Source organism: Pelophylax lessonae, assembly GCF_965119305.1.
Source record: "Pelophylax lessonae genome assembly, chromosome: 4".
NCBI classification, from domain to species: Eukaryota; Metazoa; Chordata; class Amphibia; order Anura; family Ranidae; genus Pelophylax; species Pelophylax lessonae.
In genome coordinates, this window is record NC_138771.1 from 671,813,917 (window position 1) to 671,882,634 (window position 68,718).

The 68,718-nt window shown below is 43.8% G+C and overlaps 2 protein-coding genes across 2 annotated transcripts in view; both read right to left on the minus strand.

The window, feature by feature from the left end:
- Positions 1-1,170: 1,170 nt before the first annotated feature.
- Positions 1,171-32,065, minus strand: LOC309553105 (C-type lectin domain family 10 member A-like; the record flags this gene model as incomplete). The annotated part of the gene is made up of 10 exons (XM_082254002.1): positions 31,901-32,065; positions 31,348-31,438; positions 27,636-27,749; positions 26,229-26,324; positions 26,071-26,127; positions 15,620-15,691; positions 11,522-11,596; positions 11,009-11,160; positions 1,421-1,527; positions 1,171-1,306 (listed from the first exon to the last, which is right to left on the minus strand). The coding sequence occupies exons 2-10, from the start codon at positions 31,433-31,435 to the stop codon at positions 1,171-1,173; spliced, it is 897 nt and encodes a 298-aa protein (XP_082110128.1). The 5' UTR covers positions 31,436-31,438; positions 31,901-32,065.
- Positions 32,066-53,544: 21,479 nt separating this feature from the next.
- LOC309553107 (asialoglycoprotein receptor 1-like) overlaps positions 53,545-68,718 on the minus strand; it is a gene marked incomplete at its 3' end in the record, with an annotated part of 50,076 nt that continues 34,902 nt past the window's right edge. The window contains exon 9 of the mRNA XM_082254004.1: positions 53,545-53,655. Coding sequence (XP_082110130.1) covers positions 53,545-53,655 — 111 coding nt within the window. The remainder of the gene's footprint in view (positions 53,656-68,718) is intronic.

Sequence of the window (68,718 nt, forward strand, 5' to 3'; positions counted from 1 at the left end):
TTGCAGTAGAGTGAAGGAGAGATGAGAAGATGGAGATATCAGGAGGTGTCTGATGGTCATCATTGCAGTAGAGTGAAGGAGAGATGAGAAGATGGAGATATCAGGAGGTGTCTGATGGTCATCATTGCAGTAGAGTGAAGAAGAGATAAGATGCAGATATCAGGAGGTGTCTGATGGTCATCATTGCAGTAGAGTGAAGAAGAGATGAGAAGATGCAGATATCAGGAGGGGTCTGATGGTCATCATTGCAGTAGAGTGAAGAAGAGATGAAGAGATGCAGACATCAGGAGGGGTCTGATGGTCATCATTGCAGTAGAGTGAAGGAGAGATGAGAAGATGGATATATCAGGAGGGGTCTGATGGTCATCATTGCAGTAGAGTGAAGGAGAGATAAGATGCAGATATCAGGAGGTGTCTGATGGTCATCATTGCAGTAGAGTGAAGAAGAGATAAGATGCAGATATCAGGAGGGGTCTGATGGTCATCATTGCAGTAGAGTGAAGGAGAGATGAGGAGATGCAGATATCAGGAGGGGTCTGATGGTCATCATTGCAGTAGAGTGAAGAAGAGATAAGATGCAGATATCAGGAGGTGTCTGATGGTCATCATTGCAGTAGAGTGAAGAAGAGATAAGATGCAGATATCAGGAGGTGTCTGATGGTCATCATTGCAGTAGAGTGAAGAAGAGATGAGAAGATGGATATATCAGGAGGGGTCTGATGGTCATCATTGCAGTAGAGTGAAGAAGAGATGAGAAGATGCAGATATCAGGAGGGGTCTGATGGTCATCATTGCAGTGGAGTGAAGAAGAGATGAGAAGATGGAGATATCAGAAGGGGTCTGATGGTCATCATTGCAGTATAGTGAAGAAGAGATGAGAAGATGCAGATATCAGGAGGGGTCTGATGGTCATCATTGCAGTAGAGTGAAGAAGAGATGAGGAGATGCAGATATCAGGAGGGGTCTGATGGTCATCATTGCAGTAGAGTGAAGGAGAGATGAGAAGATGCAGATATCAGGAGGGGTCTGATGGTCATCATTGCAGTAGAGTGAAGAAGAGATGAGAAGATGCAGATATCAGGAGGGGTCTGATGGTCATCATTGCAGTAGAGTGAAGGAGAGATGAGAAGATGCAGATATCAGGAGGGGTCTGATGGTCATCATTGCAGGTCACATTCTCTTCTTCTCACAGACGTATTGGTAACTTTGCTTGCAATAATAATAGCTCCAGCTCTCTCCATCTTCCAAAACACCACACAATTTATCACGCCCAAACCAGTTAAAGGGCTCATCCCCTTTCCAGAACCTGCCGGAAAAAAGGACATTAGTCACTGGGCCAGCACTGATATTGACCAGAAATTATGGCAAAGGCTAGATGGCCAAAGCAGGAGCAGGTGACTTTTAAAATTCTTTGTCTTACTTTGGAGATCTCTCATAAGATGTGCTGTCCACCCACTTCCAGACGTCCTTCTCATTTGAAAGACCGATCCACATACTCTGTGACTGTGAAAGGTTACGTAGAAAATTCTATAGAAAAACAAAAACTGTCACTACATATTATTTTATACAATCACCAGAAGAGCTTACACTCTAATGTCCTCACCACAGTCACACACTATTATTATTATACATATATATAGCTCTGACATATACCACAGTGCTGTACAGAGAACACTGAGCCAATCACATCAGTCTCTGTGCCAGAGGAGCTTACACTCTAATGTCCCCCACAGTCACATAAATCTCTGTACCAGAGGAGCTTACACTCTAATGTCCCCCCACAGTCACATCAGTCTCTGTACCAGAGGAGCTTACACTCTAATGTCCCCCACAGTCACATCAGTCTCTGTACCAGAGGAGCTTACACTCTAATGTCCCCCCACAGTCACATCAGTCTCTGTACCAGAGGAGCTTACACTCTAATGTCCCCCCACAGTCACATCAGTCTCTGTACCAGAGGAGCTTACACTCTAATGTCCCCCACAGTCACATCAGTCTCTGTACCAGAGGAGCTTACACTCTAATGTCCCCCCACAGTCACATCAGTCTCTGTACCAGAGGAGCTTACACTCTAATGTCCCCCCACAGTCACATCAGTCTCTGCACCAGAGGAGCTTACACTCTAATGTCCCCTCCCCCACAGTCTTACACTACTATTATTATACATTTATATATCTCTGACATATACTACAGTGCTTTACAGAGAACACTGAGCCAGTGACATCAGTCTCTGTACCAGAGGAGCTTACACTCTAATGTCCCCCCACAGTCACATCAGTCTTTGTACCAGAGGAGCTTACACTCTAATGTCCCCCCACAGTCACATCAGTCTCTGTACCAGAGGAGCTTACACTCTAATGTCCCCCACAGTCACATCAGTCTCTGTACCAGAGGAGCTTACACTCTCATGCCCCCCCCCCACAGTCACATCAGTCTCTGTACCAGAGGAGCTTACACTCTAATGTCCCCTCCCCCACAGTCACATCAGTCTCTGTACCAGAGGAGCTTACACTCTCATGTCCCCCCACAGTCACATCAGTCTCTGTACCAGAGGAGCTTACACTCTAATGTCCCCTCCCCCACAGTCACCTCAGTCTCTGTACCAGAGGAGCTTACACTCTAATGTCCCCCCACAGTCACACACAGCAGATACATGCAGCATATATTAGGGTTCGGTGTGTAAACTGACAATCAAGAGAAGACAACACACCGGTCAATATGCACCCACAGCTCAATAAACCTATATATGCCTCTATATGAGTGTAGTTGGGTGTTCTCTTCTCTTCAGTAATACATGCCAAGTTAATGAAGCAGCCAGAGGTTCATTGGATGAAGTTTAGGGCTAAGAGAGAATGTCATTGGTCAAGTGGGAGGACAGTTAGTGTGTCAGTATGAGCAAAGTCACCAGCCAGCAAGACCTGAGGATTTCATTGCCAGTATAAAAAGTCCATCAATAAGTCAGACCCACAAAGGACCCTTTAGTGCAAAGCAAGCAGTCCCTGTTCAGAGAAGGATAGTCCTTTTACATGGGAATAGAATACAATCCTGTATCTGCCATTCTTCAGTCTCTGAGTGTTCTCAGCTTTTCGTTTATATCAGAGGGCATGATGGCACCTTTCATTTTTCTCTTGTTATCTACCCATGGGCACAGGCAGGGTCATATTTCTGCAAAGCCAACATACTGCATGCCCCCCACATATCACATTAGGTCTTTCTGCTTTGTCTTCTTGTTCCATCTGTGGCTATGTTGTCCAGTCTTGTTTTGTATTGATGGAGAGTGGGCAGAAGGCCTCTTTCAGTCTTTCTGTCCCAGTCTTGGGGTTCTATCTGTGGCTCCACTGTTTAATATTGCCATGTATTGATGAGAATTTGTCAGAATGTCTCTCTTAGCCTTTTTGCCCAAATTTTGGTGTTTCCTCTGTGGCTAGATTTTCTGGACCTGTTTTGTAATGATTGGGGAGGGGGCAAAATGGCGCCCTGAGTCTTTCTTTCCCAGTATTGAGGTTCCTTTTGTGGTTATGTGGTCTTGTCTTGTTTTATATTGATGGAGAGTGAGAAGAAGTCTCTCTCAAAGTCTTTCTGACCCAGTTTTAGGGTTCCATCTGTGGCTACAATGTTTAATCATGCCATGTAGTCATGGAAAGTAGGCAAACTGTCACTCTTAGCCTTTATGTCCAAGTTTTAGTACATATGTGTTCTGAACCTGGTATATATTGATGGTAAGTGGGCAAAATTGTGCTCCCAGTCTTTTTTTTCTCCAGTCTTATGGTTCCATTTGCGGCTATGTTGTGTACTGATGGAGAGTGGGAAGAACACCTATGCCCACTCTCCGTAAATACACAACAAGACTGGACAGAGTAGTCCCAGGAGGAAGTCAATGCTGGGGCAGAAAGACTGAGAGATACATTTTGCACAGTCTCCATAAATAAGACAAGACAAATGAGACAAGACAAAATAGCCACAGAAGGAACACCAAGGCTGTCTTAGTCTTTCTACCACAGGCTTGGTGTTCTTTCTGTGTGTGTCACCCTCTAGTGTGCTACTAGTGTTAGGCAAAACATAGTCTGTCTCATGGTGAAGTATGAGTCATTAAATCTGGGTCAGGGTTTTTTTTAGTTCAGGGCTGGACGAATCATGCAGGAAAGTCTCTGGTGCCTCCTTCTTGCTCTGGAAGTTTGGAGAAACTTCTAGAGGCTAGTGGGAGGAGGCCAGGAGGTTTGATCTGCATACTTAGGGGAGCTTGACTAATCCCCAGACGGTGGTCCTGGCATGGTGGTTGGGCAAGCCCTTAAGTATGGATGTGTCATGCTGACAGGAGAGCTGGGTGGAAGATAAAGATGGAATGCTGAGGAGACTGTCAATGGCCCTTGATGTGAACACCCTAATCTGGGGAGAGACTTCCAAACATAGCAGGTCCCTCTGGAGGATAGCAGTGTGCTTAAATCTTCTCTAACCTTGCCCTGGGAGATCTCTGGAGTCAGTCGGGTAGACTGGTGAAGAAGCAGCCAGGTGGGCTGGCATTTACTGCAGTGGGTAGAACTGGCATCAGTGTCTACAAGGGAGCTGGAGGTACTACAAGATGCATCTTACAACACTTTGTGATAATTTCTTAAGGGACTGAGAGTTCCCAGCCCTTAAGGGGTTTTTGCATCATTTCACTGAGACACTGTCAGTTTCCAGGAGTGGAGAAACAAATCAGAAGAAGAGGAGCAATCAATCAGAGTTGTACATAGTGAGAAAGTTGTCCCTGGTATTGTTGCTATCAAGTTGGGCATCCCATAATTCCTATTCCCCGTCCAAGTTATTAACCCTAATAAATCATAAAAACCAAGCTCAAAGACTGTTCCTTGTCTCTGGATGAAAGTTGGAAAATGCTATTTGCCCAGCTGTGTAGGAGTGGGGAAAGTCATCTGCAATCCCTACGGGGGTAGTGCTACATGTGGTTTTATTGTCTTATCCTGTCCGATGATGTCACCCATAGAACCTACTCCTTGTGACGACACATGACATCACAAGGGACGTTTCTCCGGGTGATGTCATCGGATGGCCACACCCCATGGCTATATAAGAGCAGTGGGAGACAAAACAAGGAAGGAAGACAGAGTTAGAAGAAGATCAGCTTTTTTTGTTATTAGCGAATAAGCGGCAGTTAGGAAGAAGACAGCGCAAGGAGAAGACAGCGCAAGGAGAAGACAGCGCAAGGAGAAGACAGCGCAAGGAGAAGACAGCACAAGGAGAAGACAGCACAAGGAGAAGACCGCACAAGGAGAAGACAGCACAAGGAGAAGACAGCTCAAGGAGAAGACAGCTCAAGGAGAAGACAGCACAAGGAGAAGACAGCACAAGGAGAAGACAGCACAAGGAGAAGACAGCACAAGGAGAAGACAGCACAAGGAGAAGACAGCACAAGGAGAAGACAGCACAAGGAGAAGACCGCACAAGGAGAAGACAGCACAAGGAGAAGACAGCACAAGGAGAAGACAGCACAAGGAGAAGATCGCACAAGGAGAAGACAGCACAAGGAGAAGACAGCACAAGGAGAAGACAGCACAAGGAGAAGACAGCACAAGGAGAAGACAGCTCAAGGAGAAGACAGCTCAAGGAGAAGACAGCACAAGGAGAAGACAGCACAAGGAGAAGACAGCACAAGGAGAAGACAGCACAAGGAGAAGACAGCACAAGGAGAAGACAGCTCAAGGAGAAGACAGCTCAAGGAGAAGACCGCACAAGGAGAAGACAGCACAAGGAGAAGACAGCTCAAGGAGAAGACAGCACAAGGAGAAGACAGCTCAAGGAGAAGACAGCACAAGGAGAAGACAGCTCAAGGAGAAGACAGCACAAGGAGAAGACAGCTCAAGGAGAAGACAGCTCAAGGAGAAGACAGCTCAAGGAGAAGACAGCTCAAGGAGAAGACAGCTCATAGAGAAGACAGCACAAAACACAGCACCAATGGGAGAAGAAACTAACAGAGGAAGAAGACATCGGTACCAGAGAAAAGAGACACATTGGAGCTATGACAGGGGACATTTTAAATAAAGAAATTGTCAAATACCATCTCTTGTTTTTTTTAACCTTTCACTGCTTTTTGGGGTGAATAGGTAGGGGTACGATGTACCCCATATTCATTCATATAGGGGGGAAGGGGGTGGGATCCAGGGGCCCCCTTTCCTAAAAGGGGCTTCTAGACTCCGATAAGCCCCCTGCCCGCAGACCCCCACAACCACAGCCCAGGGTTGTCGGGAAGAGGCCCTTGTCCCCATCAACATGGGAGCAAGGTGCTTTGGGGCAGGGGCAGAGCCTCCTCACCCCAAAGCCCCCATCCCCCCATGTTGAGGGCATACAGCCTGGTATAGTTCAGGAGGGGGGAGGCCACTCCCTTGACCACTCTCTTTCCTGACGTGCTGGGCTGCATGCTAGGATAAGGGTCTGGTATGGATTTTGGGGGGGACCCCACGCAATATTGTAAAACATTTTTGCGTGGGTGGGTCCCCTACAAATCTATACTAGACCCGAAGGTTCATGCATAGGTGTGAACCTAGGGTAAGTGTCCCCAGGAAGTCTACTGATGGATAAGCTGCTGCAAATTAGCTCAGGATTGTCTATCTGTGTACTGCAACTCCGCTATACTGACCCATGGGAAAGAACTGTCAAAATTACGAGGTTTGTATACCACCGCTAGAAGCCTGGCCAACAAGATGGGAGAGCTGGAGCTGCTGATGTATGAGGAGGACTTACATTTTGTGGGGATTACGGAGACTTGGTTTGACAGCTCTCATGATTGGCTGGCGACCATTCAGAGGCATTCCCTTTATTGCAGAGATAGAAAAGGTAAAAGAGGGGGAGGGGTATGTCTGTATATTAAGAACAGTGTACAGGTTAATATGAGGGATTCTATTAATAATGGAGCTATGGATGAGGTTGAATCCCTATGGGTAGAACTTCAAAGGGAAGGCACTATGAGAAAAGAAATATTGGGCGTATGCTAAAGGCCCCCCAACCAGAGGGAGGAGAGGGAGGCGGACCTCATTTCACAGATTGGATTGGCAGCAAGGATGGGAAATGTCATTATAATGGGGGACTTTAATTATCCAGTTATAGACTTGGCAGAAGGAACCGCGCATTCATCCAAGGCTCAGCAGTTCCTAAATGTTTTGTAGGACAATTTTATAGGTCAGATGGTGAACGCACCGACAAGAAACAATGCAGTACTTGACCTACTGATTACAGACCTGATCACGAACATAGAAATACGGGGCAACTTAAGAAATAGTGACAACAGGTCAATTAGTTTCAGTATTAATCATAGTAATAGGAAACACAAGGGCAATATAAGGACACTGAATTTAAATAATTTCTTCTCTTCAGTCTTCACAAAAGAATCGGGGGGCTACACTAACCCAGCTTGTAAGGCTAAATTAAACAACACACCTCAGGAAATGCTGCCATGGCTAACAGTAGACTTAGAACTAAACTAGAGAAACTTAACATAAATAAATCCCCGGGACCGGATGGCTTGCACCCGAGGGTTCTTAAAGAGCTCAGCCAGGTGATAGCCAGACAGTTATTCTCGATCTTTAAGGATAGTTTACAGACGGGTATGGTGTCAGCTGATTGGAAAACAGCCAACGTGGTACCAATATTTAAAAAAGGGCCGAGATATATCCCGGGTAACTATAGGCCGGTCAGCCTAACATCAGTAGTCTGCAAGCTTTTGGAGGGGATGTTAAGAGACCACATACAAGACTATAATAATGAAAATGGTATTATTAGTAGTAATCAGCATGGATTCATGAAAAATCGTTCTTGCCAAACCAATCTATTAACCTTCTATGATGAAGTGAGCTGCCACCTAGATAAAGGTAAGCCTGTGGATGTGGTGTATCTGGACTTTGCAAAGGCCTTTGACACCGTTCCCCACAAACGCTTACTGTACAAACTAAGGTACATAGGTATGGACCATAGGGTGAGTACCTGGATATAGAGCTGGCTCCAGGGGAGAGTACAGAGGGTGGTGATAAATGGGGAGTTCTCAGATTGGGCGGGTGTGGAAAGTGGGGTCCCCCAGGGATCTGTCCTGGGACCAATCCTGTTTAATTTATTTATAAACGACCTAGAGGAGGGGATATCTAGTACAATCTCTGTATTTGCGGATGATACTAAACTAAGCATGCCAATATCTTCTATGCAGGATGTGGAAACCTTACAAGCGGACCTGAACAAAATAATGGGGTGGGCAACAACATGGCAGATGAGGTTTAATGTTGAAAAATGTAAAGTAATGCACTTGGGCATCAGAAACATGAAAGCAATCTGCTCACTGGGGGGAACCTCTGGGTGAGTCTAGGAGGAAAAGGACTTGGGGGTACTGGTAGACAACAGGCTTGGCAGTGGCATGCAATGCCAAGCTGCTGCAAGCAAAGCCAACAAAATACTGGGATGTATAAAAAGGGGATTCACTCCAGAAATAAAAAGATTATTCTCCCGCTCTACAAGACTCTGGTCCGGCCACATCTGGAGTATGCTGTCCAGTTCTGGGCACCGGTCCTCAGGAAGGATGTGCTGGAACTGGAGAGAGTCCAGAGAAGGGCAACAAAAATGATTAGGGGAATGGAGGACATCAGCTATGAGGAAAGACTACAAGCACTGAACCTATTCTCTCTGGAGAAGAGACGATTGAGGGGGGATATGATATCAATGTACAAATAATGTACTGGTGACCCTAGCATAAGGAACAAACTATTCAGAGAAAGGGAATACAATAAGACACGTGGCCACTCACTAAAACTAGAGGAAAAACTGTTTAACCTTAAAATACGTAAGGGGTTCTTTACTGTCAGAGCAGTAAGGATGTGGAACTCTCTTCCACAAGCAGTGGTATCAGCAGGGAGCATCGATAGTTTCAAAAAACTATTAGATGGGCACCTTACAGACCACAACATACAGGGGTATACAATGTACAACATACAGGGGTATACAATGTACAACATACAGGGGTATACAATGTACAACATACAGGGGTATACAATGTACAACATACAGGGGTATACAATGTACAACATACAGGGGTATACAATGTACGGTTAACAGCAAACACACACACACACCATAGGTTGAACTGGATGGACTGGTGTCTTTTTTCAATCTCACAAACTATGTAACTATATGTATGTAACTGGTAGAGGCCAATGCATGGGATTTGTGGGCATCTGTGAAAAGTGGACTTTGCATTATTCTGTCTGACATGTTTAGTAACTCTGTCAGTATCCTGCATGTGATGATGTTCATGTGTCCCTCATTGGTTAAAGACCATCAACACCTTATTTCACATGCACAATTGTAGTTCCCCAAACTGCTCCACTTATTCCAAGCATTACCATAAAATAGTGTAACCAATAAAAGAGTACAAAGATCAGAGTGCCAAGTGAGGTAATCCGCAGCAACCAATCAGACTGTTTCTGATTGTGGACCTCCCTCTTCCCGGAGCGCTCTCCTCAACAGACTGGTTTATTGATGGACTCAATGTAAATATCTATGGCGTAAGCTGCTATATGCAGTAAAAAAGGTTACAAGTTTTTTTGGACTACAAAAGACAAAAATATTGAGATAAATGTAGCAACCCTCCACTATTTACCATTGGTGAATGGCGGAGGGTTGCTACATTTATTTCAATACTATTGTCTTTTGTAGTATAATATACTTGTAACCTTTTTTTACTGCATAAACATGCGGGGTCACTTGATACCTGCTTCTGTGAGAAACAGGGCTTTTTTTCAGCGGGAACGTGGAGGAACGCAGTTCCGGCACCTCCAGCACTGACTGTATGTAATGGCAAGGGGTGCTGGAGTGTGCTGCAGGGTCTATTAATGCTGGCTGCTGGGGGATTTATTCCGGCTGGAGGCGGTCTATTTTTGCAGGGGGTTCTGTGGTTGCTGAGGAGGTCTATGGTTGCTGGTGGGGCCCCTTCTGTTGCTGGGGGTGGGTCTTATATTTCTGGGGAGGTCAGTTCTTGCTGGGAGAGATCTACTGTTAAGGGAGGGATCCATTGTTGCTGGCTGCGGGGAGATCTGTTGTCGCTGTTGGGAGTCTATTGTTGCTAGGGGGGAAAGTTTGTTGCGGGTGGTCCGTTGTTGTTAGAGGGGTCTTTTGTTGCTGGCGAGGGGCAATATTGTTGTTGCCTACAAGGAGTCTATTTTACTGCTTTTCTTGTTATCATTACCATATTCCCAAAAAATTACTTAACACCGCTAAATGATACTTGGTTCTGTATTCTCCAAAAGGGCAGTACTGGGAGGTAGGTAGGGGGTAAACCATGGAATGGTACTTGGAGGTGGGTAGGGTCCAAGGAAAGGGGTTCCTGCACCTATTTTGTGAGAAAAAAAGCCCTGGTGAGAAACATTCCCTTCTTTTATACAGTATGTGTTTTGCTATGTAGACCCACTCTTATATATGAGGAATTGACGGATGCTTGTATTAACATAGACTGGTCCCCCCCCTGTGTGGGGTGAGCCTAACCTTATTAGTAGTAAGCTGCAATATATGATGTTTTGTTGAGTTTAGATGGGCTTTAAGCCTGTAAATCTCTGGGATTGATTTACTGAAGGAAAACAGGTTATTCATTTTGCAAGAGAAGTTTTCCCAAAGCTTGCTGAATGCGGTGAAATTCACTTTGCACAGAATATCCAATCACAGGCCGGGGAAATAAAATCAAACACATGATTAGATGTATGATAGTCAGCAGAGCTTCAACTCATCCTTTAAGCTCTGGGGCAAATTCCCTGGCAAAGCGAACAGTCTATTTTGTCTTTAGTAAATCAACTCTGCTAACTCCAGGACAAGCATGAAGATCTGGACATTTGAGTTTCTCCGTTTAATCATCTGTGTACTTGTTTCGGGTCAGCGACTCACAATGTAGCCAAACTATTGTGCAGATGGATAACATTTAAAGGGGAGGGTCAGCAATGGCAGCCCCCATGTGCAAGTCTATCTATCTACACCTTGCGATTCTCACCATTTCCTCCAGGCCGTTGATGACCACCAGGTGAGCCTTCTTATCCTCACAGTGTTTTTTGGCGTAATCCCACGGCCGCGCGTTCCGGGAGCGGTAGTAGCAATTCAGGCCAAAGTGTGTCCATCCCGAACCGCACAATTGATCAACAGTGCCTGGGAAGAAGAGAGAGGAAGAGTGGAGGAGAAAAATAGAGAAAGGATGCAGGGGAGAAAGAGGAGAGAGATAAGGGGAAAGAAAGAGAGGTCGAATGTGGGAGAGAGAGAGAAAGAAGAAGCGATAGAGAAGTGAGAGAGAAGGGTGGGGGGGGGGGGAGGTAAGACTCATATTAATTCGTCTCAGCAGACTGTTTTAATTCACAGAAAAATGTTGGAGTCTAGCGGGTGGGTTTTCCTCCTGAATGTACATTTTGTATAGAATGCCATGGATCAAGTCATGATTGTGAAAAATTGCGTGGCTAAGAAGGTTCTGGAAAATGAAGGTTTGGAGGTGATTTCTGAGATAGGAAAAACCTACCATTGTTGTTGCGGAGTCCGTCTGTTAGTTTCCCCACTGCGGCCAAAATCCTTTGATTGTCGCTGGAAAGAGAACCTGTAATATGAACAATGCAAAGGGCATTATGTCTGTGTCTTCATTAGTGCTGAAGAAACAATAGAGGAACAAAATAAGTATCTCCCAGTCTCTGGGCTCCTTCTGAGGGACCTTTATCTCCATCATTGAAGGCCAACTCTAGTTGCAGTGGGGAAAGTTTAGATTTTCAGCTTGAGATAATAAATGCAGGAGAACAGTTTCTTTCTGGAGGCACATATCATAATCTGAATAAGGATTCAGGAGAAAAAAACATATTCAGATTCATCTGATTATATGACTGATTTGCTCACCATCATCGTAGATGATTTTGTGACGGTACGCACCGTCACTGAGATTGAAAAAACTATAAGACAGATAAATTGATGGTTTGGACTGCTTCTGTTGGTCAGACTTGTAAAAGATGCATGTCATCAGCTCAAACACCTGTCTTCCACGCATTGTAAATTATGCTGATTTGCTCACCTATTGTTTACGGCGGGTTCTCAGTATTTACACTATGATAATGTGTATTGTATCTTGTTTTAGCTTTGGTGGCGGCAGTCTGGTCTTCCAGGCTGGCTTAAGTGCGCTGAGAAATTAGCCATGAGTCAGCTGTACCTCGTTATCTAACCATTGTGTGATGTTTTGGGTAAATATTCATGTAGTGACTGACCTACTTCTCAAGTGTATAAAAGTCTGTTTGTTGTTCAATAAAGGAGTTAGGTGTTTTCAGACACATACAAGCTAAGTGTCAGGCTAGTTTTGTATGTAGGGCGGATGGGAATATCGATCTATGTCCAGACTGGGAGGAAGCTGTATACTGATGGAAGTCCCCAAGTACAGTGTGGGTCTGAGGTTCCGTTACATTGGTGGCAAGCGGTGGGATGCTACCTGCAGTCTGGAACATCCAAACCTCCACCGGGATCCAAGGTCCGGGGAGCAGAAGAGGAGAGGTACAGATATCAGCCGCCATGGAAGAGGAATTTGGAAGGAGGTTGCGAGAGATGCGGATACAGCACAGGGGACCAGTGTCAGAGAAGGTCCTGCTGGGATGGCATGATTCAATCCACTTGGAACTCATACAACCGCATAAGGAATGGAAAGCTGGGTTAAGCAGGCTGGTCCAGGCGGAGATGCGGTTGGATGAGAGCTATAGAGCCCTCCGCTGGTATGTAACCCAAGTGTGCGCATTGGACAGCAGACGACAGTCCAAAGGAAGGCTTTTGCTACGGCGGCCTGGGGCTGTTACTAGAGAAGCTGTCTGAGGACCCCAACTTTGGGAGCGATTTGGAGTGGCATTTGGATAAAATATTGGAATACAGAGAACAGATGCTGAACATCTTGGAAATGTTCTGGGCATTGGAAGATTTGAAATTTCTAGCCAATCAGGAATGGGAGCTGGAGATCTCTACAGACGGCTGCTAGACTGGTTGCTAGACTCTGCTCTGAGGTATCAAGGGTCTAAACAGACCTCTGAGCTTCCACCTTGGATTCAGAGAAAGGAGATTGAGGACCCCCTTTCAACCTCCTTCTCTGCAGCCTAAGCTGCACAGAAAGAATGGACAGGAATAGCTCTGTACAGAGGCTTCCCGTTCATTCACAAACTGAAGCATAGTAACATAGTTTACTATTTTTCAGTTATGAATGGACAGAGTCAGTGATCGGTACATATTACTGTCTCTCCATTCAGAAAAGTAAGGGGCCGATAAATGACACATTTATGGACCCTTTCCCCACTCTCCATCCTGACACATCCCTTGCAGAAGCCGGCGAAATAGGGCAGAGGGAACCCGACAGAGCGGCAGGGGGATGAGGAGAGGGCCGGGAAAGAGCACAGGGGGCTGCAGAAGGAAGCTGGAAAGGAGGAGCGGTGGGGGATGCTGCATATAGAGAAACTGATTTCTCCATGTTCCTCCTGAAACCGCTGAATGCCCACTTCTCCTCTCTCTCTCGCAAGCATTTAGCGGCTTCAGGAGGAACATGAAGAGATTTATTCCTCTGTATGCAGCCACCCCCACTGCTCCTTCTTTCCAGGCATACGAGAGGGCCCCCTGGACTCTTCTCAATGACCTTAAGTGTAAGGAGCATATGCATACCTACAGGGGTCACAGAGGTGGCAGCCTCATACTGGAGAGGGCCAGTGTGCCCCCCGTATGCCCTAGATAGGAGGAATGGTGGGGGTGGCTGCATATAGAGAAATTGATCCTTCCATTTTCCTCCTACAGCCACTGAATTCCCACTTCTCCTCTTCCTCCGGCAGGCATTTAGCGGCTGCAGGAGAGAGATTGATTCCTTTACATGCAGCCGTCCCCACTGCTCCTCCTATCCAGGCATATAGAGGGGCTGCACAGGCCCCCCTGCAGCATGGGGCAGTTGAAACCTCTGTCACCCCTGTAGGTATGCCCATGCTCCTTACACTTGTGGTCATTGGAAAGAATCCTCCCTTACAGATAGCTAAAAAGATGATTGGTGTCAGTGGTTACTGACTCTGGATAAAGCCTAGGGTTCCTTGGAACGCTAGTTGAGAAACCCTGGGTTATACAACTGAACATTGACCTCAGTGATCTCCAGGAGGTGGCTTTTCTAGAGGATATTTTAGCGTCAAAGAAGGGCCTGAGGAAGAAAACTCAAGAGTGGTGTAAGCATTGGCCATGTGAGTGATTACCCATCTGAGAGCGAGGCAGAAAGCGCATATTGCTCAAGGAACCCCTAGCAACCTCTGGAGGAACCCTAGGGTTCCACAGAACGCTGGTTGAGAAACCCTGGGTTATACAACTGAACATCGACCTCAGTGATCTCCACGAGGTGGCTTTTCTAGAGGATATTTTAGCGTCAAAGAAGGGCCTGAGGAAGAAAACTCAAGAGTGGTGTAAGCATTGGCCATGTAAGTGATTACCCATCTGAGAGCGAGGCAGAAAGCGCATATTGCTCAAGGAACCCCTAGCAACCTCTGGAGGAACCCTAGGGTTCCACAGAACCCTGATTGAGAAACCCTGGGTTATACAACTGAACATCGACCTCAGTGATCTCCAGGAGGTGGCTTTTCTAGAGGATATTTTAGCGTCAAAGAAGGGCCTGAGGAAGAAAACTCAAGAGTGGTGTAAGCATTGGCCATGTGAGTGATTACCCATCTGAGAGCGAGGCAGAAAGCGCATATTGCTCAAGGAACCCCTAGCAACCTCTGGAGGAACCCTAGGGTTCCACAGAACGCTGGTCTAGAAACCCTGGGTTATACAACTGAACATCGACCTCAGTGATCTCCACGAGGTGGCTTTTCTAGAGGATATTTTAGCGTCAAAGAAGGGCCTGAGGAAGAAAACTCAAGAGTGGTGTAAGCATTGGCCATGTAAGTGATTACCCATCTGAGAGCGAGGCAGAAAGCGCATATTGCTCAAGGAACCCCTAGCAACCTCTGGAGGAACCCTAGGGTTCCACAGAACCCTGATTGAGAAACCCTGGGTTATACAACTGAACATCGACCTCAGTGATCTCCAGGAGGTGGCTTTTCTAGAGGATATTTTAGCATCAAAGAAGGGCCTGAGGAAGAAAACTCAAGAGTGGTGTAAGCATTGGCCATGTGAGTGATTACCCATCTGAGAGCGAGGCAGAAAGCGCATATTGCTCAAGGAACCCCTAGCAACCTCTGGAGGAACCCTAGGGTTCCACAGAACCCTGGTTGAGAAACCCTGGGTTATACAACTGAACATCGACCTCAGTGATCTCCATTCCTCCAGGAGGTGGCTTTCCTAGAGGTTATTTTAGCATCTAAGAAGGGCCCAAGGTGGGAAACCCAAGAATCTACTGTAGGTGTAAGCATTGGCCATGACCAAAATGTCCGGCCTCCAATCAGATTGATCCTAATGAATACCATAAATGCTACAAATGTCCAGACACGCCCAGTTGTCAACAAACCACGCCCGTTCACATTGAACTTTTTCCCGGCTTTACAGATCTGGTCTTCACCGTGTCCTGAAATGTTGGTGCTTGGGAAGTTTGCATTGGGCAGATCTAACACAACCCATTATTATTACAGGGCACAGTTACCTGCGATTTCATCGGACAGGAAAAGTTTCACCAGCGACTCGATATTCGTCACTTTGGTTTCCAAGTCACGCTCTGAGGAGGAAGGAAATCAGTCTTTAGTCCTCTAAACTGTACAGAAGTTCATCAGATGTTTCTCCTGCCCACCTAAACCATTAAAGAGGAGAGCTGAGCCACATACAGATTCTCCCCCCTCTCCTCATCTCCATGACATGGGGGGTGTTCTGCAGTCTGGCAGGAGAAAATTGGACTACGATGACAACATTGTATGAGACTTCAGGTCAGCAGAGTCACAGTGTTGTCACCTCCCTATATTTAGGAGCTCATTGGGTTTCAAGGAGACCAATAGGTCAAATGATACGTAGACACAGGGCTTTATTTCAGGGGGAATGTGGTTCTGGCACCTCTAGCACTGAATGTATATACTGGCAAGGGGTGCTAGAGGGGTGCAGGGTCCATTGATAATGGCCACTGAGGGATCTATTACCATCGTGGTTGATCTATTGTTGCTGGGGGGTCCGTTGTGTATGGGAGGGATCTACGATTCAGAGAGGGGTCTACTATTGCTGGCTGCTTAAGAGTGTATTGATGCTGGCCACTGGGAGCTCTATTGTTGCTGGTGGGGTCTATTGTTACTGGTTGCCTTTATTGTTACTAGGGTGGATTTATTCTTGATGGGGGGTTTTGTTACTGGTGAGGGGTCTATTGTTAGTGACAGGGGTCTATTGTTATTGGTGGGGTCCATTGTTGCTAGGGTGGATTTATTGTTGATGGGGGGGGGGGTTGTTACTGGTGGGGGTCTATTGTTACTGACAGGGGTCTATTGTTACTGGTGGGGTCCATTGTTGCTAGGGTGGATTTATTGTTGATTAGGGTTTTTTACTGGTGGAGGTCTGTTGTTACTGACAGGGGTATATTGTTACTGATGGGCTCCATTGTTGCTAGGGTGGATTTATTGTTGATGAGGGTATTGTTACTGAGAGGGGTCTATTGTTACTGGTGGGGTCCATCGTTGCTAGGGTAGATCTATTGTTGTTAGGGGTATTGCTACTGAAAAGGGTCTATTGTTACTCATGGGGTCCATTGTTGCTAGGGTGGTCTATTGTTGTTGTGTGGGGGCTATTGTTACTGGCAGGGGTCTATTGATGATGGGGTGGTCTATTGTTGCTGGGTGGGGGCTATTGTTGCTGGGTGAGGGCTATTGTTACTGGCAGGGGTCTATTGATGATGGGGTGGTCTATTGTTGCTGGGTGGGGGCTATTGTTGCTGGGTGGGGGCTATTGTTACTGGTGGGGTCCATTGTTGCTAGGATGGTCTATTGTTGCTGGGTGAGGGCTATTGTTACTGGCAGGGGTCTATTGGTGCTGGGGTGGTCTATAAATGCTGAGTAGAATATATTCTATTATATTCTATTTGAAATTTGAATTTCAGAAGATGGTTATATTCTTTCTATTCTAATCTATTTTTCTATTCTCTTCTCTTCTATTCTAATCTAATCTATTATATTCCAATTCACATTTATTCTATTTGAAATTCAAATTTCGAAAGATGTTTATAATCTTTCTATTTTATATTATTCTATTGTTTTTTTTCTATTCTATTCTTTTATTCTATTATTTTTTTATTATTTTCTATTCTATACTAATCTATTCTATGTGAAATTTGAATTTCAGAAGATGGTTATATTCTTTATATTTTATATATTTTTTCTATTCTATTCTATTCTTTTTATTCTATTCTAATCTAATATATTCAAATTCACATTTATTCTTATAGAAATTCGAATTTTCGAAAGACAGTTATATTCTTTATATTTTATTCTATTCTATTTAATTCTATTGTTTTTTCTATGCTATTCTATTATATTCTATTTGATTCCATTCTATTTTATTTTCTATTATTTTCTTTTCTATTCTATTGTTATCTGTTCTATTCTATTTTATTATATTCAAATCTATTCTATTCTAATTCAATATTGTTCTATTTGAAAATTCAAGTTTTGGAAGTCAATTATATTCAGTCTATTTTATTCTATTTTATTCTATTATATTGTTTTTTTTCTATTTTATTCTATTCTTTTATTTTCTAATGTATTCTTTTCTATTCTTTTTGAATCTACTCTATTCTATTCTAATTCACATTTATTCTATTTGAAATTCAAATTTCGGAAGATAGTTATATTCTTTCTATTTTTTTCTATTCTATTCAGTTCTATTTTTTTTTTCTTTATTATTCAATTCTTTTCTTTTACCTTCTACTCTTTTCTATTATATTCTATTGTTATATGTTATATTCTTTTTATTCTATTCTAATTTATTCTTTTCAAATTCAATATTATTCTATTTAAAAATTAAAATTCTATGCTATTCTATTCTACTATATTTTATGTTTTTTTTTCTATTTTATTTTCTATTATTTTCTATTATAATTCATTCTATTCTTCTGTAATTTGCATTTATTCTATTCAAAATTTGATTTTGTTAAATTCTTTCTATTCTATTTTATTTTATTCTATTCTACTGTTTTTTCCATTCTGTTCTATTCTTGTCTAATCTATTCTATTATTTTTTATTGTATTCTTATTATTATATTCAAATTTCATATTATTCTATTTCATTTTTTTATTATATTCTTTCTATTCTATTTTTTTCTATTAGAAATCAGTTTTATTCTTTCTATTTTAATCCACATTTATTATTTATTCTATTCAAAATTAGGAAGACTGTTGAATTATTTCTATTTTATTCTATTCTATTGTTTTTTGTCTATTCCGTTCTATTCTTGTCTATTCTATTCTATTTTAATCTATTGTATTGTTTTATGTTCCATTCTTTTTTATTCTATTCTAATTTATTCTATTTTATTTTATTTTATTCAAATGTCATAGTGTTCTATTTAAAAAATGAAATTTTGGAAGTCATTTATATTCTTTATATTCTATTATATTCTATTTTATTTTATTATATTCTATTGCTTTTTTTCTATTCTATTCTATTATTTTATTTTCTAGTCTATTTTTTTCTATTCTATTCTAATCTATTCCATTCCAATTAATGCTATTCAAAATTTGAGTTTCGTAAGATGGTTATGTTCTTTCTATTTACATTTTTCTATTCTGTTCTATTCTATTTTATTATATTCTTTTCTATTTTATTCCTTTGTTTTCTATTCTATTTTATTGTGTTCTTTTATTTTCTATTCCATTGAGTGTTGTTCTATTCTATTCTGTTTTACTCTATTCTTTTACATTATGTTCTATTCTGTTCTTTTCTTTTCTTTAACCACTTTAATACTGGGCAATTTCACCCTCTTCCTGCCCAGACCAATTTTCAGCTTTCAGCGCTATCACACTTTGAATGACAATTACTCAGTCATGCAACACTGTATCCATTTTTTTTTTCACACAAATAGAGCTTTCTTTTGGTGGTATTTAATCACCTCTGGGTTTTTTATTTTTTTTGAGATATAAGTGAAAAAGTGCGAAAATTTTGAAAAAAAAATACCATTTTGTTTTAGTTTCTATTATAACATTTTTCAAATAAGTCATTTTTTTTTCATAAATTTGCCCCAAAATTTATCCTGCTACATATCTTTGGTAAAAATAACCCAGATAATTATATATTATTTGGTCTGTGTGAAAGTTATAGAATCTACAAGCTATGGTGCCAATCATTGAAAATTGATCACACCTGATGTACTGACGGCCGATCTCAATTCTTGAGGCCCTGAAATGTCAGGACAGTATAAATACCCCCAAATGACCCCTTTTTGGAAAGTAGACATTCCAGGGTATTTAGTAAGAGGCATGGTGAGTTTTTTGAAGTTGTAATTTTTTCCCACAACTCTTGGAAAAATGAAGAAAACTTGTTTTTTTTTTTTTTTTATACACAAAATTGTCATATTACCAAGTTATTTCTCACACACTGTATAGGCATACTTGCAACTACACCCCAAAATACATTCTGCTACTCCTCCTAAGTATGGTGATACCACATGTGTGAGACTTTTCCACAGCCTGGCTACATAAAGAGGCCCAACATCCAAGTAGCACCTCCAGGTGTTCTAGGAGCATAAATTACACATATAATTTCCTAACGACCTATCATACTTTTGAAGTCCCTGGAGCACCAGGACAATGGAAACACCCACAAAATGACCCCATTTTGGAAAGCAAACACCCCAACACATAATCTAGGAGGCATGGGCTGCAGATAGGTACTCAGGTACTCTGATGGGCTGCAGACAGGCACTTAGGTACACTTATAAGCTACAGAAAGGTACTTGGGTACTCTGATGGGCTGTAGAGAGGTACTCGGGTACTCTGATGGGCTGCAGATAGGTACTCAGGCTCTCTGGGCTGGAGACAGTTACTCAGGTACTCGGCTACTCTGATGATCTGCAGATAGGTACTCGGGTACTCTGGGCTGCAGATAGGTACTCAGCTACTCTGATGGGCTTCAAAGAGGTACTTGGGTACTATTATGGGCTTCAGAGAGGTATTTGGATACTCTGATGGGCTGGAGACAGGTACTCGTGTACTCTGATGGGCTGCAGATAGGTACTCTGAAGGGTCGGAGACAGGTGCTCGGGTACTCTGATGACAGGTACTTCGGTACTCTGATGGGCTAGAGACCGGTACTCAAGTACTATTGGCTGGATATAGGTACTTGGCTACTCTGATGATCTGCAGGTAGGTACTCCGGTACTCTGATGGGCTACAGAGAGGTACTAGGGTACTATGATACTAGTATGATGGTATTTGGGTACTCTAATGGGCTGTAGACAGGTACTCAGGTACTCTATTGGGCTGCAGATAGGTACTTAGGTACCCTGATGGGCTGGAGACAGGTACTCGGGTACTCTGATGGGCTGGAGACAGGTACTCAGGTACTTTGATGGGCTGCAGATAGGTACTCAGGTACTCTGGTGGGCTGAAGATAGGTACTCAGGTACTCTGAAGGGCTGATGACAGGTACTCAGGTACTCTGATGACAGGTACTTGGGTACTCTGATGGGCTGGTGACAGGTACTAGGGTTCTCTGATGGGCTGGTGTTAGGTACTCGGGTACTCTAATGGGCTGGTTACAGGTACTCGGGTACTCCGATGACAGGTACTTGGGTACTCCGATGACAGGTACTCGGGTACTCTGAGGGGTTGTGACAGATACTCTGATGGGCTGGTGACAGGTCCTCTTTATTGGTGGGCAATCAGTGTGTTTGGTGTGCACTGTAGCAGGTAAATAGCTGTTACCACAATCTCCTCCTCACACAGGATCGGTAACAGCTAGTGATTGGGCTGCGATTGGCCACAGCCGATCACGTGTTAAAGAGATAATTTTTTGGGCTCTTTACCCTGATTGGGGATAGGCTGTGTCAGAGTGACACTTTCCATCCCCCGATCGCTGCTCTGTGTGCCCCTAGGGGTGCCCACGAACGACGTGCACAAGGTCAGTGCATGTGGCTGGCTGTGATTGGACACAGCTGGTCACATGGTAAAGAGACATTTTTATTGGCTCTTTACACTGATCGGAGATGGGTTGTGTCCTAAAGGAACACACCTTATTCCCGATCGCCGCTCTGTGCACCCCCGGGGGTGCGGGAGAGGGGCGAGAACAGGCGGACGTCATATGACGTCCAGCCGGGGAGAGGAGACATTCCTGTCGGCGTCATTTCCCTATACGCCGGTAGGGAAGTGGTTAAATTACTTTAGTTTCTATTCTATTTTATTCTATTCTTGTTTTCAAATTTGATTTCTAATTTGATTTGAATTTCCTTTTAATTGAATTTCATTATTTCAGATTAATTTAAATGTGACTGCACAGCTGCGTGCTCCCGGTGTGCTGCTGTCCCCTGGACATAGCACATCACTGATTGGTAGATGAGCTCTGTGTTTAGCTGTGTCCAATCACAGCCTTCTGAATACATGATAGCTGTGTCCAATCACAGCCATCATGTAATCTAAACATTGCATCCTGTCACTCGATCAGCTCTGCTTCTCCTCATACAGAGCCTGCCAAGGATAAGGAGAGACGATCTGTGTTACTAGCCGGGAATCAGAGACTTTACAGCATTTTCACTGATTTACACACTGATCACCTAGAAAGTGTCCCCAGTGTACACACATCTGTCACCATGTACCAGTGATCATCAACATCTGTCACCATGTACCAGTGATCATCAATATCTGTCACCATGTACCAGTGATCGTCGACATCTGTCACCATGTACCAGTGATCGTCGACATCTGTCACCATGTACCAGTGATCGTCGACATCTGTCACCATGTACCAGTGATCATCAACATCTGTCACCATGTACCAGTGATCATCGACATCTGTCACCGTGTACCAGTGATCATAAACATCTGTCACCGTGTACCAGTGCTCATAAACATCTGTCACCGTGTACCAGTGATCATAAACATCTGTCACCGTGTACCAGTGATCATAAACATCTGTCACCGTGTACCAGTGCTCATAAACATCTGTCACCATGTACCAGTGCTCATAAACATCTGTCACCATGTACCAGTGATCATCAACATCTGTCACCATGTACCAGTGATCATCAACATCTGTCACCATGTACCAGTGATCATCAACATCTGTCACCATGTACCAGTGATCATCAATATCTGTCACAGTATACCAGTGATCATCAACATCTGTCACAGTATACCAGTGATCATCAACATATGTCACCATGTACCAGTGATCATAAACATGTCACCATGTACCAGTGATCATAAACATCTGTCACCATGTACCAGTGATCATCAACATCTGTCATAGTGTACCAGTGATCATCAATATCTGTCACAGTGTACCAGTGATCATCAATATCTGTCACTGTGTACCAGTGATCATCAATATCTGTCACCGTGTACCAGTGATCATCAATATCTGTCACCGTGTACCAGTGATCATAAACATCTGTCACCATGTACCAGTGCTCATAAACATCTGTCACCATGTACCAGTGATCATCAATATCTGTCACCATGTACCAGTGATCATCAATATCTGTCACCATGTACCAGTGATCATACACATCTGTCACCATGTACCAGTGATCATCAACATCTGTCACCATGTACCAGTGATCATCAACATCTGTCACCATGTACCAGTGATCATAAACATCTGTCACCATGTACCAGTGATCATCAACACTTGTCACAGTGTACCAGTGTCAAATCCACATCTGTCACCATCTAACAGTGATTATCAACATATGCCATGGCATACCAGTGATCATCAATATCTGTCACCGTGTACCAGTGATCATCAACATCTGTCACAGAGTATCAGTGATCATAAACATCTGTCACCATGTACCAGTGATCATCAACATCTGTCACAGTGTACCAGTGATCATCAATATCTGTCACTGTGTACCAGTGATCATCAATATCTGTCACCGTGTACCAGTGATCATCGACATCTGTCACCGTGTACCAGTGATCATAAACATCTGTCACCGTGTACCAGTGCTCATAAACATCTGTCACCATGTACCAGTGATCATCAATATCTGTCACCATGTACCAGTGATCCTCAATATCTGTCACCATGTACCAGTGATCATAAACATCTGTCACCATGTACCAGTGATCATCAACATCTGTCACAGTGTACCAGTGATCATCAATATCTGTCACTGTGTACCAGTGATCATCAATATCTGTCACCGTGTACCAGTGATCATCGACATCTGTCACCGTGTACCAGTGATCATAAACATCTGTCACCGTGTACCAGTGCTCATAAACATCTGTCACCATGTACCAGTGATCATCAATATCTGTCACCATGTACCAGTGATCATCAATATCTGTCACCGTGTACCAGTGATCATACACATCTGTCACCATGTACCAGTGATCATAAACATCTGTCACCATGTACCAGTGATCATCAACATCTGTCACCATGTACCAGTGATCATCAACATCTGTCACCATGTACCAGTGATCATAAACATCTGTCACCATGTACCAGTGATCATCAACACTTGTCACAGTGTACCAGTGTCAAATCCACATCTGTCACCATCTAACAGTGATTATCAACATATGCCATGGCATACCAGTGATCATCAATATCTGTCACTGTGTACCAGTGATCATCAACATCTGTCACAGAGTATCAGTGATCATAAACATCTGTCACCATGTACCAGTGATCATCAACATCTGTCATAGTGTACCAGTGATCATCAATATCTGTCACCGTGTACCAGTGATCATCGACATCTGTCACCGTGTACCAGTGATCATCGACATCTGTCACCATGTACCAGTGATCATCAACATCTGTCATAGTGTACCAGTGATCATCAATATCTGTCACTGTGTACCAGTGATCATCGACATCTGTCACTGTGTACCAGTGATCATCAATATCTGTCACCATGTACCAGTGATCATAAACATCTGTCACCGTGTACCAGTGCTCATAAACATCTGTCACCATGTACCAGTGATCATAAATATCTGTCACCATGTACCAGTGATCATAAATATCTGTCACCATGTACCAGTGATCATAAACATCTGTCACCATGTACCAGTGATCATAAACATCTGTCACCATGTACCAGTGATCATAAACATCTGTCACAGTATACCAGTGATCATAAACATCTGTCACCATGTACCAGTGATCATCAACATCTGTCATAGTGTAGCAGTGATCATCAATATCTGTCACTGTGTACCAGTGATCATCAATATCTGTCACCGTGTACCAGTGATCATCGACATCTGTCACCGTGTACCAGTGATCATAAACATCTGTCACCGTGTACCAGTGCTCATAAACATCTGTCACCATGTACCAGTGATCATCAATATCTGTCACCATGTACCAGTGATCATAAACATCTGTCACCATGTACCAGTGATCATCAACACTTGTCACAGTGTACCAGTGTCAAATCCACATCTGTCACCATCTAACAGTGATTATCAACATATGCCATGGCATACCAGTGATCATCAATATCTGTCACTGTGTACCAGTGATCATCAACATCTGTCACAGAGTATCAGTGATCATAAACATCTGTCACCATGTACCAGTGATCATCAACATCTGTCATAGTGTACCAGTGATCATCAATATCTGTCACCGTGTACCAGTGATCATCGACATCTGTCACCGTGTACCAGTGATCATCGACATCTGTCACCATGTACCAGTGATCATCAACATCTGTCATAGTGTACCAGTGATCATCAATATCTGTCACAGTGTACCAGTGATCATCAATATCTGTCACTGTGTACCAGTGATCATCGACATCTGTCACTGTGTACCAGTGATCATCAATATCTGTCACCATGTACCAGTGATCATAAACATCTGTCACCGTGTACCAGTGCTCATAAACATCTGTCACCATGTACCAGTGATCATATATATCTGTCACCATGTACCAGTGATCATAAATATCTGTCACCATGTACCAGTGATCATAAACATCTGTCACCATGTACCAGTGATCATAAACATCTGTCACCATGTACCAGTGATCATAAACATCTGTCACAGTATACCAGTGATCATAAACATCTGTCACCATGTACCAGTGATCATCAACATCTGTCATAGTGTAGCAGTGATCATCAATATCTGTCACAGTGTATGAGTGATCATCAATATCTGTCACCATGTACCAGTGATCATCAACACTTGTCACAGTGTACCAGTGTCAAATCCACATCTGTCACCATCTAACAGTGATTATCAACATATGCCATGGCATACCAGTGATCATCAACATCTGTCACCGTGTACCAGTGATCATCAACATCTGTCACCGTGTACCAGTGATCATCAACATCTGTCACAGAGTATCAGTGATCATCAACATCTGTCACCGTGTACCAGTAATCATCAACATCTGTCACTATGTACCACTGTCAAATCCACATCTGTCACCGTGTACCAGTGATCATCAACATCTGTCACCGTGTACCAGTGATCATAAACATCTGTCACCATGTACCAATGATCATAAACGTCTGTCACCATGTACCAGTGATCATAAAAATCTGTCACAGTGAACGTGGGATCATTAACATCTGTCACCATGTACCATTCTGGCCTAAATGTATGAGTAATTTGATTTTATTGGATATTTTTTATAACAGAAAATAAAAAAAAATATTATTTTTTCCAAAATGTTTGTTCTTCTTTCACTTACATCACAAAAAATACAGTGCTAATTAAATACCACCAAAAGAAATCTCTATTTGTGTAAATGTTTGGGTATAGTGTAGAATGTAGCCTGATTCATTAATTGTCATTCAAAGTGTGAGAGTGCTAAAAGCTGAACAATGGGGGGTAAAAGTGCCTGCTATTAAAGTAGTTAACAAGACATGCAAAAAATAATAACCCAAAAAAATGCTCTGCAGACCTCCACCCCCCCCCCCCCCTTCCAAAACCTACCATGTAAATCATTCCTGAAGATTTCAAAGTCAGTCAGTTTCTCCATCATTTGTGAACCTGGAAAATAATACCATTTAAAGGGTGAAAACACTAGAACTCCCACATCACCCAGTGTAACCCCCCTCCCCCCCCTTATAGAACCTAAAGTCCCCACTTACTTTCCAAATATAGTTGGTCCACTCTGGAGTGCACCTCAATACTCATATTCCTCAGCTTCACCTCCAGGCTGCGCTCCGTCTCACCCACCCCCTGACCTGCCAGATAAAAAGTAGGATTGGGGCGTTGTCACTCTATAACAGAACATCTCTGAACAAAATCCATTGTGGCAGGATCACTAGGGATTGTTTCAGCCAGTTGTGGACATTGGACCTACTAAAAAACCTCATAAAGTACACATGGTGACATGGTGTGTGTAGGACGCCCGTCCTTGTATCCCGCTGCCACTTCCCCCTCACATGCCGAGAATTCCCCTCTGTCTAAAGGATAGCCAGGATTTGCTGTGTAAGTACAACCAATGTATAAGCTGCCGATATAAAACTCTGACCTATTTACAAAGTGTTTATTAACATTGCTCAGACAGGAGATAGAGAGATACAAAGTAACATTGTTTATAAACATTGATCAGATGGGAGATAGAGAGATACAAAGTAACATTGTTTATAAACATTGATCAGATGGGAGATAGAGAGATACAAAGTAACATTGTTTATAAACATTGATCAGACAGGAGATAGAGAGATACAAAGTAACATTGTTTATAAACATTGATCAGATGGGAGATAGAGAGATACAAAGTAACATTGTTTATTAACATTGATCAGACAGGAGATAGAGAGATACAAAGTAACATTGTTTATTAACATTGATCAGACAGGAGATAGAGAGATACAAAGTAACATTGTTTATAAACATTGATCAGACAGGAGATAGAGAGATACAAAGTAACATTGTTTATAAACATTGATCAGACAGGAGATTAAGCCTCGGTTCACACTAGGGTGACCTGTGAGGCGACCTGGTCGCCTCACAGGTCGCCGCAGGTCGCCTCCCATAGGGAAGCTGTGGACCCGTTCTAATAGGAGCGACACAAGTAGCTCCGACCTAGAAAAAGGGTTCGGAGCTTCTTTGGGGCGACCAGGAGGCGACCGCCATAGACTTCAATATTATGAAGTCCGTGGCGGCCGCTCCGAGGTCGCGGCGCGCTGCTCGCACTGCGATCTCGGAGGTCGCCCTGGGAAGTAGCGTCGCGGTAGTGTGAACCGGCGCAGAGAGATACAAAGTAACATTGTTTGTAAACATTGATCAGACGGGAGATAGAGAGATACAACGTAACATAATTTATAAACATTGGTCAGATGGAATATATATACAAAGTAACAACTTTTGAGTCTATTTGTGAATATCCTTTCAATTCTTTGTATGGAAATCATAATTTCGGTGTCTATTGTAACAGGACGATTTCTGTTCTTTAAATAATACTTTTTATCTACAGTAATAATATTTTTTCAACACTCACTAATATTGCTGATCGGTAACAATGTGATGGGAAGGCGGAGGGAACTCACGTGTGATGGTGACGATGAGGATGATGAGGATGAAGATGAGTCCAGTGCAGAGTGCTGACAGGGCACAGATGAGGGTGGGGGAGGGGGATGGGACCCCTCTGTTCATCATGATTGCTGATAACAGAACAAATCAATTACCATTCAATGCAAAATCTGTACAACTAATATTGTATTACCAATCACACCAATCACATATCAACCAATCATAGGACAAAGCAGGAATACCGATCAATCACATCTCTTCTTATTCTGTATGTATGGACTCTGCACAGTACTACTTCTCCTGTCCTGTATGCTGGGTGTAATTCTCAGTATCTGTTCTTATTCTCTATGTATGGACTCAGCACAGTACTACTTCTCCTGTCCTGTATGCCGGGTGTAATTCTCAGTATCTGTTCTTATTCTGTATGTATGGACTCAGCACAGTACTACTTCTCCTGTCCTGTATGCCGGGTGTAATTCTCAGTATCTGTTCTTATTCTGCATGTATGGACTCTGCACAGTACTACTTCTCCTGTCCTGTATGCTGGGTGTAATTCTCAGTATCTGTTCTTATTCTGTATGTATGGACTCTGCACAGTACTACTTCTCCTGTCCTGTATGCCGGGTGTAATTCTCAGTATCTGTTCTTATTCTGTATGTATGGACTCTGCACAGTACCACTTCTCCTGTCCTGTATGCCGGGTGTAATTCTCAGTATCTGTTCTTATTCTGTATGTATGGACTCTGCACAGTACCACTTCTCCTGTCCTGTATGCTGGGTGTAATTCTCAGTATCTGTTCTTATTCTGTATGTATGGACTCAGCACAGTACTACTTCTCCTGTCCTGTATGCCGGGTGTAATTCTCGGTATCTATTCTTATTCTGTATGTATGGACTCTGCACAGTACTACTTCTCCTGTCCTGTATGCTGGGTGTAATTCTCAGTATCTGTTCCTATTCTGTATGTATGGACTCTGCACAGTACCACTTCTCCTGTCCTGTATGCTGGGTGTAATTCTCAGTATCTGTTCTTATTCTGTATGTATGGACTCTGCACAGTACTACTTCTCCTGTCCTGTATGCCGGGTGTAATTCTCAGTATCTGTTCTTATTCTGCATGTATGGACTCTGCACAGTACTACTTCTCCTGTCCTGTATGCTGGGTGTAATTCTCAGTATCTGTTCTAATTCTGTATGTATGGACTCTGCACAGTACCACTTCTCCTGTCCTGTATGCCGGGTGTAATTCTCAGTATCTGTTCTTATTCTGTATGTATGGACTCTGCACAGTACCACTTCTCCTGTCCTGTATGCCGGGTGTAATTCTCAGTATCTGTTCTTATTCTCTATGTATGGACTCTGCACAGTACCACTTCTCTTGTCCTGTATGCTGGGTGTAATTCTCAGTATCTGTTCTTATTCTGTATGTATGGACTCTGCACAGTACTACTTCTCCTGTCCTGTATGCCGGGTGTAATTCTCGGTATCTATTCTTATTCTGTATGTATGGACTCTGCACAGTACTACTTCTCCTGTCCTGTATGCTGGGTGTAATTCTCAGTATCTGTTCTTATTCTGTATGTATGGACTCTGCACAGTACTACTTCTCCTGTCCTGTATGCTGGGTGTAATTCTCAGTATCTGTTCCTATTCTGTATGTATGGACTCTGCACAGTACTACTTCTCCTGTCCTGTATGCCGGGTGTAATTCTCGGTATCTGTTCTTATTCTCTATGTATGGACTCTGCACAGTACTACTTCTCCTGTCCTGTATGCTGGGTGTAATTCTCAGTATCTGTTCTTATTCTGTATGTATGGACTCTGCACAGTATTACTTCTCCTGTCCTGTATGCTGGGTGTAATTCTCAGTATCTGTTCTTATTCTGTATGTATGGACTCTGCACAGTACTACTTCTCCTGTCCTGTATGCCGGGTGTAATTCTCAGTATCTGTTCTAATTCTGTATGTATGGACTCTGCACAGTACCACTTCTCCTGTCCTGTATGCCGGGTGTAATTCTCAGTATCTGTTCTTATTCTGTATGTATGGACTCTGCACAGTACCACTTCTCCTGTCCTGTATGCTGGGTGTAATTCTCAGTATCTGTTCTAATTCTGTATGTATGGACTCTGCACAGTACCACTTCTCCTGTCCTGTATGCCGGGTGTAATTCTCAGTATCTGTTCTTATTCTGTATGTATGGACTCTGCACAGTACTACTTCTCCTGTCCTGTATGCCGGGTGTAATTCTCAGTATCTGTTCTTATTCTCTATGTATGGACTCTGCACAGTACTACTTCTCTTGTCCTGTATGCTGGGTGTAATTCTCAGTATCTGTTCTTATTCTGTATGTATGGACTCTGCACAGTACCACTTCTCCTGTCCTGTATGCCGGGTGTAATTCTCAGTATCTGTTCTTATTCTCTATGTATGGACTCTGCACAGTACCACTTCTCCTGTCCTGTATGCCGGGTGTAATTCTCAGTATCTGTTCTTATTCTGTATGTATGGACTCTGCACAGTACCACTTCTCTTGTCCTGTATGCTGGGTGTAATTCTCAGTATCTGTTCTTATTCTGTATGTATGGACTCTGCACAGTACTACTTCTCCTGTCCTGTATGCCGGGTGTAATTCTCAGTACCTGTTCTTATTCTGTATGTATGGACTCTGCACAGTACCACTTCTCCTGTCCTGTATGCCGGGTGTAATTCTCAGTATCTGTTCTTATTCTGTATGTATGGACTCTGCACAGTACCACTTCTCCTGTCCTGTATGCCGGGTGTAATTCTCGGTATCTGTTCTTATTCTGTATGTATGGACTCTGCACAGTACTACTTCTCCTGTCCTGTATGCTGGGTGTAATTCTCGGTATCTGTTCTTATTCTGTATGTATGGACTCTGCACAGTACCACTTCTCCTGTCCTGTATGCTGGGTGTAATTCTCAGTATCTGTTCCTATTCTGTATGTATGGACTCTGCACAGTACCACTTCTCCTGTCCTGTATGCTGGGTGTAATTCTCAGTATCTGTTCTTATTCTGTATGTATGGACTCTGCACAGTACTACTTCTCCTGTCCTGTATGCTGGGTGTAATTCTCAGTATCTGTTCTTATTCTGTATGTATGGACTCTGCACAGTACTACTTCTCCTGTCCTGTATGCCGGGTGTAATTCTCAGTATCTGTTCTTATTCTGTATGTATGGACTCTGCACAGTACTACTTCTCCTGTCCTGTATGCCGGGTGTAATTCTCAGTATCTGTTCTTATTCTGTATGTATGGACTCTGCACAGTATTACTTCTCCTGTCCTGTATGCTGGGTGTAATTCTCAGTATCTGTTCTTATTCTGTATGTATGGACTCTGCACAGTACTACTTCTCCTGTCCTGTATGCTGGGTGTAATTCTCAGTATCTGTTCTTATTCTGTATGTATGGACTCTGCACAGTATTACTTCTCCTGTCCTGTATGCTGGGTGTAATTCTCAGTATCTGTTCTTATTCTGTATGTATGGACTCTGCACAGTACTACTTCTCCTGTCCTGTATGCCGGGTGTAATTCTCAGTATCTATTCTTATTCTGTATGTATGGACTCTGCACAGTACTACTTCTCCTGTCCTGTATGCCGGGTGTAATTCTCAGTATCTATTCTTATTCTGTATGTATGGACTCTGCACAGTACCACTTCTGGGTGTAATTCTCAGTATATTATGATTATATGATTTTCTTACCTTGACGTATCCGGTTGGTTACTCCAGCTTCATTGGATGGTTTTGTGTCCTCCTGAAGAGTTTGTAAATCCTGATATTCCACAGACATGATCTGAATATGGAGGATAAGATATGATAGGATAGAATAGGATAGGATAAAATAGGAAAGGATAGAATAGGATAGAATAGAATAGGATTAGATAGATAGATATGATATGACAGACAGACAGACAGACAGTATATATAGACAGTATATATAGATAGATAGATAGATAGATAGATAGATAGATAGATAGATAGATAGATAGATAGATAGATAGATAGATAGATAGATAGATAGATAGATAGATAGATAGATAGATAGATAGATAGATAGATAGATAGAATAAGATAGATAGATAGATAGATAGATAGATAGATAGATAGATAGATAGATAGATAGATAGATAGATAGATAGATAGATAGATAGATAGATAGATAGATAGATAGATAGATAGATAGATAGATAGATAGATAATACACAGTATATATATATAGATGATAGATAGTGTAGATGATGGATTCTTATCTCACCTCGTAGTGTTGGGTTATGATGATAGAAGAAGTTTCTCCTCTGATTTTCTTTCCTCCGTATTATTTCTCCTCCCTCAATAATTTCCAGGGAAGCATTTCATCATCCTGGAGGCCACATGACTGATAATATTTCTGTGATCATTCCTAATCACACCCGGAAGACGTCTCTTCTAATTCATAAGTAAAATAAAAATAACTACATGACCACTGTGAGTCATTTCGGGGCAACCAAGCAGTAGGTGTCCACCATAACACCGGTCTGTCACCGGGCACAGGATGTGAGTTTTCCAATCAATACCGAGCCAATAGCAAGGCTCCAAAGGAGTCGGCGCCCAAACTGCAGATGTGTCCATCAAACAAAAATGTTTAATGGTAAAAATATATATATATTTTGTTTTCCAAACATGGATCAAAAGCTTCAACAATTAAAATAGAATGAGATTCTTAATATGAGAATAAGATCTCAGACAGAGACAACCACAGAGACAGAAATATAGAGACTGAGATAGAGACTGAGATAGAGACTGAGATAGAGACAGAGATAGAGACAGAGATAGAGACAGAGATAGAGACAGAGATAGAGACAGAGACGGAGATGGAGACAGAGATAGACATGGAAATGGAGATGGAAATAGAGATAAAGATGGAGATGGAAACTTACAGAAGATGGAGATGAAGATGGAAATAGAGACAGAAATGGAGATGGAAACATACAGTAGATGGAGAGGAAGATGGAAATAGAGACAGAAATGGAAAAATAAATGGAGATGAGATGGAAATAGAGATAAAAATGGAGATGAGATGTAAATAGAGATAAAAATGGAGATGGAGACATACAATAGATTGAGATGAAGATGGAAATAGAGACAGAAATGGAGATGGAAACATACAGTAGATGGAGATTAATGTGGAAATAGAGACAGAAATGGAGATGGAGATGTGGATAGAGATGGAGTGGAGATGGAAACAGAGATGAAGATGGAAAGAGAGATCAAAATGGAGATGGAGGTGGAGATGGAGATGGAAATAGAGACAGAAATGGAAAAATAAATGGAGATGAGATGGTAATAGAGATAAAAATGGAGATGGAGACATACAGTAGATGGAGATGAAGATGGAAATAGAGACAGAAATGGAGGTGGAGGTGGAGGTGGAGGTGGAGGTGGAGGTGGAGGTGGAGATGGAGATGAAGATGAAGATGGAAATAGAGACAGAAATGGAAAAATAAATGGAGATGAGATGGAAATAGAGATAAAAATGGAGATGAGATGGAAATAGAGATAAAAATGGAGATGGAGACATACAATAGATTGAGATGAAGATGGAAATAGAGACAGAAATAGAGATAGAAACATACAGTAGATGGAGATTAAGGTGGAAATAGAGACAGAAATGGAGATGGAGATGTGGATAGAGATGGAGTGGAGATGGAAACAGAGATGAAGATGGAAATAGAGATCAAAATGGAGATGGAGGTGGAGATGGAGATGGAAATAGAGACAGAAATGGAAAAATAAATGGAGATGAGATGGTAATAGAGATAAAAATGGAGATGGAGACATACAGTAGATGGAGATGAAGATGGAAATAGAGACAGAAATGGAGGCGGAGGTGGAGATGGAGATGAAGATGGAAATAGAGACAGAAATGGAAAAATAAATGGAGATGGAGATGAGATGGAAATAGAGATAAAAATGGAGATGAGATGGAAATAGAGATAAAAATGGAGATGGAGACATACAATAGATTGAGATGAAGATGGAAATAGAGACATAAATGGAGATGGAGATGTGGATAGAGATGGAGTGGAGATGGAAACAGAGATGAAAATGGAAATAGAGATCAAAATGGAGATGGAGGTGGAGATGGAGATGGAAATAGAGACAGAAATGGAAAAATAAATGGAGATGAGATGGTAATAGAGATAGAAATGGAGATGGAGACATACAGTAGATGGAGATGAAGATGGAAATAGAGACAGAAATGGAAAAATAAATGGAGATGGAGATGAGATGGAAATAGAGATAAAAATGGAGATGGAGACATACAATAGATTGAGATGAAGATGGAAATAGAGACAGAAATGGAGATGGAGACATACAATAGATGGAGATTAAGGTGGAAATAGAGACAGAAATGGAGATGGAGATGGAGATGTGGATAGAGATGGAGTGGAGATGGAAACAGAGATGAAGATGGAAATAGAGATCAAAATGGAGATGGATGTGGAGATGGAGATGGAAATAGAGACAGAAATGGAAAAATAAATGGAGATGAGATGGTAATAGAGATAAAAATGGAGATGGAGACATACAGTAGATGAAGATGGAAATAGAGACAGAAATGGAAATATAAATGGAGATGAGATGGAAATAGAGATAAAGTTAGAGATGGAAATAGAGATAGAGATGGCAGGATGCCGGTTTTTGTTGTATAGGCAGCAGTATAATAATTGATGAACATGTTGCTAATTTTTAATAACGATCCATGATCCAGATTTTAGAAGTCACATTTTTCTGGACACCGAACGTTCTTTCTTTTTTAGCTAAGTCTACATGCTGGTCACTCAGAAAAGGCAGCAGCTTGACCCCTGAGAGGGCCCATGGCCGCCATCCATCACTGGACACTATCCACCTGAAGGCATTACATCCTTTCTACCCACACAAATACACACTCAGGACCAGTGACCAATCCAGTCAGTCCAGGGTGGTCTCCAACACAAGCTAGATACTGTAGGACGATGGATATGTGATTTATGGATCCTCCCCTCCCCCTCTGCTAGAAAGGCTTTATCATACCGACAAAGACTTCTCACTCATACCAGTTTCTCCACAATGATTGGATTCTGCTGTTTTTTTTTTTTTAAACAAACACCATTAATATGAAAATGACAAAATGGTGAGGTCATTGTGTCCCTATTTTATCTTCTCGGTGGTCCATTGTGGGCGATTTCTACAAAAGCCCCATTGATAACAGTCAGTGTTTTATTAATAGAACATCTTATTAGTGGTCTTTAATACACAAAGTGCATGGTTTAAACACAGAGAAGTTGAAATAGAGACGTTCCTTCCTTCACATGAGCTACAGATGTCATGCATCGTTAAATATCAAGAACAAAAGTCATTGGGTATCAGAATACTGCAGCAGGAAAGCAAAGGACACCTTCTGTCCTATATAATTAGAAGTATAGACTGGAAAACTGGGTCCCCTCAAAACTGCTTTCTGCCCTACATGTGTGTGGAGCACCAGACCAAGAACACCAACCACACTTCCACCTGAGGACTGACTACCCAGCATGGGGTCAGTAGAGGGGACAGCATTGTCAAGTGAGGTACGGAGGTCCTTCAAGCTGGATGGCCAAAGAAGTGAGTGGCTGTGAAGTATGTGACTGACTGCATGCTGGGTAATTTGTACCCAGGATTCCAGGGAATAAATTGCTTCCATTGTGTGCCCTGGGTATTGGGTTAATTATAATGTTGTTAATTATACGTGTTCATTAGGTCTGGGGGAAGTGGAAGAGGATGGACTATTTACCCCACACCACTCCGGCCGGATCCTGTGCTGGCCTCTTCTCACCTCCGCGCTAGGCTGTGTGTAAGGGGGCTTGGGAGTGGCTAGTAATGGCGCCAAGAGCACAAGTCCCTGCCCCGCTTCTTCCCTTCCACATCTCACCTGCTTGAAGCTTTGACCCTCCACCATCTTTTTTCCATCTCCGTGCCAGAGGGATCCTTACGTCATTCCTGACCATTAACCTTTATATCCCCAAGGAAGGAATGTCCACACAAAAATAGAATTGCTGCACTTTACTGATGTTACCTTAACCGCTTGCCGACCGCCGCACGACTATTTACTGCGGCGGTCAGCCCCGTGCAGGCAAAGTGACGTAGGGGTACGTCACTCGCCTGCGAGCCTCTAGGGGACGAGCACATGCCGCCGAAGGCACACTCCCACCCCCGCTCGTTCACAGACATTCCAGCGCGAGTGACCGGTGGCTCCGATGTGCGCCGGCCACTCGCGATCTCTCGCTGTAGAGGGAGAAAGGCAGGCGGCTAATGTAAACAAAGCCGCCTGTCATTCTCCCTGGTGTAACTGCAGAGATCATACGATCCTGCTATGTAGGATCGTATGTCTCTGTTGTTACATCAAAAGCCACACCCCTTTACAGTTAGAATCACGCCCCTAGGGACTCACTTAACCCCTGCATCTCTAATAAAGTTAACCCCTTCCCTGCCAGTGTCATTTTTACAGTAACAGTGCATATTTATAGCACTGATTACTGCAGTAATGTCACTGGTACCCCCAAAAGTGTCAAAAATGTCAGTCAGGGGTCCGATCTGTCCGCTGCAATGTCGCAGTCCCGCAAAAAAAATCACAGATCGTCGATATTACTCGTTAAAAAAAAAGAACAATAAAATTACAAAAATCTTTCCCTTTGTTAGTAAATGCAATAACTTTTGCGCAAACCAATCAAAATATGCTTATTGCGATTTTTTTTATCAAACATATTTAGGAGAAAACAAATTGGTCAAAAATGTTAAAAAATTTAGATTTTTAAATTTTTTTCGGGGGGAATTTCATATAAAAAAATGTGAAAAATATTATTATTTTTTCAAAATTGTCGCTCTTTTTTTGTTTATAGCGCAAAAAGTAAAAACCACACAGGTGATCAAATACCACCAAAAGAAAGCTCTGTTTGTGGGAAAAAAAGGGCGTCAATTTCATTTGGGTACAGCGTCACACGACCGCGCAATTGTCCGTTAAAGTCACGCAGTTCCGAATCGCAAAATAGGGCCTGGTCAGGAAGGGGGTAAAATCTTCCTGGGCTTAAGTGGTTAAAGATGGCATTCACAGTCACATCACATCGACATACTATCTGGGGTCACTTCACTGTAACTTGTCCATCACATATAGAGGACAGTCTGCAGTAGTCACACGTGAAAGCAGCATACAGAACATTTTAGTAAGCTATATTCCCTGACTCAGTCTCTTTCCAATGGGAGATCTTAGTACTCTGGTTCACCTTAGTTGTCTATGTCCACTCACTGTGTTCCTTACAAGTAGTTCCGCCAAGTTAGGATCACTGTTGATACCTCTAGCTTGGGTACACCTCTCCCAGGTCCTCCAGATTAATAGCCTCACTCCAGGAAACATTTGGCCTTACCCTAAAGGCCTTCTGCAACCTGCCCCAGCCTCCACCACCATAAAAGTTAGGAGGTCTACAGCTGCCTCTTCTGGATGCAGGTCTACCTCTTCCTGTCCTCCTGCCATGTCCAGGGCCTTCATATGCTGAATACACCTGCCTGATGGGGGGGTTCTCTGGCTCCAATGCCCCAAATGCACTATGGCTCCTCCCAACCTGGCCTAAGGGGCCTAGCACCTGATGACACTATTCTCTGTAACCAGACACTATTCTGGAACAGAGATACCTAGTGTCAGACTAGATAACTGCACCTGCTTACATGTGAGTGGTTCCTCTGCGCCATCACAGAGCTGTTAACTCTGCTTTGTACGTGGCGTAATTAGGCATGCTATGGCTTCCACAGGAACTCGAGGAACATCCATTCCTTGAACCTTCCTGTGTCTAATGACCTCAGAAACAAGGTGTATTACATCACTTCCAGGGTCTCAGCAGTCATTCCTTGACAAGCATGATATGATCTAATAGCTTTGATCCCCAAGAAGACGTCATATATGACGAAACGCGTCGGGAGGGCGTGCTGACGTCACCACGTAGTACCCGGAAGTCGGGCGGCGGCGTTCTGTCGAACGAGCTGTGAACTTGTGAACTAGCGCTATTAAATCTACCTAAATGTGAGTTTTTTACCTTGTTTTGAAATAAAGTGTCTTCTACATACTACACCATTGTGGCCCCACCTTTTCTTGCCTATCCCCTTGGACACATCGGGCTCTGGATGAGATTTGGCTTTGCCTAGTGTTTGGTGGATACCGCAGCTCCCTGCAGACTGTGTGGACCATCTAGAGCAGGGGTGGCGAACACGCGGCTCTCGAGCCGCATGCGGCTCCCGGCCAAACTGAATGCGGCTCTTTGGTTATCATTATTATTTGGTATACTGTGGATCTAGTAGTCTTTGCCAAGTTTGGATGCTGCGGGACCTCTGAGGAGAGATCTCCAAGCGCGTAGTCCCACCCCCAGGCTGCGACATCACGTCTCCCATCTCCCAACACTGCACGGGCCAGAGAGCGCGGGGACCCGTGTGTCTCCCTCCCGCCTCAGCTGCCTGTCACGTGTCTGAGTGACTGACGAGAGCTCAGCTCAGCCAAGACAGCTGCCCGCTGACATCTTCCCCTGCGCATATCAACAGCAGCAGGTGAGGAGGGGGGGTCTCTGATGGGGAACATTTATGTGTGTGGGGGTCTCTGATGGGGAACATTTATGTGTGTGGGGGTCTCTGATGGGGGACATTTATGTGTGTGGGGGTCTCTGATGGGGGACATTTATGTGTGTGGGGGTCTCTGATAAGGACATTATTGTGCAGGGTTCTTTGATGGGGGACATTTATGTGTGTGGGGGTCTCTGATGGGGGACATTTATGTGTGTGGGGGTCTCTGATGGGGGACATTTATGTGTGTGGGGGTCTCTGATAAGGACATTATTGTGCAGGGGTCTCTGATGGGGGACATTTATGTGTGTGGGGGTCTCTGATGGGGGACATTTATGTGTGTGGGGGTCTCTGATGGGGGACATTTATGTGTGTGTGGGTTTCTGATGGGGGACATTTATGTGTGTGGGGGTCTCTGATAAGAACATTATTGTGCAGGGGTCTCTGATGGGGGACATTTATGTGTGTGGGGGTCTCTGATGGGGGACATTTATGTGTGTGGGGGTCTCTGATGGGGGACATTTATGTGTGTGGGGGTCTCTGATGGGGGACATTTATGTGTGTGGGGGATTTTTCCCTGCACTCAGCACTTCACACTGGATCTTTGCTGGTTTTGGACATTTACTTTACTATATTATTTATTTTGTGCTTAATTGCGTTATTTCTTTGGGACTTTTATCACTGAAATTTGCATATGTTTAAGTATACACTATATTGGTTGATATAATCACATGATCACTGATATTGATTTGCAGGTTGATTTATTATCAATTTCTCAAGTTAGCGCAGCTTTTTCTTTATAGCTGCATCAGAGGCCCAGGGGAGACAATGGGGGGGTCTAATAGAACAGACTCCCAATGTCTCTATAAAGAGTACCTGTCACCTGACCCATGGTATCACATACATGGCTTCTTAAAAGTGGAAAAAAAAAATATATATATATATATATATATATATATATATATATATACACTATATTGTCAAAAGTATTGGGACGCCTGCCTTTACACACACATGAACTTTAATGGCATCCCAGTCTTAGTCCGTAGGGTTCAATATTGAGTTAGCTCCACCCTTTGCAGCTATAACAGCTTCAACTCTTCTGGGAAGGCTGTCCACAAGGTTTAGGAGTGTGTCTATGGGAGTGTTTCACCATTCTTCCAGAAGCACATTTATGAGGTCAGGGACTGATGTTGGATGAGAAGGCCTGGCTTGCAGTATCCACTTTAATTAATTCTTAAAGGTGTTCCTTTTATTTAATACCTAAGTAACAATGTGCATCAAATATTAAATCTCACTACCACAGAACTGTCCAAGCAAAAAAAAACAACTTCTGCCAACTTTGTACAGAAAAGTTTCTCCACTCCGGCCATCTTCTGTGTGTGGACTCCTCCAAGGCTTCCATATCCATACAGGATGTTCAGTGCCAACCAGACACTGCCATAGAGATGGTGGTAACAGTGGTATAGCATGGGTTATGAGTGCCCGGGCAAGGCAAGTAATTTGCTTGCCCTAACATGTGGATTTTTAGATACTCCTGATTACACCCCCCAGATATCCCCCCCACCCTGATCACACCCCCCCCCCCAGATACCCCTGCCCTAATCACACCCCCCAGATACCCCCACTCTGATTGCACACCCAGATATCCCGCCCACCCTGATCACACCCCCCCGGATACCCCACTCTAATCACACCCCCAGATTCCCCCCCACTCTAAACACACCCCGTAAATACTCCCCCTACCCTGATCACACCCAACAGATACCCCCCACTCTGATTACACCCCCAGATTCCCCCCTTCACCCTGATCACACCCCCCAGATACCCACACCCTGATCACACCCCCCCAGATTCCCCCCACCCCCTTCTCTGATGACATCTTGCAGATACCCCCCCCCCCCTGCCCCGATCACACACCCCAGATACCACCACCCTGAACACACCTAACTGATACCCCAACTCTAATCACACCCCCTGATTCCCCCCCCCCCAATCTGATCATGCCTCTCAGATGCCCCCCAGAGTGAAGGGATCCGGGTGGATCTGAAGGTGTGATCAGATCCACACACTGGTTGTGTGATTCCACCCCCCCCAAATACCAACACTACTATCACACCCTCCAGTACCCTCATTCCGATCACACTCCCAGATACCCCTCACACTCTGATCACACCCCATAGGTGCCCCCCCCCCCAGATTCCTCCACTCTGATCACACCCCCAGATTTTCTCCACTCTGATCACACCCTCAGATCCCCCCATCCCTTTTCTCTGATCCCACCTCCTGGTCCCCCCATCCCTTCACTCAGATCACACCCCCAGATCCCCTCATCTCTTAACTCTGATCCTCCCCCTAGATCCCCCCCATCCTTCCACTCTGATCACACCTCCAGATCCCCCCAGATCCCTTCACTCTGATCACACCTCCAGATACTCTACCGGATCCCTCCACTCTGATTACACTTCCAGATACCCCACCAGATCCCTCCACTCTGATAAAACCCCAAAATCGCCCCCCCCATCCTTCCACTCTGATCACACCTCCAGATCCCCCCAGATCCCTCCACTTTGATCACACCTCCAGATACCCCTCCAGATCCCTCCACTCTGATCACACTCCCCAGATACCCCCCTCCCTTATCACACACACATAATCCCCAACATCTCACCGGTCCAGCAGCACCAGGGACAGTAGGATTAGCTGTGTCCCACACAGGCAGGAGAATATCTCCAGCTGGATCTTCAGTGGTGACAACAGCTGCAGCAACCAGCAGGGAGCCTCCTTTGCCCTGACCTCCTCCAGCAACCCCCCCCCCCCCCATGCACAGCATGGTGCAAACTGCCTGCATACCCTCCGAATCAGGATCTGCCTACCGCTCCACCCTCCTATGCATGTTTGGATCTGTTCTCCCTGCTTTCTCAGTGACAGCAGCTAAACAGCTTGTAAACTAAAACCTCCACACTGCCCCCTCTCTGTGGAAGTTGTGTGGTGGTTTTAGTTTGCCTTCTGGGGGAACAGGAATTTAAAAAATCCAAATCCCCCCTCAATGCACCCTAAGGCGGCTGCCTTATGGTGGCACCTGCCCCTCTAAATGTTGCGTACAGGGTGACCACACCACGCTACTCCACTGAATGGTAAGTACATAGATAGTCTCTGTCTGTATACGTTTATTTTCATTGCTCATCCTGGCACACCGGACTCTACAACATGATGATACAAGGAGAAGAGACGACCAGGAAAAAGACCCTGCTCCCAAGGCACACTGGGGGAGGAGTCTAAGATAAGATAGCCCACCTCTGAGGAACACTCAACCCATTTGGATCTAGTCTTTAATTTCCTAAAGGGTCAGTCACCCCCTGCTGCCCAAGAACAAAACCACTTCTGTGAATGGTCTTCTCATTTACTTCCTCTTATTGGAATATGGTAAGGGTCACCGATTCTATTAGGTGTAATGGCTCATGAGTTGATGAGGAAGGCTGCTGTAAGTTGACTTTGATGAGAGTTGGAGGCTAGGTTTAGGATTATGGTTCAAATTAGGGGTTAGAAGTTAGACTGAGGGTTAGACTTTTGAGGCTAGGTTATGTTAATTAGCATTTAGACTTGGTGTAAAGTTTTATAGTCCTTAGTGCTGATGAAGAAAAATAATTATTGTGTTTTCCTACTGATTAAACAACACCCACTGTACTTTTACTGCGGGTGGGCATGCGGCACAGGCAGGCTGGATCACGTACGTCATCCAGCCTGCACGGAGTTAGGGGCGCACAGTGCCCGCTGTGTCCACCAGACACAGCTAATTGCAGATCCCGGTGCCCGGTGCCCGCTGCCCCGGTGATCATGTGATCACTATGCGATCACATAATCATAATGTCAACAAAGCTGTTATTAATTCATTCATTCATAACTGCTGTGTTTGCTATGCTGTGATTGGCTCACAGCTATCACATGGTACCTGGGCCAATCACAGCACCCTGTACCATGTGTAGTCAAACACAGATCATTAGTGATCACTAGAGATGGCCGGTTCCTGGCGGTTCCTGGCGAATTTTGCTTGTTCGCAAATTCTCAAAAAGTCAGACTTTTGCCGATGTTCGCGAAAATGTTCGCGCCGCCATTTTCTTTTTCATTCAGAAGAACTTTGACCCATGACACAGCCGTCAGGTGGAACGGGACAGCCAATTGAAACATTCCAGCACATGGACAGTCCCCCTACCCTATAAATAGACCCGATCTGGCGGCAATTTCACATTCCGCTTTCTGCCAGTGTAGGGAGAGGTCTGCTGTGCTCATCAGGGAGAGTTTGTTAGACACAAATAGCGCTGTGAAGATCCACAAAAGTCCTTCTCAGGGCTGGTATTTCGGTATAGGTCTAGTATCTTTTGAGCTTAGGGAGAGGTATCCAGTGCTTTAGGTGCAGTTAGAGATCGGCTGCAGTCACACAGAAATCGATTTGTCAATGTCCACAAAAGTCATGTAAAGGGCTGCAATTTTTTTGGTATCGCTGTGCAGTGCACTAAAAAGGGGGGGACGGAGGGGGGTAATCCACAGTATAATATACTTTGTAGAAAGCATATTATAGTGGATTAGTAGTATTATTGTGCACTGTGCCGCTGATGGGGGGGGGGGACCACCAGCCCCCTTGTAGAGCACACAGGGGGGCCCACACAGAGAGGGGGATTAGTGATGGACAACAAATACAGAAACCTTGCTCCAGCACCTGAATCTGATCTGTCCCTCTCCCTGCTATCAGCTTTTATCTGCTGAGATTGAGAAAGAGACAGTCTTCCCTCACTAATCCCCCTCCCTTGTGTGGGCCCCCCTCCCAGCACTTATCTCTTCTCAGGAGTTTATTTGTAAATTGTAACTTTGTTTCTCTCTCTCTGTCTCTCTGATCACTGAGCTCCAACTGCCCAGCCTGTATATTTTTCTCATCTCATCTTTTTTATTTAACATAGTTTTTTTTTAGATTTAGCAGGAATTATGCGAGTTATGTTATATTTGTGTCTGCTAATAGTGATTTTGTTGTAATTTTAGCTAAATATATCTTTAATATTTTCTTGGGGGGCCCTGCCAGGTAGTCTGTACGGGTGCCAGGTAGTCTGTACGGGGCCCCGCGATTTCTGACAGCAGCCCTGATTGTGCACTGTGCAGCATTGTGACAGGTGTGGTGGTGAGACTGAGCGTTTCTGCAGCAACACTACACACAGTGACAAAAGCACTTATAATGTATTATAACTGGTGTGATAGAACAATTGCCCCCCCCCCCCAATGCCACATACTGAAGTGGGGTGTTATCTGAGTAAACTTTTTCAAGTGTGTGTCATGCAACAATATTGCCTAGTTTGCTGAGTGAAGTCTGGTACACAGCGCCAAACTCATTGGCCAATTTTTTGTAGAACTGGTGTGATAGACCAGTGGCCCCCCAATACCACATATTGAAGCGGGGTGTTATTTAACAGTATACTTTTCTAAGAGTGTATTTTAGTCCTGCAAAAATTTGGCCTCTTTTGCTGTGTTAACTGTGCTACACACAGTGACAACTGTTACTGGCCAATTATTTGTAGAACTGGTGTGATAAACATGTGGCCCCCCAATACCACAGATTGAAGTGGGGTGTTATCTACACAGACACATGGTCTAGCAAACACGGGCAGTGAATATACAGGCCGACACTTATGGTTCTGTGTACTGTGAACGCCTACCGTACCTCTAGCCATCAAAAACTAAATTCTTTGCTGTCAGTTAAACCCATGTGGGCTAATTTTTGGAGTTTATACTGGCCGACACTTACTTCTGTATACTGTGTGAATGCCTAATGTACCTTCAGCCACAGAATACTACGTTCTTAGCTGTCAGGTAAACCCATGTGGGTTAAGTTTTGGGGCCTGGAATGGCCGACACTTACTTCTTTATCCTGTGAATGCCTAATTTTTTAGACTGGAATTGAAAATCAATGGGTCTGTAAAGGTTCCGCCAAATTGTGAAATGGATGTGGACCCATTTTACAGATGTGTGAATGGACCCTATATGTATTAGACAATGTATTTACCGGCTGCTGTCAGTTCTGGCTGATTTATGAAAAAAATATATATATTTTTTGCTGTAAAGAAAAAACAAAAAAAATTTAGGGCAACTTTTCCAATTGCAATACTTCCGTTATGACATTGTCTATGTGCTGGGACTATTTGTGCACAGCTAGTAAGTCTTTTGTGCCTGCAAATATGACCTAAAGGTTTTTAAAGTTCGCCTCCCATTAAATCAATGGGGCCCGCCACGAACGCGCGGTTCGTGGACTTTTGAGAAAATTTGCGGCTGGCGTTCGTGAACCGCCCCGGCCGATGTTCGTCCATCTCTAGTGATCACAGCTGTCACGAATGTACCCCATTTGTCACAGTACAAAACATTGCTGTTACACGGATCATCATTGTACCAGCAAAAAAAGTGTAAAAAATAAATAAATCCCTTATTACCCCCCGCCCACCCCAATGATGTTTTAATTGTTTTACACTTTGGTTGTGTAAAAAATAAATAAGTAAATAAATCTCTTATTACCCCCCCCCCCCCCACTCCCCCAATGATGTTTTATTTTTTTTACACTTTGTGTAAAAAATAAATAAATGAATAAATAAAATAAAAAAACCTCTTGGGGGGGGGGGGGGGGGTTTGATCAGAGATTTTTTTCTTTTTTTTTTTCTTTTTTACATAAAGAAATCTGTAATCACCCCCAGAGTAGTACAATTTTGTTATGGTGACACTGAACTACTCTGATGAAAGTATGTAAAAAAAGTAGTAAAAAATTAAAAAATTTAATTAAAAAAACAATTTGTTCTTTTTTAACATACTGTCACCAGTCAGCATCCTTGATCACTGCCACAACAGTCATAAGATGAGGTTGTAGTTCACTGGTGACAGTATTTAAAAAAAAATAAATAAAAAATTGTGAAAAAAAAATTATTTCTATATTTTCAAAAATATTGTGACAAAAAAAATTACAACTTCAAAAAAACTCACCATGCCTCTTAAATATCTCAGACTGTCTACTTGGGGGTATTTAAACTGTCCTGGCATTTTAGGGCTTTAAGAAATGACATAGGCCATCAGTATATCAGGATTGATCGATTTTCAGATATATACAGTATCTCACATAAGTGAGTACACCCCTTACATTTTTTGTAAATATTTTATTCTATCTTTTCATGTGACAACACTGAAGAAATGACACTTTGCTACAATGTAAAGTAGTGAGTGTACAGCTTGTATAACAGTGTAAATTTGCTGTCCCCTCAAAATAACTCAACAGACAGCCATTAATGTTTAAACCACTGGCAACAAAAGTGAGTACACCCCTAAGATAAAATGTCCAAATTGGGCCCAAAGTGTCAATATTTTGTGTGGCCACCATTATTTTCCAGTATTGCCTTAACCCTCTTGGGCATGGAGTTCACCAGAGCTTCACAGGTTGCCACTGGAGTCCTCTTCCACTCCTCCATGATGACATCACGGAGCTGGTGGATGTTAGAGACCTTGCACTCCTCCACCTTCCATTTAAGGATGTCCCACAGATGCTCAATAGGTTTTAGGTCCGGAGACATGCTTGGCCAGTCCATCACCTTTACCCTCACCTTCTTTAGCAAGGCAGTGGTCATCTTGGAGGTGTGTTTGGGGTCGTTATGTTGGAATACTGTCCTGCAGCCCAGTCTCTGAAGGGAGGGGCTCATGCTCTGCTTCAGTATGTCACAGTACATGTTGGCATTCATGGTTCCCTCAATGAACTGTAGCTCCCCAGTGCCGGCAGCACTCATACAGCCCCAGACCATGACACTCCCACCACCATGCTTGACTGTAGGGAAGACACACTTGTCTTTGTACTCCTCACCTGGTTGCCCCCACACACGCTTGACACCATCTGAACCAAATAAGTTTATTTTGGTCTCATTAGAGCACAGGAGATGGTTCCAGTAATCCATGTCCTTAGTCTGCTTGTCTTCAGCAAACTGTTTGCAGGGTTTCTTGTGCATCATCTTTAGAAGAAGCTTCCTTCTGGGACGACAGCCATGCAGACCAATTTGATGCAGTGTGCGGCGTATGGTCTGAGCACTGACAGGCTGACCTCCCACCCCTTCAACCTCTGCAGCACTCATACGTCTATTTCCCAAAGACAACCTCTGGATATGACACTGAGCACGTGCACTCAACTATTTTGGTCGACCATGGCGAGGCCTGTTCTGAGTGGAACCTGTCCTGTTAAACTGCTGTATGGTCTTAGCCATCTTTTTTTTTTTTAATTTATATTTTTATTAATATTTTTAAACATACATTTCCATAAAAAAAAAGGAAACAAGAAAAATAAATAAATACAAACAAATACCCACAAAACCTAAAAAAACAAAAAAACAAAAACAAAGAAACATCAATGCGATATTACAAAGAATTCATTGATCGCCTTATATTGCTGAACCTTACATTGTGGGCTGGAGTGGGGACCATCAAGCGGGAGACTGAGTCAGGACGAGTCCGAGGGTACCAGCCCATCGGGCTCCTGTTGAGAAGAATTGGCTTCTATATAATGAACCCAGGGCCTCCAGCGTATCTTAATCTGATCCTCCATGTTTCTCAACGCGGCAGATAATTCTTCCATTTTATAGATCTCATTGACTTTCGAGAGCCATAACTTGAATGGTGGCGAAATTGATTGCTTCCAAAAAATAGGTATACACGCCTTTGCCGCGTTGAGAAGATGCAGAGTTAATGACTTCCTATAGCTCCTACATGAACTTTTAGTTAAGTGAAGCAAACAAAGCCTGGGATCTTCTTGTATTTCATCATTAGTTAAGAGCTTAGTAACTGAAGCTACCTTTGTCCAAAATGGGCGTACAAGAATGCACTCCCAAAAAATGTGCAGCATAGTTCCTTCCTCCAATCCACAGCGCCAACACTTATCCGACAGGGCCACATCCATTCTATGCAACACAGATGGAACTCTGTACCAACCGAATAAGCACCCCCCGTATTATACATTTATGTGCCTCCCAGATTACTGAGGGTGAAAGAGAGTCCACTGTATTCTCCAAAAAATAATTATTTAATGGCTCATCTATCACTGCCTCAGCTTCTGGGGATTGTAACATAGACTCATTTATTCGCCATGTCATAGGTCTAGGTAGCCTGGACTCCCATTCTATACTCACATGCGCTGGGGCATGATCCGATATTGAAAAATCATCTATATCCGAAGCAATCACCAATGGCAGATCAGATTGTGTCACAAGGATGCTATCTATGTGGCTGTAGGTGCCGTGGATTGGAGAATAATACGTATAATTTCTCTCTCCTGGGTGCATTAATCTCCACGGATCAATTAAACCCAGGAGGGAAATTTCTCGCTGCCACTTCCTTAATTGTGCAAAAGAAATGCATGAACTTTTCTTTGAAGTATCTATTAATGGTTCCGGAGCGTAATTAAAATCCCCACAAGATGACCCTCACGGAAGTCAATTACAACTGGTAGCGATTTCTGTAAAAATGCTAAATGGTCAGAATTGGGGAAATACACATTCAGGAGGGTTAAGTCTACTTGTCCTACACTCCCTTTGACCAGCAAGTATCTGCCCAACGGGTCCGCCAATTCTTCTTTTAAGGTCCAGGTCAAGGAATCAGAGATCAGGATACTAACCCCCTTTGATTTAGATATGGGAGAAGTGGCGTGATAGGACCAAGGAAAATCCCTATTAGAAAACTTAGGTAATGAGTCCTTATGGAAATATGTCTCCTGAATAAATGCTATATGAGTAGAGTCCCTCTTTAGGTCTCCCATAAGTCACCTACGTTTCTGTGGAGTAGAGAGTCCTCTAACATTGTAGGTAGTAATCTTACAACCTGAGGCCAATTTTCCTATCATTCCCCTTCCAGCCGCCATTTTTAATGGTCCCCAGCCTCACACACCGTCAACAAACAGGCAGCCACAACACCTAACACAAACCCCCCCCCCCCCCATCTAAAGGTTAAACTTAACCAGCGCACCCAGGCGCTAACTAGTGAGGGGGATGTGGTTGCTAAGGCACCGTAAGGAACAAGTTATATTTAAATAAATCTCCAGAAAGAGAAAACAAAAAAGAAACCACTAAAAAACAGAAAAAAAAAGAAACTCCACGATAAGGAGACGTGATCCGGTGGGTGGTAGCCTCCATATTTTTATGTCGTATCCTGTCAGGATTATTCCGACCACATATTATCTATACACCTCCCTCCCCCACACCCGCCAAAATAAACCCCTTTCCCCTCCCCTGTCCCTCCCCTTTCCCCCTTCACCCCGAGAAATACCATTAGACATTGAATAATACTTAAACCAACTCTGGTTTTAAGATCCCCCATAACTTCATACAAAAAAAAAAAAAAGAGGGGGGAAGGGCAAAATATTTCTCGGGTGGACCTGATTTGGTCTCAACCTCATCCGAACTATGGTATCAAACAAGTATTGCTTATCCATAAAAATGGAGGGGGGGAGGGATATTCCGAAAGAGGAAGGGGAAAAAAACCTCTGTATCTTGGCCATCTTACTGCAGCTCAGTTTCAGAGTCTTGGCAATCTTCTTATAGTCTAGGCCATCTTTATGTAGAGCAACAATTCTTTTTTTCAGATCCTCAGGGAGTTCTTTGCCATGAGGTGCCATGTTGAACTTCCAGTGACCACTATGAGAGAGTGAGAGCGATAACATCAAATTTAACACACCTTCTCCCCATTCCCACCTGAGACCTTGTTCCTTGTAACACTAACTAGTCACATGATACCAGGGGGGGGGGGTGGATAATTGGGCCCAATTTGGATGTTTTCACTTAGGGGTGTACTCACTTTTGTTGCCAGGGGTTTAGACATTAATGGCTGTGTGTTGAGTTATTTTGAGGGGACAGCAAATTTACACTGTTATACAAGCTGTACACTCACTACTTTACATTGTAGCAAAGTCTCATTTCTTCAGTGTTGTCACATGAAAAGATAGAATAACATATTTACAAAAATGTGAGGGGTGTACTTACTTTTGTGAGATACTGTGTAAATATACATACTGTACTATAGTTTGTAGATACTTTTTACACAAACCAAGTAATATACACTTATTGGGATTTTTTTTATTTTTTTTTTTACCAAAGAAATGTAGCAGAAAGTTTATGAAGACATTTTATTTTATTAGAAATGTTTTATAACAGAAAGTATAAAATATGTTTTCTTTTTTATTTTCAGGCTTTTTTCATTTATATAATAAAAAAAAGAGAAAGAAAAAAAAAAAAAACCCCAGTGGTGATCAAATACCACTAAAATAAATCTCTATTTGTGTGGGAAAAAAACTGATATAAATTTAATCTAGGTACATTGTTGCAAACCGTGCGAATGCCAGTTAAGGTAGCACAGTGCTAGCATATAAAACACCTAAAGAAGAATTATTTATATATATATATATATATATATATATATATATAATTTTTTTTTTTTTTGGAACGTCTTACTGTGGAAAGAGGAGACAGTGAATCTCTTTGCTCTACAGCGAGGTGTTTTTGAGTCTGGAGGTTTTCCAAGATAGCAGAAATGAATGTCTCTTGTAATTAACGATGAGCTGCTTTTGAAAATCCTTCATTGTGTTATTTATTATGTAAAATGATTATGTTTGGGAGGATCCTAAATGTCAACTGTCCAAAAATGGAGCTTAAAAAGCCCCAGACCAGATCCTTGGAACAATCACTCTAGGGGGCTCCAACTCACAGCTCCTAGACACAAGTGCAATGTTAGGATTTATGCCACATGTCTTTAACAGTGAAAGTTTGCACATTATATGTGTATTTGACCTTGTAAATCGGGAGTTTGATCTTATTGTGGTGTATGAGTGTAAAAATAATGACACTAATCATAGTATAAGAAATGAACAAGCACCACATATGAATAGCCAACACCTACTGTACCGGTGATATATGTCTTCTAGAGTATCCCAGGAGCCCCAAGATCCATAAAGCTCTATATTTTACAACTATGAGATTTCCTCACTGGCCAATAGAAAAGTGATGTGAATGTGAGGGAATAGGTCCAAATTCTTGACCACAGCAGCTAGAGATCTTCACAATAGAGTGCTCTGGGTTCCCACAACTTTCTGGTGGACATCCAAGGGAGGTTCTATTCATATCTGATGCCACTTCACTACTGTTAGTGGAAGTTGAGGTATACATTAAATCAGGGCTTTTTTTCAGCGGGAACACGGGGGAACGCAGTTCCGGAACCTCTAGCACTGAATGTATGCCATGGCAAGGGGTGCTGGAGGGTCTACTGATGCTGGATCTATTGATGCTGGAGGGGATCTATTTTTGGATGGCAATCTATTGTTGTTGGTGGAGGATCTTTTGATACTGTGGGTTAATTGTTTGCTGGAAGGATCTGCTGTTTGGGGAGGGGGTCTACTGTTGCTGGCTGCTAAAGAGTCTATTGATGCTGGCTGCTGGGAGATCTTTTGCTGCTGCTGGGGGTCTATTGCTGCTGGGGGGGGGGGGTATATTGCTGTTGGCTGTGGGGGATTAATGTTTTTGCTTTTCTTGTTATCATAACCAAATTCCATACATTCCACTACAAAATTATACTTGTCTCTATATTCTCTAAAAGGGGCTGTACTGGAAGCTGGGTAGGGGGTGGATCCAAGTGTCGGTGCTCAGAGGTGGAACCAAGGGTTAGTGCTCGAAGGTGGGTAGGGGGCGGATCCAAGTGTCGGTGCTCAGAAGTGGGTAGGGGTGGAACCAAGGGTTAGTGCTCGAAGGTGGGTAGGGGGCGGATCCAAGTGTCGGTGCTCAGAGGTGGGTAGGGGTGGAACCAAGGGTTAGTGCTCGAAGGTGGGTAGGGGGCGGATCTAAGTGTCGGTGCTCAGAGGTGGGTAGGGGTGGAACCAAGGGTTAGTGCTTGACGGTGGGTAGGGGGCGGATCCAAGTGTCGGTGCTTGGAGGTGGAACCAAGGGTTAGTGCTCGAAGGTGGGTAGGGGGCGGATCCAAGTGTCGGTGCTCAGAGGTGGGTAGGGGTGGAACCAAGGGTTAGTGCTCGAAGGTGGGTAGGGGGCGGATCCAAGTGTCGGTGCTCAGAGGTGGGTAGGGGTGGAACCAAGGGTTAGTGCTCGAAGGTGGGTAGGGGGCGGATCCAAGTGTCGGTGCTCAGAGGTGGGTAGGGGTGGAACCAAGGGTTAGTGCTCGAAGGTGGGTAGGGGTCGGATCCAAGTGTCGGTGCTTGGAGGTGGAACCAAGGGTTAGTGCTCGAAGGTGGGTAGGGGGCGGATCCAAGTGTCGGTGCTCAGAAGTGGGTAGGGGTGGAACCAAGGGTTAGTGCTCGAAGGTGGGTAGGGGGCGGAGACACAAAGTAACTTAGAAAGGGGAGTTCCCGCACCTTTTCTCTGAGAAAAAAAGCCCTGCATTAAATGCTTCATACATTTTGAGGATTACATGCTATAGACATACTACATGATTTATGGCTGCATGGGAAGCTGGGAAGTGCCTGACTTTACTTTCTGCTGGGTCATCTGCTGAAGAGGTTTGATTAAGGTTATAGATATGAGAGTCACTGAAGAGCCATGGGTGGCAGCTGTGAGAGTATTTTCCATCCCTCACTCTTTGTGTGACCTACCTAGCTGAAGGACAATTGGCAGAGGTGGAGTTTAATTGTTTCGTGAATTGAAGGCCGGAAATGGGGTGTGGACATTCTGAGGAACCCTCATCACAGGGCACTCCAAGTCCCAGAATGTCCAGCAGGATACATTTTGCTCTGATATAAGATTCCCCATCACGGCACTATGGTGAAGGAGTGAGCAGGAGATGGAGATATCCGGAGGTGTCTGATGTTCATCACTGCAGGTCACAGTGTCTTCTTCTTCTCACAGACATATTGGTAATTAGTGGAGCAGAAATGAGAGCTCCAACCCTCTCCGTCTTCCAACAAACCACACGCTTCTTCACCTACAATAAACCGTCTATCTACATGTTCATTGTACCAGCTATCTTCATCTACTTCACTGATCCAGGAATCTTCAGCTTCTTCACGGTACCAGGAATCTTCATCCGCATTGTACCAGGAATCTGGCTCACCGTCTTTCCAGAACCTGCCGGAAAAAAAGGCATTAGTCACCGGGCCAGCGCTGACATTGAGCAGAACTGGTGGCAAAGCCTAAGGCGGCCGATGTGGCAGAAAACTCTATTAACCACTTTACCGCTGCTCACTAGAGCTCTACTGCGGCAAAGTGGCTCTTGTAGGTCTGACGACGTAGACCTACACCGGCAGACACTCCCCCTCCTCGGCGGCGCGCGCGCGCCACCGGAGGCTCGCTCCAGCTGTATTCAGACACAGCGGGAGTCAGGCCAGGGGAGGAGCGGCAGTGATCGCCGCTGCTCTTCCCCGATCGTCGGGGAATCGAGTGTGGAGATCCGCCCGCTTGTGTATACAAAGCGGGCGGATCTCCTAAGTGACAGGCAGGGTCAGATTGCAGGGTTCAGCATAGGATCTGTCCCTGTGTCACTCAGTCACCTCCCCCCCACACGTCAGTAAGCACCAGGCATACATTAACCCCTCCCTCTCCAATAAAATTAACCCCTTCCCTGCCAGTGTCATTTTTACAGTAACAGTGCATATGTATAGCACTGATTACTGTAGTAATGTCACTGGTAACCCCAAAAGTGTCAAAAATGTCAGTCAAGGGTCCGATCTGTCCGCCGCAATGTTGCAGTCCCGCAAAAAAAAATCGCAGATCGCCGCCATTACTAGTTAAAAAAAACACACCAAAAACGACAGAAATCTTTCCCGTAGTTAGTAAACGCAATAACTTTTGCGCAAACCAATCAAAATACGCTGATTGCGATTTTTTTTACCAAAAATATGTAGCAGAAAACAAATTGGCCTAAAATGTTAAAAGATTTTGATTTTTAATTTTTTTGGGGGGGAATTTCATATAAAAAAATGTGAAAAATATTGTTATTTTTTCAAAATTGTCGCTATTTTTTTGTTTATAGCGCAAAAAGTAAAAACCGCACAGGTGATCAAATACCACCAAAAGAAAGCTCTGTTTGTGGGGAAAAAAGGACATAAATTTCGTTTGGGTACGGCGTTGCACGACCGCGCAATTGTCAGTTAAAGTCGCACAGTGCCGAATCGCAAAAAGTGGCCTGGACGTAAGACAGCAAAATCCTCCGGTGGTAAAGTGGTTAAAGCCTACAAGTATTTTAGGTAAGAGGTCTAACATCAGCAAAAAAACATTTTTGTGTATTGAAAGTAATGTGAGAAGGAAGATCGGTGTCTTACTTTAGAGATCTCTCATAAGATGTGCCGTCCACCCACTTCCAGATTTTTTCCTCCTCTGAAAGACCGATCCACAAACTCTGTGACTGTGAAAGGTTACGTAGAAAATTCTATAGAAAAACAAAAACTGTTACTACAATTTTTTTTTATACAATCACCAGAAGAGCTTACACTCTAATGTCCTCACCACATTCACATAATATTAATATTATTATTATTATTATTATCAGGGCTTTTTTTCAGCAGGAACGCGGGGGAATGCAGTTCCGGCACCTCCAGTACTGAATGTATGCAAGGGGTGCTGGGGTGTGCTGAAGGGTCTACTGATGCTTGCTGCTGGGGGGTCTATTGTAGCTGGAGGGGATCCACGGGGTGGTCTATTGTTGCTTTGGAAGTCTATTGTTATTGGTGGTGAAACTATTGTTGGTGGGGTGAGTCTTATGCTGCTGGAGGGTCAGTTGTTGCTGGGAGAGTTCTACTGTTGAGGGAGGGGTCTGTTAATGCTGGCTGTGGGGAGATGTGTTGTTGCTGCCGGGGGTCTATAGTTGCTGGGGGTTCTATTGTTGCTGGGGTTCTATTGTAATTCTGGGTGATATTTTGTTGCGAGTGGTCCATTTTTTTTGGGGGGGGGGGGTGGATCTATTGTTCATGTAGGGTCTATTATTGTTGCTGGCTGCGGGGATCTATTTTCCTGCTTTTCTTGTTCTCATTTGCAAATTACATACAAATTACTTGCCACAAAAAAGTTATATTTGGTAATGTATTCTCCATAAAGGGTAGTACTGGGAGATGGGCAAGGGGTGGAACCAAGGAACATTCCTCGGAGGTGGGTAGGGGCGGAGAAAAGGGGTGACTCAGAAGGGGAGAGTTCCTGCACCTATTCTTTGAGAAAAAAAACCCTGATTATTATTATTAATACATATTTCTATACATCTACTGCAGTGCTCTACAGAGAACACTGAGCCAGTCACATCAGTCTCTGTACCAGAGGAGCTTACACTCTAATGTCCCCTCCCCCACAGTCACATCAGTCTCTGTACCAGAGGAGCTTACACTCTAACGTCCCCTCCCCCACAGTCACATCAGTCTCTGCACCAGAGGAGCTTACACTCTATTGTCCCCTCCCCCACAGTCACATCAGTCTCTGCACCAGAGGAGCTTACACTCTAATGTCCCCTCCCCCACAGTCACATCAGTCTCTGCACCAGAGGAGCTTACACTCTAATGTCCCCCCACAGTCACATCAGTCTCTGTACCAGAGGAGCTTACACTCTAATGTCCCCCACAGTCACATCAGTGTCTGCCCCAGAGGAGCTTACACTCTAATGTCCCCCCACAGTCACATCAGTCTCTGCACCAGAGGAGCTTACACTCTAATTTCCCCTCCCCCACAGTCACATCAGTCTCTGTACCAGAGGAGCTTACACTCTAATGTCCCCCCACAGTCACATCAGTCTCTGCACCAGAGGAGCTTACACTCTAATTTTCCCTCCCCCACAGTCACATCAGTCTCTGTACCAGAGGAGCTTACACTCTAATGTCCCCTCCCCCACAGTCACACACTATTATTATTATACATTTATATATCTCTGACATATACCGCAGCGCTGTACAGAGATCACTGAGCCAGTCACATCAGTCTCTATACCAGAGGAGCTTACACTCTAATGTCCCCTCCCCCCACAGTCACATCAGTCTCTGTACCAGAGGAGCTTACACTCTAATGTCCCCCACAGTCACATCAGTCTCTGTACCAGAGGAGCTTACACTCTAATGTCCCCTCCCCCACAGTCACATCAGTCTCTGTACCAGAGGAGCTTACACTCTAATCTCCCCCCGCAGTCACAAACAGCAGATACATCCAGCATATATTAGGGAATGGTGTGTAAACTGGTCAGAGAAGACAACGCACCAGTTTATGCACCCACAGATCATAAACCGGGGAGGTTGAGCAGATATAATATGTACTGTAATGAATCTGAAAAGAGTAGAGACACATTTATAAAGAGGTGACCGGTGCTCTTCACATGCCTTTTCTGCGCCGGGATTGGGGTTCTTCTCTCTTTAGCAATCCATGTCAAGTTAAGGATCTATCAGGAAGGAGGTTCGTTGGATGAAACCTCGGGCTAAGAGATATTGTCATTGGTCAAGAGAGTGGACAGTTATGCCTCGTTTCCACTGAGTGGTACGGTACAGTTTGGTTCAGTACGGTACGGTTCTGTTCAGTACGGTACGGTTCGGTTCAGTACGGTACGGTTCTGTTCAGTACGGTACGGTTCGGTTCAGTACGGTACGGTTCTGTTCAGTACGGTACGGTTCGGTTCAGTGCGGTACGGTTCGGTTCAGTGCGGTACGGTTCGGTTCAGTACGGTACGGTTCTGTTCAGTACGGTACGGTTCGGTTCAGTATGGTACGGTTCAGTTCAGTACGGTACGGTTCTGTTCAGTACGGTACGGTTCGGTTCAGTGCGGTACGGTTCAGTTCAGTACGGTACGGTTCTGTTCAGTACGGTATGGTTCGGTTCAGTACGGTACGGTTCTGTTCAGTACGGTACGGTTCGGTTCAGTACGGTACGGTTCTGTTCAGTACGGTACGGTTCGGTTCAGTGCGGTACGGTTCGGTTCAGTGCGGTACGGTTCGGTTCAGTACGGTACGGTTCGGAACGGTACACCTTGCATTTCCACTGCCAATAGTACCCTTTCATTATAGGCGTGGTGTAGCAGGAAAGCTGTGATAGACGATTCTCTGTCAACTAATCAAAGTTTTGCAGAGTGTAGCTCCACCCTGTTGGTACGGTACTAATGTGCTTGGTACCCCAACGAAAGGGTCCCAAAAAAGTGGTACGGTACGGTTCACAATTAGGGTACCATTCACAATGGAAACAGCAAAAAAAGCCTACCACCCTGAACCGTCTATATGAGGAAAGTCACCAGAATTGAGGATTTCATTGATTCCTTTCCCATAAAAAAGTCAATCAATAATTCACATCCACAAAGGATCCTTTATAAAGGTGGAAATCAAGCTGCCCAGGTTCAGAGGAGAATAGTCCTTTTACATGGGAATGAAATACAATCCCGTATCTGCAATTCTTCAATCTCCGAGTGCTCTCAGCTTTGGGTTTATATGATGGCACCTTTCATCTCTCTCTTGGTACCTACGCATGGGCACAAGCAGGGCCACATTTCTATGAAGCCAACATAGGCCATGGTGTTGTACAGGACTGCCAGAAATTATGTACAGCCCCCACTTATTATATTCCTGTGTATAATAAAATAATTTTCCGGCTATCTTTCACGGTTTCTGCAGGCTTGTTGTTGGAGAAGTGTGCTGAGAGATGACAGATCACCCGTTCTGATTCTCTACAACTCGGACCAAACTATCAGTATTGTTGGAGATACAACAACTTTAAAGCTTAGCCTATTACAGATTAACTGCAGTTCACAAATAGGACACTAGATGTCGCTAATGCTCAGTGATATGCTATGCATTTCTATGATGTGTTGTAATTTCCTGTACACTGTACTGAACTTGTTGGTTATCTCTTCCTGTCTGTTGTTCTTATTACAATGAGGTGACATCTTTGAAGCTGAAAAGGAAAGCTGCTCAGGTGAGACAAAGCACTCCGGTGCAGGTCGGATCCGCCATCCAAAACTCGATAAACCAAAAGGAAAATGGACCGCACTCAGACGTAAATGAAATTAGAAGTGCCTTTTATCCACTTTACCACTGGAGGATATTGCTGTCTTACGTCCAGGCCACTTTTTGCGATTCAGCACTGTGCGACTTTAACTGACAATTGCGCGGTCATGCAACGCCATACCCAAACTAAATTTACGTCCTTTTTTTCCCACAAACAGAGCTTTCTTTTGGTGGTATTTGATCACCTGTGCGATTTTTACTTTTTGCGCTATAAACAAAAAAAGAGCGCAAATTTTTAAAAAATAACAATATTTTTCACATTTTTTTATATGAAATTCCCCCCAAAAAATGTAAAAATCTAAATTTTATATCATTTTAGGCCAATTTGTAATTTTTGTTGTTTTTTTTTAACGAGTAATGGCGGCGATCTGCGATTTTTTTTTGCAGGACTGCGACATTGCAGCAGACAGATCGGACCCTTGACTGACATTTTTGACACTTTTGGGGGTACCAGTGACATTACTACAGTAATCAGTGCTATAAATATGCACTGTTACTGTAAAAATGACACTGGGAGGAAAGGGGTTAATTTTATTGGAGAGGGAGGGGTTAATGTATGCCTGGTGCTTACTGACGTGTGTGGGGGGAGGTGACTGAGTGACACAGGGACAGATCGCAGGTTCAGCTATGCTGAACCCTGCAATCTGTCACTGTTTGTCACTTAGGAGATCCGCCCGCTTTGTTTACACAAGCGGGCGGATCTCCAAACTAGATTCCCCGACGATCGGGGAAGACTCCCCTGGCCTGACTCCCGCTGTGACTGAATACAGTGGGAGCGAGCCTCCGGTGGCGCTGAGCGCCGCCCACAAGGGGAAGAGTCCAGCGACGTAGGTCTACGTCGCTGGACGGGAACGAGCCACTGTGCCGCAGTAGAGGCACAGTGAGGGGGGTGAAGTGGTTATTCCTCATGAAGAATCAATACAGACAGTGCATCACAGGGACATGCAACAGGTTGACACGTTTCACGATACAGAAGATCGCTTACTCATAACCACACCAGGACTCTTACCTCTGGGAAGGTACTCACTGGGTAGCCCGGGTTTAGTTAGACAGGAATGAACTGCATTGCATTGTTGGACTGTATTTTTCAAGTTGTCCAGTAAAGTCTGTCCAACTGTTTCATGCCTGGGCTGAAGTTATTCAAAGAGGTGCATAGAGGTACATGGCGCATGTAGAAGAACTGGGCCTGCAAAGCATTCAGGGTGAAGAGGAAGGATTGGATGGCCATTTATAACGGAGTAACTCAGTGAGAAGCCACACAGCGAGAAGTGGTACAGACAAGGCTGACAGGTCCTCCGGTATTAAGGGGTCAGTGTGCAAGGTGTATGTCTCATGTCTAATCTGGGGTGCCACCTTAATATTTACTCCCCATTAACGTGGTCCTTCCTGGTCCCAGGCATTATTGAGCACAAGTAGAGTACCCCTAGGTGCAGGGTGAGTAGGCCCCGCCCATAAACTTGGCATAGTCAGCAGGATACCCCCCATGCACCTGAAGCCTAAAGCGCAAAGGGACCATGGATGTTAGTTAGGACTTGTCCATGCTTGCTTGTGATCACCACAGGCCAATTTCAGATTGGTTCCTGGGATAAGTGTCGTGTTATCATTGGCTTACCTAATAACCCATGGCAAATAAAAGAGCTCAGACCCCGATGTTCCTTGCCTCTATGTGGTTCCTGCTGGTGTAGGTGTTCATAGATGCCACATGCAGTGTTGCCATGGAAGCTCCAAGCCCACTCAAGAACCAGCGATCCTGAACACCGGCATCTTCTACTGGTTCGTCGTCTTCATGTTTCACAGCCAGTTTAGAGACCCGGGATGTGCTGTGTCTGGTCTGCTTTAGGTGCCGGAGGCAATCTTCCAACCTTTCACCATGGGTTCGCTGCCCTTCCTGCTACACCCTCCTTTTTGTAAGGCTGGATGGCTCAAAGGAACCTCAAGATTTGGGATCTGATGGTTTGCCATTGCCATTTCTGCTACCACTGTAACCAGAGCCACCCAACTGAGAGTGATACTGCCAGTTTCAATGCTGTCCACCGTACATGGTTCCCCAGGTCCTTCACCAGTTAGGCTTGAGGGACCATGCGTGGACCTCCCCACCCGGGCCGGATTTGAGTCCTTGACGGGAGAACCCAACATAAGGGCATCACCCACATGGGACTTTTTGGCTGCTGCAGCCACCCCATGTTGGGAACCTGACCTAAAAAGACTTGCTGCTATTTTGGCAAACTCCTTAATAGCATTATCAGAGGGACCTGCACCTACCCAGTCAGATAAGGTCTACACTACTGCAACCCCTGCAGCTCCTGAGTCACTGGTTACCCCCCGCTAACAAGCCGGATGACTCTAATCGACCCTTAGAGAAGACAGCCTTACACGGCAGTACTCCCGGGTGCAAGAACCACTGCAAGCACCTGTTGAGGAGCCATCTGCCGGTACATGGGGAATTCAACTCTCCCTTAATAGAAAGAACGATACCTCTTGGTCTTCTGTGCTATCAGGTTTGCCAAAGTACTGTATATGCCAGCGGCAATAAAGGAGTTCTATGAAGAACCTTCAACAGCACCCAAATATCAGTATGGACTTGTGGAGCCAAACACAAGCTCAGCAGTGTCCCCCTCTAAATGGTACATTCTGAAAGACAAGGTGTGCAGTGAAATGGGACAAAGGATTACACAGAAGGCATTTGTATGTAGCTTCAAGGCAATTCAAGGTGTACGGGTCACTTCTAACCCAGGGTTGTGCCCTAATGTTTACTTTCGCATGAACCCAGCCCCACCTGGTCCTGGGCGTTAGTGAGCATGTGCTCGAGAAGAATACCCTCACGTGCAGGGCGAGTAGGCCCTGCCCACAAGTAGAGTAGTGGGGGTGCAGTTAGCTCTGGTCTTCTAGTCGTTATTCTAGGTATTAATGATCAGTGAGCAGGATGACTCTCTCAGTCGTTCTACTCTAGCCTTGGTGTTCCTTCTGTGACTGCACTGTCTAGTCTTGTGTATTGATTGACAGTGGGTGGAATGTCTCTCTTGGTCTTTTTGCACCAGCCTTGGTGTTCCTTCTGTGGTTACGTTGTCCTGTCTTTTTGTGTATTGATGGGTAATGGGCTAGGCTTGTGTAGTGATTGAGAGTGGGCAGGAGGTCCCTCTCAGTCTTTCTATCCCACTCTTAGCATTTTATCTGTGGCTACATTGTTTAACCTAGCTGTGTATTGATGGGGGTTGGGCAGAATGTCTCTCTTAGCCTTCATGCCCAAGTTTTAGTGTTCCTTCTGTGGCTATATAGTTACATAGGTACATAGTAGGTGAGGTTGAATAAAGACAATAGTCCATCCAGTTCAACCTGTGTAGGTGTGTGTGGCTGCAATCATCTCACATAGCCCTGAATGTTCTGATCCTTGAGATGTACGTCTAAGAGTCTTTTGAAAGCCACCATACTTCCCGCAGAAACCACCTCTTGTGGTAGAGAATTCCACAATCTTGTAGCCCTCACAGTAAGGAACCCCCCTTGTTGCCTGAGGTTAAAACGCTTCTCCTCTAATCGCATTGTATGCCCCCGAGTCCTCATGCAATCCCTTCGACTGAACAGCTTTTTTTCTAAGCTGAGATCCCCATTGAGATATTTGTAAATTGCTATCATGTCCCCCCTCAGGCGTCTCTTCTCCAGGGAGAATAAATCAAGCGATTGCAGACGCTCTTCATAGTTAAGGTCCTCCAATCCCCTAATCAGTTTAGTTGCCCTTCTCTGGACTCTCTCCAGCTCCAACACATCCCTCCTGAGGACTGGCGACCAGAACTGGACAGAATACTCCAGATGTGATCGGACCAGAGTTTTATAAAGTGGAAGGATTATAGTTTTATCTCTGGAATACATCCCTTTCTTTATGCATGCTAATAATCTGCTGGCTTTGGAAGCTGCCGCTTGACATTGCATGCTATTGCCTAATCTATCATCAACCAAGACTCCCAGATCTTTCTCCATTTTTGATTCCCCCAAGGGTTCCCCTCCTAATGTGTATTGTGCTTTTATGTTTTTAGTCCCCAAGTGCAAAACCTTACACTTCTCCACATTAAACCTCATTTGCCATGTCGTTGCCCACTCTGTAATTTTGTCCAGGTCATTCTGTAGGATATCTGCTTCATGCTGTGCAGTTATTGCCCTGCCCAATTTTGTGTCATCTGCAAAAACTGATATCGAACTACTGACCCCGATGTCTAGTCTTGTTGTGTATTAATAGAGAGTGGGCAAAAGGTGTCCTCTTGAGCTTTTTTCCCCTGCCTTGGTGTTTTTCCTGTGGCTATGTTGTCTAGCCTTGTTGTGTATTGATAGAGAGTGGGCAGAATATGTCTCTTGGTCTTTCTGCCACAGCCTTGGAGTTCTATCTGTGGCTACACTGTTTAATCCTGTGTATTGATGGGAAGAGGAAAGAAGGTCTCTCTCTCTCTCTCAGTCTTTATGCCCTAGTCTTGGTGTTCCTTCTGTGGCTATGTTGTCTAGTCTTGTTGTATGTTTATAGAGAGTGGGCAGAAGGTCTCTCTCAGTCTTTCTGTCCCAGCCTTTGGGTTCTACCTCTGGCTATGTTGTCTAATGTTGATGTGTATTAATGGGGAATGGGTAGAATGTTTCTCTTAGCCTTTATGCCCGGGTTTTGGTGTTATTTCTGTGGCAGTGTTTTCTAGACCTGTTATGTGTTGATGGAGAGTTGGCAGAAAGGCTCCCTCGGTCTTTCTTCCTCAGCCTTGTTGTACCTTCCGTGGCTGCGTTGTCCAGTCTTGTTGTGAATTGATGAACATTGGACGGGATGTCTCTCTCCGTCTATCTGCTTCAGTCCGTGTGTTTTATATTTGACTATGTTGTTTCTTTTTGTTGTTTATTGATGGAGAGTGGGGAGAATATCTCTGTCAGTTTTTCTTAAGTCCCGGTTCACACTAGGGCGACCAGGAGGCGACCGCCATAGACTTCAATGTTATGAAGTCCGTGGCGGCCGCTCCGAGGTCGCGGTGCGCTGCTCGCACCACGACCTCGGAGGTCGCGGTGCGAAGTAGCGTCGCGGTAGTGTGAATGGGGGCTCACTTTTATATGTGTTCTATCTGTAGCTATGTTGTCTAGTATTGATGTCAATCTGTGTTGATGAAGAGTAGGGATGATCGAACTTTTGAAAAGTTCGGTTCGACCAGAACACCCGAACTTCACGAAAGTTCAGTTCGGATTTCAGAACCCCATTGAAATCAATGGGACCCGAACTTCTGTAATCAAAAAACACAATTTTTAAGCCCTAAAACCCAATAAATGCCCCTAAAAAGTGCCTAGGGTTCTGGGTCATGCCCCATTAACTATTAATCACACAAAAAAAAGTTCTTAAAAATTGTCATTTTTGATAAAAAAGCCAATTATTGAAAAATTTTAAAAAAAAAAAGAGAGATTTTTTTGATTTTTACTTTGGATTTAGTATCTGGGGGGTCTAAAAGGTGTGCATGTGAAGTTTCAGCTCTGTAGCATGTCCAGAACCATGAAAAAAAAAAGATAATTTTTCAGTAGAACAGGGATGTGGGTCGGGACCCTCCTTTAACTTTAACACCTATATGATCTTTTTTTCTGGTTCTGGACATGCTACAGAGCTGAAACTTCACAGGTACACCTTTTAGACCCCCCAGACACAAAATCACACAAAAAAAAGTTCTTAAAAATTGTCATTTTTGATAAAAAAGCCAATGATTGAAAAATTATAAAAAAAAAAAGAGATTTTTTGATTTTTACTTTGGATTTAGTATCTGGGGGGTCTAAAAAGTGTACATGTGAAGTTTCAGCTCTGTAGCATGTCCAGAACCCCCCAAAAATTAGCATTTTCTTATAATTTTTATTAGAACAGGTATACGGCTTCTCTACGGCGCTTTTTCTTGCATTTATCGGGCATTTTTGGAGGCAGGCATGACTTTTTTTGGATTTAGTGTCTGGGGGGTCTAAAAAGTGTACCTGTGAAGTTTCAGCTCTGTAGCGTGTCCAGAACCAGAAAAAAGATGATTTTTCAGTAGAGCATGGATGGTGGGACCCCTCTTTTACACTTATATGATCTTTTTTCTGGTTCTGGACATGCTACAGAGCTGAAACTTCACAGGTACACCTTTTAGACCCCCCAGACACAAAATCACACAAAAAAAGTTCTTAAAAATTGTCATTTTTGATAAAAAAGCCAATGATTGAAAAATTATTAAAAAAAAAAAAAAAAGAGATTTTTTTATTTTTACTTTGGATTTCAGATCTGGGGGGTCTAAAAAGTGTACATGTGAAATTTCAGCTCTGTAGCATGTCCAGAACCATAAAAAAAAAGATTGTTTGTATTAGAAAACTTTAAGCACAGGAATATGGCTTCTCTGCTGTAACACCTTGCCGGTTTAATAGCAGGCATTTTTTTGGGTTCTTTGCAGTCAGGAAAAACATCTGAACTTGTGTATAGTGGTACTGTGCACAAGTTCTGATGTTTTGCCTGCCTCCAAAACCCCCCAAAAAATGCCAGCAAAAACACACCTGGGCATTTTTTTTTTTTACGCTAGCGTTTTTTTGGCATTTTTTGGGGTTCTTTTGAGGCAGGCAAAACATCTGAACATGTGTATAGGGGGTATATATAGACATATATGTCTGAATATATACCCCTAGACATATATAGGTGTGATAGTAGCAGAAATATATTACTGTAAATGATTTCATTAGCGCAAGCATTTATTTCTGCTACTATCACACCTATATATGTCTAGGGGTATATATTCAGACATATATGTGTATATATACCCCCTATACACATGTTCAGATGTCATGTCTGACATCAAACATGTCCTCAAAAAAGCACTGGCAGTGGCAGCCCCTGCAGCATAAAAAATGCTTGCTGGTGAGAAGCCACATACCTGTCCCGAAGCAACTCAGAGAAATTATCATTTCTCTATAGCGGTCATCCTGCTATGGAAGGGTTTTGTCACCCTGCCATAGCAGTCACTGTCAGTTAACCCTACACTACACTACGGTCCCCTGACACTTAACACTTTCCCTACAGAAACTAAATTTTTGAAGCTAACTTAAGTGTAAAGGAGCACTCTAACTACACTAGATATCCCTTTCCTCACACTAAAAATATCTAAATGACACTTTTAAAGTAAAATTAACAGAACTGCTTCCACTCTCTTCCATGTCCAGTATAACAATGCTGGGAATATGGCGGGGGCGATCTTATATACTGGGGGGCGTATTCACTAATGATTGGTCTAGGGACCCCCTAGTCACTCCAATCACATTCCTAGCATTCTCCTGCCCCCTCAATTGGCTTTTGCTAATGGTTCTGGTCCAATCACGGGCTTTTAAAGCCCATTTCCTGAAGCATTGCATTTTGGGTGGTTCTGGTTGCCGAATTCTGAACTTTTTGGGCAAAAAGTTCTAAATTCGGCCGAACCTCGAACACCCAATGTTCGGGCCGAACCGATGGTGGACCCGAACCGTTCGATCATCCCTAATGAAGAGTAGGGATGATCAAACTTTTGAAAAGTTCGGTTCGACCAGAACACCCGAACTTCCCGAAAGTTCAGTTTGGATTCCAGAACCTCATTGAAATCAATGGGACCCGAACTTCTGGAAACAAAAAACACAATTTTGAAGCCCCTAAAACCCAATAAATGTCCCTAAAAAGTGCCTAGGGTTCTGGGTCATTCTGGGTCATGCCCCAGGGACTATTAATCACACAAAAAAAAGTTCTTAAAAATTGTCAATTATTGAAAAAATTTTTGAAAAAAAAAAGAGATTTCTTTGGATTTAGTGTCTGGGGAGGGGGGCCAAAAAGTGTACCTGTGAAGTTTCAGCTCTGTAGCATGTCCAGAACCAGAAAAAAATATATAATTTGTCTTAGAATTTTTAGTAGCACAGGGATGGGGTTCCGCTCCTTTCACATCTGGGCATGTTTGTTTCAGGCGTTTATTGGGCATTTTTTGAGCATCTTTGGAGGCAGGCATGACATCTGAACTTCTGTATAGGGGTATATATACACACAGACATATATATACACATACACACATATAGGTGTGAAAGGAGCGGAACCCCATCCATGCGCTACTGAAATAATTTCAGTGGCGCAGGGATGGGGTTCCGCTCCTTTAAAACCTATATGTGTGTATGTGTATATATATATATATATGTGTGTGTGTATATATACCCCTATACAGAAGTTCAGATGTAATGCCTGCCTCCAAAGACGCCCAAAAAATGCCCAATAAACGCCTGCAACAAAAACGCCCAGGTGTGAAAGGAGCGGAACCCCATCCCTGCGCTACTGAAATTCTAAGAAAAATTATCTTTTTTTTCTGGCGGTCACCCTGACATGGATGAGTTCGGTCACCCTGGCATAGCAGTCAGAATCAGTTCACCCTAAACTACACTACGGTCACCCTGACACTTAACACTTTCCCTACAGAAACTAGATTATTGAATCTAAATATAGTGGTCTATAGTACCCTAACTACACTGCATATCCCTTTCCTCACACTAATAATTGCTAAATGACACTGGAGCAGCAGGAGTAACAGAACTGCTTCCACTCTCTTCCACAGCCTCTCTATTACAGTGCTAGAGGTTTGGTGGGGCTATGTTATATACTGGGGGGCGTATGGGGGGCGTATTCACTCCTGATTGGCCTCTGGACCCCCTAGTCAATCCAATCTGCTTTTACTGATGTTTCTGGGCCCAGTTCCTGTCCCATTGCATTTTGGGCGGTTCTGGTGGCCGAATTCCGAAATTTTTCCGCAGAAAGTTCTGAATTCGGCCGAATTTTGAACAGCCAACGTTTGGGTCGAACCGATGGTCGACCCGAACCTTTCGATCATCCCTAATGAAGAGTAGGAAGAATGTCTTTCTTAGGATGTTTGCCCCAGCCTTGATGTTCCTTCTTTGGAGAGTGGTCATAATCGCTCTTTAGGTCTTTCTGCCCCAATTTTGTGTTTCTTCTATGGCTTTATTGTCTAGTCTTGTGTTTTCATGGAGAGTGGGAAGAATGTCTATCTGTCTTTATGCCATGTTCTTGGTGTTCCTATTGTGGTTATATTGTCTAGTCTTGTTGTGTATTGATGAAGAGTAGTCAGAAAGTCTTTCAGTTTTTCTTGCCCAGGCTTGTGGTTGTATCTGTGGATATGTTGTCTAATCTTGGTTTGTCATGATGGGGATTTGGAAGAATGTCACTCTATGCCCAAGTTTTGCTGTACCTTCTGTGGATATATTGTCCAGTCTTGTTGAGTATTTAATCGAAAAAAGACAAAATGGAGTTTATTTACTGAAACTGCAAAATCTGGTGCAGCTCTGCATAGAAACCAATCAGCTTCCAGGTTTTAATGTCAAAACTTCATTGAACAAACTGAAGTTAGAAGCTAATTGACTGCCATGCACAGCTGCAGTAGATTTTGCACTCTCCAAATTAGATAAATCAACCCCAATGTGTTTAATGTGTCTCTCTTAGGCTGGCCATACATGATACAATTTTCTTACAATTTTCTTGAAATTTACATTCTAGTATGTAGTATGAAGGCCTGCCTAATTAGATACAAGTGAATGTGTTGTTTAGCTTTGACCTCACATTATGTGGTTTGTGGTAAATCTAACAGAAAATTGTACAACATAAGTTGAACATGTATGGCCAGCCTAAAGCCCTGTACACACGCGTCGAAAATTGGCAGGGAATTTTCGTCCGACGACTGATCTGCCGATTTTCGGCTTGTTAGTATGATGCTTCCGACAACCAACTCCGACTTTTCGGCCGAAAAAATCTGGTGTGCAGGCTATAAAATTTTTGTTGGCCGTCAACACAACGGCCGATTTTTGTGCAGTCAGTACAGATTTCGACAGGGAAAAATCTAATGAGCAAGTCTGGGCATGCCCAGTGAAGAAAGAACACAAAGAAAGCAAACCAACACATGACATCACTTCTGAAGTAGAATTTTGTTGTGCGAGAAAATTTGTGTGCAGTCTAGGCACATTCCAACCAACAGACACCACTCTGGACAAAAGACGGACGATCGGTCGGCCGATAATTCTTGCGTGTGTACAGGGCTTTAGGCTCCTTTCACACAGGCGGACTGTTCAGATCCGCCTGTCCGTTTTTTTGGTGGATCTGAACGGTCCCCCCATGCATCTCTATGGGGTATTGGATGTCAGCGGAGACATGTCCTCTGACATCCGATCCGACCTGTCAAATCTGGACGGATGGAAACCCTATTTTCCATCTGTCCAGTGGATCGGATGGGATCGGATGAGAATGGACAGACGGTCCGTTCCCATCCGATTCCCCCATAGAGAACAGTGGGGACCTGACAGCTCTGTCTCCGCACACAGCGCAGTGATTACCCAGTGAACAGGAGGGTCCCTATTCGTGGTTTCCAAGGGTACAAGAAACCTATGCTTACATGCAAATGACCAGTGGTCATCTGGTGAGTGCCCACTCCGAAGGGGAGCATGTGTGGTGTGGTGAAGGCGTTTGCTGGAACTATATTAAGAGCACTGGGAGTACCATTGTTTATTGTGAAACTTGTTTTACCATCGGAAGGACTGAATGTTTCAGACTTTATTTGCATGGCATTTATGAGGACTATTATGATAAATGATATGTGCAAACATATTAAGCGCTGCTGAATGCTGTTTATGCTAATCTTGTGTATTGATGAAGGATGGGCAGAATAAATCTTTCTGCCCCAGCCTTGTTGTTCTATCTGTGGCTATGTTGTCAAGTCTTGTTGTGTGTTGATGGATACTGGGCACAATGTCTATCTTAGGATTTCTGCCCCAACCTTGGTGTTTCTTCTTTGGCTATGTTGTCCAGTCTTGTTAGTGTAATGCTGGAGTAGGTTAGCTGGAGATTGGAGGTGGCAGCCCATGATACTAGGCCTAGAGCATAAGCTAGTATATATCCAACCATGAGCACAGGCCATAGTTTGCGAGTTATAGTGATTTCTATAAGTCAAAGAGGAGATTTGGTACTCACCTGTGGAGTCCCTCTGTCAGAGGCGTAACTAGAACCTTCAGGGCCCTGATGCAAAAAACCATGAAGGGCCCCCCAGACCCCTGGCCGGGGCCCTTACCTTCAAGCCCAGGGCTCTTCCCACTAATCCTGGGGCTCTTTACCCTCGTTGCATGGCCTTTTATTACGGTCCCACAGCAGGATTCTTTCACAAGTTCTGCAGTGGGCCCCCTTCCTGCAATCTTGTGGGCCCCCTTCCTGCAATCTTGGGGCCTCCCCACAGTGGTGCAATGCCAGGGTCCGGTCGCAAGTGTGACCTTTGCGATCCTGGAAGTTCACCCACTGGTTTGCTACCGGGCCCCCTGGAGCATGGGGCCCGGTAGCGATTGCAACCCCTGCAACCCCTGTAGTTACGCCCCTGCCCTCTGTGATTCTAGAAGAGTGATGGTGAATGTGCATTCTCTGCCACATCCGCTGAGAGGGATTGTTCTGTCTCCTGCTCAGA